General features: G+C 40.6%; 1 protein-coding gene across 1 annotated transcript; it reads right to left on the bottom strand.

The window, feature by feature from the left end:
- Window positions 1-7,897: 7,897 nt before the first annotated feature.
- LOC140192492 (amyloid beta precursor protein binding family B member 2-like) lies at window positions 7,898-57,087 on the bottom strand (the record flags this gene model as incomplete). The annotated part of the gene is made up of 6 exons (XM_072250079.1): window positions 7,898-8,029; window positions 11,806-11,952; window positions 46,194-46,254; window positions 46,363-46,448; window positions 53,139-53,198; window positions 56,882-57,087. Coding segments are annotated over 6 exons (692 nt in total), but the record flags the coding sequence as incomplete, so codon positions are not given.
- Window positions 57,088-69,658: the final 12,571 nt, after the last annotated feature.

The following is a 69,658-nucleotide window of genomic DNA, read 5'->3' on the forward strand; positions in this document are numbered from 1 at the left end:
CTGTTAAAAAAAACTCACATGAAATCTCAGCTAGAGTTTGCCAGAGGGCGTATGAGAGTCTGAAGTCAGCTGGAAGAAGGTTCTGTGGTCTGATGAAACCAAAATTGAGCTTTTTGGCCATTAGACTAAACACAATATTTGGCATATACCAAAAAAATCGCACATCATCAAAAATACACCATCCCTACTGCAAAGTATGCTGGTGACTGCAACATGCTATGGGGTTGCTTCATTGCAATAGACCCTGGAAGGCTTGTGAAGGTAGAGGGTAAAATGAATGCAGCAAAATACAGGGAAATCTTGGAGGAAAACCTGATGCAGTCTGCAAGAGAACTGCGATTTGGGAGAAGATTTGTTTTCCAGCAAGACAATAAACCTAAACAAAAAGCCAAAGCTTCACAGGAATAGTCAAAACCAACAAAGTTAATGTCCTGGAGTGGCCAAGTCACAGTCCAGACCTCAATCCAATTGAGAATTTGTAGCTGGATTTGTAAAGAAAAATGGGGAAAGATTGTAGGTCCAGATGTGCAAAGCTAATAGAGACCTATCCACACAGACTCAAGGCTATAATTGCTGCCAAAGGTACTTCTACAAACACTGACTTAAAGGGGGTGTGTAATTATGCAATCAATACGTGGTTTATATTTGTAATTAATGTAGATCACTTTGTAGAGATCTGTTTTCACTTTCACATGAAGGTGACGAAGAAACCAAATTAAATCCACTGTGATTCAATGTTGTAAAACAATAAAATGTGAAAACTTCCGGGGGGGGGGGCATGAATACCTTTTATAGGCACTGTAGTTCAAATTCTATGTATATATTTATATTGGCAATCAAATAATTCTCAGACATCACCATGCCATTCTTCTTTCCTTCTTCTCTCCTCCTCTGTACTATTTGTATCAAATATAATAGAAATGCACCGACACGAGGAAATCTTCAGATGCTGGAATTTCAAGCAACACACATAAAAGTTTCAGGATCTCCCAGTGGCCACACATTTTAATTCCACGTCCCATTCCCATTCTGATATGTCTATCCACGGCCTCCTCTACTGTAAAGATGAAGCCACACTCAGGTTGGTGGAACAACACCTTATATTCCGTCTGGGTAGCCTCCAACCTGATGGCATGAACATTGACTTCTCTAACTTCCGCTAATGCCCCACCTCCCCCTCGTACCCCATCTGTTATTTATTTATATACACATATTCTTTCCCTCGCTCTCCTTCTTGTCCTTCTGTCCCTCTGACTATATCCCTTGCCCATCCTCTGGGTTTCCCCCCCCTCCCCCTTTCTTTCTCCCTAGGCCTCCTGTCCCATGATCCTCTCATATCCTTTTTGCCAATTAACTGTCCAGCTCTTGGCTCCATCCCTCCCCCTCCTGTCTTCTCCTATCATTTTGGATCCCCCTCCCCCCACTATCAAATCTCTTACTAGCTCTTCTTTCAGTTAGTCCTGACGAAGGGTCTCGGCCCGAAACATCGACTGTACCTCTTCCTAGAGATGCTTCCTGGCCTGCTGCGTTCACCAGCAACTTTTATGTGTGTTAATAGAAATGCACATTCATTTGTATGAATATATGGAAGATGCTTTGCCTTATAAAGTTTGAAAATGAAGGTTAAAAGAAAATTTACCATAGGATTTGAATGACTTACTGAAAATCAAAATCAAACATGTTTCAAGGATTCTGATTTATGTACATGTTGAGTAATGTCTGATGAAGGCATCTAAAAATACTTGGACCCCAGATGATATACAGACATCAATGTACAAGTATCCTAAAACAAAAGACATTTTAATCATTGATAATCGCCATTTCTAGCTTCATCATTATTCATGTAGCAAGATTTTATTCTTTCCTCTAGTTCCAGTAAAAAGATCTAATCTCAGTAAACCATAAACATAGTGCCTGTGGAACATTGCATTCAAAAGATATACCAAGACAAAATGTTTCCTGATTTATTCAGAAGATGCAAGCTTCACAAAACTTCTTAGAGGTTTTTTTAATAGCACTATATTTCCTGATCCATATTTAGTAATACATATCATATTAATGTAATGTAATGAAATGGGAGTTAACTAAAATCAAAACAAAAGTTAATAAATAAAGTTAGCCTGAATAAATTAAGAACAAAAGAAATAATAGTGTAGGCTATGTGGCTCCTCAGCTGTGCACCCTGCTGTTACACTCCATAATTCTCAATTTTGACCTCAAGTAATGTCAGGAGAACATGGCGAGCCAATTTGACCTTCAGTGACAATATAACATACTTGGGAGCTTCATTAACTATACACGGCACATACAATTTCAATTCACTGGAGACTCTGCTTTTAGCTGCAGACCTCAACACAGACTTTGATCCAGATTAGAGATGAATGCATACAGAAGAATGAGCAATTGCTTTTGACATTAAGCTATCATCTAAAACCGAGTATGCTGACTGAGAATGGGGAAGGGGCAGCTGGGCGCCAAAGGGAAGATGTAACATGCAGCTGGAGTTACAACCCATATAAAAAGTAGAAGAGAATGATTGTTGATAAGCTAATTTTCATCATTACAACATATCAAAACACCGATCTACGTCCATTGAACGGCACTTTAATGCATGTTATTAAGCATTTGTGACAAATCACTCACATCTGACTCCTCAAACTTCTGACTCCCAGTGACCCAAGAGAAAAATCAAACCAGCAATACAGAGCAGAAACCAGCTTGCACCAACCTGCCTTTGACATTTATTTCATCATATAGGGCACTGAATTCGGGAAATCCCTGTCATGCTTTGTTTTCCCCACTAAGAACATAGTATTTCAAGGAGCAGAGATAAAAATAACCTCACCTATTTTGTAATGTGAATGACAATCCAATGAACTGAACCTACATTTCCCCATTCTAAGGAGTCCAACATCTATATCGTAACCACAAACAGAACTGGTAGCTTCAGTTGAGGAATGAATGTTAACTAACAAATTTCAGGATGTTTCTGCAAATAAGATAACTACATTATTTCTGCACTTTTATAATCCCTGGTCTCAGGGAAGGTTCCATTAGATTGAAAAGTAGCATATATGATTTATTTGTTTCAAAAGGGAGGCAGAATTCAGGCCAAACAGCACAATATGTATCGCGGGGAAAACGTTAAGATGCTCTTATTAAATACATTATAGTAGAGTGTTCTAGGTAGTCAGGCAAAAATCAGTCTGGTTTTTGAAGAGGAAACCACATTTCACCTACTTACTGGAGATCTTTAAAGTTACAAACACAATGAAGAAAGGTGAAAGAGTGAATGTAGAAAACTTAAATTTGAAAAATGGCACTTGATATGATGTCACATCAAAAGTTATATTGGAAAATGAAAAAGAATCAACTCATGGTCTGAGGGGTAAATTATTGGCATGGGTAAAATATTGGCTGGCTGGCAGTATAGAATGTCTTTCTAATTAGCAAATTCGTAATAAGTCGCTGTCAGAGAGTGCTGCTGGGACACCAGCATTTCATATTAGTGATGGTGCCAAAGGAATTGTTATTTAACTTACTGACGACACTGATACTGCTAGCCAAACAGGTTGTAATAGGAATATAACAAGATTACAAAGGAATACAAGGTGTTAAATGAATGGGTAAAGATCTAGCCAATGAAGGATAATAAGAGAATTGTCATTTTGGCAAGGAAAATTCATTAAAGCATTTTTCCCTGATTGGTCAGTGATTGCAGAGTATAGATATGCAGTGAGATGTGTGCCCAGTGCAAAATTTGTAGAAGATTAGCCTGGAGTTCAAAGTTAATTTATTATCAAAGTACATATTCGCCAGTCTATACTACCTTGAGATTCATTTTCTTGCAGTATTCACAGGAAAACAAAGAAATTTATACTTAAATGCACGCAGCATAAGGAATAAGGTGGATGATCTTGTCGTACAGCTACAGATTGGCAGGTATGATATTGTGGCCATCACTGAGACCTGGCTAAAGGATGCATGTCTCTGGGAGCCAAACGTCCAAGGATACACAGTGTATCGGAAGGATAGGAAGGTAGGCAGAGGGGGAGGCGTGGCTTTATTGGTAAGAAATTATATTTAATTATTAGAAAGAGGTGATATAGGATTGCAGGGTGCAGAATCTTTATGGGTTGAGCTAAGAAATTGCAGGGGTAAAAGGACCCTGATGGCAGTTATATACAGGCCACCAAACAGCAGCAGTGTTGTGGACTACAAATTACAATAGGAAATAGAAAAGGCTTGTCAAAAGAGCGGTGTTATGATAATTGTGGGGGATTTTAACACGCAAGTGGATTGGGAAATTCAGGTCGGCACTGGATCTCAAGAGAGAGAATTTGTAGAATGTTTGCGACATGGCTTTTTAGAACAGCTTGTTGTTGAGCCCACTAGGGGATCAGCTGTACTGGATTGGGTATCGTGTAATGAACCGGAGGTGATTAGAGAGATTGAGGTGAAGGAACCCTTAGGAGACAGTGATCATAACATTATTGAGTTCACTGTGAAATTTGAAAAAGAGAAGCCGAATTCTGATGTGTTGGTATTTCAGTGGAGTAAAGGAAATTATAGTGGCATGAGAGAGGAACTGGTCAAAGTTGACTGGAAAGGGATACTGGTGGGAAGGACAGCAGAGCAGCAGTGGCTGGAGTTTATGCGAGAAGTGAGGAAGGTGCAAGACAGCTATATTCCAAAAAAGAAGAAATTTTCAAATGGAAAAGGATGCAACCGTAGCTGACAAGAGAAGTCAAAGCCAAGGTTAAAGCAAAGGAGAGGGCATAAAAGGAAGCAAAAATTAGTGGGAAGACAGAGGATTGGGAAGTTTTTAAAAGCTTACAAAAGGAAACTAAAAAGGTCATTAAGAGGGAAAAGATTAACTATGAAAGGAAGCTAGCAAATAATATCAAAGAGGATACTAAAAGCTTTTTCAAGTATATAACGAGTAAAAGACAGGTGAGAGTAGATATAGGACCGAAAGAAAATGATGCTGGAGAAATTGTAATGGGAGATAAAGGAGATGGTGGAGGAACTGAACCAGTATTTTGCAACAGTCTTCACTGAGGAAGATATCAGCAGTATACCGGACACTGAAGGGTGGCAGGGAAGAGAGGTGTGCGCAGTCACAAGTACGGCGGAGAAAGTACTCAGGAAGCTGAATAGTCTAAAGGTAGATAAATCTCCTGGACCAGATGGAATGCACCCGTGTGTTCTGAAGGAAGTAGCTGTGGAGATTGCGGAGGCATTAGTGATGATCTTTCAAAAGTCGATAGATTCTGGCATGGTTCTGGAGGATGGGAAGATGGCAAATGTCACTCCGCTATTTAAGAAGGGGACAAGGAAGCAGAAAGGAAATTATAGACCTGCTAGCTTGATATTGGTGGTTGGGAAGTTGTTAGAGTCGATTGTCAAGGATGAGGTTACAGAGTACCTGGAGGCATATGACAAGATAGGCAGAACTCAGCATGGATTCCTTAAAGGAAAATCCTGCCTGACAATCCTATTACAATTTTTTGAGGAAATTACAAGTAGGCTAGACAAGGGAGATGCAGTGGATGTTGTATATTTGGATTTTCAGAAGGCCTTTGACAAGGTGCCACACATGAGGCTACTTAACAAGATAAGAGCCCATGGAATTACGGGAAAGTTAAATACGTGGATACAGCGTTGGCTGTTTGGCAGGAAACAGAGAGTGGGAATAAAGGGATCCTATTCTGGTTGGCTGCCGGTTACCAGTGGTGTTCCACAGGGGTCCGTGTTGGGGACGCTTCTTTTTACAATGTACATCAACAATTTGGATTATGAAATAGATGGTTTTGTGGCTAAGTTTGCTGATGATACGAAGATAGGTGGAGGGGCCGGTAGTGCTGAGGAAACGGAGAGTCTGCAGAGAGACTTGGATAGATTGGAAGAATGGGCAAAGAAGTGGCAAATGAAATACAATGTTGGAAAGTGTGTGGTTATGCACTTTGGCAGAAGAAATAAATGAGCAGACTATTATTTAAATGGGGAGAGAATTCAAAATTCTGAGATGCAACAGGACTTGGGAGTCCTCGTACAGGATACCCTTAAGGTTAACCTCCAGGTTGAGATGGTGGTGAAGAAGGCGAATGCAATGTTGGCATTCATTTCTAGGGGAATAGAGTATAGGAGCAGGGATGTGATGTTGAGGCTCTATAAGGCGCTGGTGAGACCACACTTGGAGTTCTGTGGGCAGTTTTGGTCTCCTTATTTAAGAAAGGATGTGCTGATGTTGGAGAGGGTACAGAGAAGACTCACTAGAATGATTGCGGGAATGAGAGGGTTAAAACATGAGGAACATTTGTCCGCTCTTGTACTGTATTCCTTGGAGTTTAGAAGAATGAGGGGAGACCTCATAGAAACATTTCAAATGTTGAAAGGCATGGACAGAGTGGATGTGGCAAAGTTGTTTCTCATGATGGGGGAGTCTAGTACGAGAGGGCATGACTTAAGGAGTGAAGGGTGCCCATTCAGAACAGAAATGAAAAGGAATTTTTTTAGCCAGAGGGTGGTGAATCTGTGGAATTTGTTGCCATGGGCGGCAGTGGAGGCCAAGTCACTGGATGTATTTAAGGGAGGGATTGATACAGGGTATCAAAGGTTATGGTGAGAAGGTGGGGGAGTGGGACTAAATGGGAGAATGGATCAGCTCATGGTAAAATGGCAGAGCAGACTCGATGGGCCGAATGGCCAACTTCTGCTCCTTTGTCTTATGGTCTAAATATAATAAAATCAATGTCAAACTACACAGAAAGACTGACAAACAACCAATGTACAAAAAGATAAACAGTACCGTTGTGTTTAGATGGTTCAAAACTACGTTTCTTAAAGGGAAACTACAGGCTGCAGATTGTAGTGACAGCAGTTCAGAAGATGCATATCTAGTAGTTTTGTGAGCCGTCTGCAAAATGTCACCATATAATGCCAGCGCCATCTTGGTGGCTTCATCAATGTAAAGCATTGATGGGAACACATCTGGAAGGAACACTATGTATGGGACTGGTCTAATTTAGGGCAAGACAATAATGCATTGAAAGCAGTTCAGAAAAAGTTTACTAAATTAATACCTGGAATGGGCTGGCTACCTGATGAAGAAAGGGTGAACAGGTTGGATTCATTTTCACTGGAATTTAGAACAGTGAAGGCATCTTGTCTAAAACATTAAAGATCTTGACAGAGTGGATGTAGGGAGGATATTTCCTCTGATGAAAGAATCTAAAACGAGCAGATATCTTGAAAAATGAGTGGCTGCCCATTTAAGACAGAGATAAGGCATAACAGTTTTCTCTCAGAGAGTCAGTCATGAAGTCATTTGAACTCTCCTTCAAGCATTCTTTAAGGAAGCAAGTCTTCAAATATTTTTAAGGCAGTGGAAAACAGATGTTTGAGAGGCAAGGGGATGAAAGGTTATAATATTTACACAGGAATGTGGAAGTAAAGAATCATCTGATCAGTCATTGATGGCCCATGTGGACTCCAGGTACTCATTCAGATCATATAAACTATTCGCATCCATGTAATAACGATAAAATGCCTATTATTTTCAGATTCTTCAGTGCAAAAAACATGAACAAAATGAGCAACTCAGAAATACATGTTTGTACAAAGCGTGTCAAAAAAAAAAATTAAGTGAACCATCAATTTCACAACTACAAAAAGCACAGAACTATGCTTTTGGTTGTGTGAATTTGTTCAGAAGGCTGCACTATCATCCTTTTACGATTTACAAGTTTGACATTTGAAATATTTAAATGTTTCTGACTCAACTTTCAAAATTGAAATGCCACACAGAAACCACAATTAAGGTATAAATGCTTTTCATCTTGGTTGATCTAAGTGCTGTATACCCACCAACAGAAACATCTTCAAAATTAGTCACTCACCGCCCATTGTCACGACCAACGCCCCACACCCGAATGCTCACAATCGGTTGAGAATGCAGAACAGTACGATCCATGGGGTCAATGAGGTCCAGCATGTTATTTTCCAGGATGAGGTACATATCCTTACCCTGAAATTTAATAATATCAATCATTAGCAACCATGTTAATAGAGATGAACTTTAATTTCTTCAAGTCCAGTTGTTCTATGGCTGATTTGAAAATGGAATTAAAGTTATTGAAAAAGCAGCCAACCAATTCCCCCAAAGAAGGAGCTTTCAGCAATTTAAGCAGCATTTGTGGAAACTGAAACAATGTTCTGACCTGAAAAACAACTACGTTAACCAAAGTCAACCAATTTCTTTTTCCACAGATGTTGCCTGACCTGCTGAATGTTTCCAGAATTTTCTGTTTTTACTTCCAATTTCCCACAAATTAAGATTTTTAAAAATAATTTCATGTTCCAATCCTGTCACTTTTAGAATTTTAATCCAGTATTTTTAACCCGTGAGCTAATAAATTTTGACAGTTGTTTACTCCCAGTGCGTGCAAGAACAGGGAGGGAATTTCTGAGAAATGGAAATACGCGTTTCCTATGACAAAGTGAAGAGTCTGCATTAAAACCAAAAGTGTCTACCTTCATCTTGATTCCATTCCAAAACTTCACTCAACTTCACTGGCTCTATCATTGAAATGTTGCCACAACTAATGGGCTCAATTTCAAGAACTCTTCATCTCATGTTCTTAATATTTATTGTTTATTTATTTATTATTATATTTATTTATTTTTGTATTTCCAGAGTTTGTCATCTTTTGCACACGGGTTGAGTGCCAAAGTTGGTGCAGTCGTTCATTGATTCTATTATGGTTATTATTCTGGAATGGACTTGAGTATGCCTGCAAGAAAGTGAATCTCAGGGTTGTATATGCTGAAATATATGTATGTTGTTAATAAAATTACTTCAGACTTTTGGTTTTGCCAGCTGAGCCATAACTTAATTGCCCATCTCTGGCTTTATCCCCCATAGCACCAGTTATAGCAGGTAGGCTGCATGAGATTTAATATTCTCCATAAACTCCATCCTACCCCAACTTCTTTTTGGCTCAGTAAATATGTAACATCCTCTCACAGCTTAGTGAGGGCTGTCAGGTTGTAGGTTTCAAAGCTACATGGTTCAGAAATGTAAATTTCTTTGCTCTTTACATAAAACAGAACAACACAAGAGCATTTCCATTGGCCCACAGTTTCTGTGCTGACTGTGATGCCAAAGTAATCTGCTGTATTTGGTTTCTGTCCATGTATCCTTCACCTGTTCATGTCCCAGTTCCAAATGTCTCTTAATTATTACTGTGGAATCTAGTTCCTCCACCTTCCATGGCAGTGCCTTGTAGGCAGTGATCATTCTGTGTAAAAAAAACCTTACTTCACAAAGCTCCTTTAATCTTCTCTTCTCTCCCCTTAAATTTATGCCCTATTGAATCTGACATTCCCATCCTGGGAAAAAAGACTCTACCCTACCTATACCTCTCATATTTTTATATATTTCTATAAGACCACCTCTCAATGCTCCAGAGAAAATAATCAAATTCCTTTCAACTTCTCTTTGTATCTGATGCTGTCTAACTCAGGCAACATCCGAGAGAACCTCTTCTGCATCCACTTCAAGAAGCTCCTCATCCTTTCTGTAATGTAGAAAATGGAACTGCACTTAAAGGTCCAGCCTAACCAATGGGCAATGCTCAAGTTCAAAGTTGAAAGTAAAGTTTATTAGCAGAATACAGACATGTCGCCACATACAACCGTGAGATTCTATTTCCTGCGGGCATACTCAGTAGAACTGTAACTGTAAACAGGATCGGTGAAAGAGCAAGAACATAGAAGACAACAAACTGTGCAACTGCAAATATAAATAAATCATGATAAATAACTAGAGCATTAAATAACAAGATAAAAGAGATAATTGGTTGTGGGAACGTCTCAATAGATGAGTGTAGTTATTCTCTACTCTTCAAAACCCTAATGACTGAGGGATAGTAACTGTTTTTGAACCTGGTGGTGCCAGTCCTGAGGAACTTGTACCTTCTACCTGCTGGCAGCACCATGTTTTCTTTGTAATTACATTTATATGATAGGTCCAGGACGGGTCCTCTGAGATAGTGACACCCAGTAGTTTAAAGTTACTGACCCTCTCCACATCTGATCCTCTGATGATTACTGCCTCATGGACCTCTGGTTTCCCTCTCCTGAATTCTACAATCAGTACCTTGGTCATGCTGACACTGAATGAGAGGTTGTTGTTATTACACCACTCGGCCAAATTTTCAATCTCCCTCCTGTATGCAGATTCATCACCACCTTTGATACAGCCCATAACTGTGGTGTCATCAGCAAGCTTGTTTATGGTGTTGGAGCTGTACTTAGCCACACAGTCATAGGTGTAAAGTGAGTAGAGCAGGGGCTAGGCACACTGCCCTGTGTTGCACCTGTGCTGATGGACACTGTGAAGATGTTTTTACCAATCCAAACTCACTGGGGTCTGCAAGTGAGGAAATCCAGAATCCAATTGCATAAGGAGGCATTGAGGCCCTGGCCTTGGAGTTTACTGATTAGTTTCGTAGGGACGATGGTATTAAATGCTGAGCTGAAATCAATAAAGAGCACCTTTGCTGTCCAGATGCTCCAGGGTTGTGTGAACAGCCAATGAGATGGCACTTCCTGTGAACCTGTTGCCCCAGTAGGCAAAATGGAGCAGACCCAAGCTGCTAATCAGACAGGAGCTGATTTGTCTGATAGGCACCAGCCTCTCAAAACACTTCATCACTGTTGGTGTAAGTGCCACAGGGCGACAGTCATTTAGGCAGGTTACCACGCCCTTCTTGGGCACCAGTACGACTGAAGCCCCCTTGAAGCAGAAGGGTACCACACAGTGGCAGAGCGAGAGGTTAAAGAATCCATAAACACACCAGACAATTGGTTGGTACAGGTCTTCAGTACTCGGCCAGGTGCTCCATCTGGACTGGATGCTTTCCTGATTCACTCTCTTGAAGGCAGACTGCATGTCATCTTCAGATACTGAGACCAAAGGATCATCTGGAGATATGGGGGTGCATGATGGTTCCTCTATGCTCTGGTTGTCAAAGTGAGCATGGAAGCCATTGAGTTCACTGGAAGTGAAGCTATGTTGCAAGATTTAGTTCACTGGAAGTGAAGCTATGTTGCAAGATTTAGCTTTGTAGGAGGTTATGGCATTCAAATCCTGCCAAAGGTGTCAAGCATCCTTCTTTGATTCCAATCTCATCTAGAATCTCCATTTCACCCGTGAGATGGCTTTCTGGAGATCATACCTGCACCTCTTGTAGCATTCTTGGTCTCCAGACTTGAATGCCTCTGATCTGACTCTCAGCAAATTCTGGATTTCACAGTCCATCCAGGGTTCTGAGTGGGGCAGACCCTGAATGATTTTGTGGAGACACACTCATCTGAGCTGCTTTCATAGAGTCTGTCACAACTCTGGTGCAGTCATGTAAGTCCTCAGATGAGTTTTTGAACACGGCCCAGTCCACAGACTCAGGGCAATCCTGGAACCGTTCCCCTGCCTCCCACAGCCACCTCTTAGCTGTCTTAATCTTGAGAGCCTTGCTCTTCAGGCTCTATCTGTATGCTGGCAGCAGGAGTACAACCAATTGGTCGGACTTGCCAAAATGCCATCTCGGAAAGGAATGATAGGCATTCCTTATCGTTGTGTAGCAGTGGTCTAGTGTGTTGGGACCTCTGGTGCCACAGGTTACATGCTGGTGATAACTGGGCAGGGTTTTCTTCAAACAGGCCTGGTTGAAGTCACCGAATGTAATTTGAAATGTGTCAGGACAATTATCAAGAGTAGTGATAAGCAATACTCTGTCTTACCTCGCCCCAAATTCCAACTGTGTCCCTGATGTCATTTTTGCAGTAAGAGAGTTGTCGGATGCAGTTGTTCACAGCCACGCTACTCTTGCCAGGCGCCAGGTCCTCCTCTGCCATTTCCACCCAGCCCAAGGAACGCACAGCAAAACACTGCAGTTTAAAATAATTGGGAATTAATGAAAAGAGCATTGTAGACTTCTAGTAATATACTTGGTCCCTGTGTCGTGTCATTTGCTTTTTTTTAAATAAACAAAAGATTTATTTTTAAGGAAATGAATTTTGTTTAACAGTTCCCCTTGGTAGCTTTGATGCAAAGCAAGTTTAGGTTTAAGTTCAAGCTGGAAAAATTACTATTAATAAAGGTAATTTGATGTCTATAAATAAACCAAATCATTCAGTTCTCACACAATGAAAAAGCAAAATCATGAGGGGTATGTTTGTAGTTGCCAACTGATGGAAGAAATGCAACTTTAACCTTCTATAGCTGAGCTGGTATTATGACTAATAATCCCGAACAAAGTTCCAAGTTCATTTATTATCAAAGTTTTTATACAGTATACAAATTTGATATTTGTCTTCTTGCAAGCAGCCACAAAACAAAGAAACACCCTACATCGTTGGAAACTTCCGGATAGATGGTGGTGTATACAAACGCAGAGGCCTCTTGGAGGCCAACTAAAGGAGTTTTTTCTTCGTAAAACGTGTTGCTTGCAATCCAAGGACAATTCTACTCCAAGAACATCATAAACCGCGAGGCTACTCCAACAGCGAGCTGCTCATTGATCAGAGTAGCTGGACTAGTGGAGCTGGCCGAGGTGTTGAAGGGGCTGGCGGGATGTTGGAGAGGGAGCCAGCTGAGGTGTCAAAATGAGTTGGCCCCTTGACGTCAAAGGGGCTGGCCGGGATATCGGGAAAAGAGATGGTTGGGATATCGGAGGAGCCCGCCGGAATGTCAGAGGAGCCGTTTTGGGTTCGGAGGGGCTGACCTGACCGCAGACCGTGTTGCTGCTGCTACTCGGAAGCATCGGAGTTGGTGTGGTATAACCGTAGGAGATTGTCTCGGACATTTCGCTTGTAATCGCAATTCTCTGTTAGACAGTGATAATGTAAGTTGCCGCAGGCCTGTTAACCTTGTCTGGTGGCGGGACAGACAACATGGGAGCTGTGTAGCCTCAGTTGTAGCAAGGACTATGCCGCAAGCTTCAGATCTGGTGAGAAGAGGTGGAAGCGTTACAGCTTGGCAGCTGCGCTCGGCTAGGGGTTGACCGCTCCCATAGGTGCTGCCCTCCTGTGTCCGAGAGGCGGAATGACAGGCTGGACTGCATGTGTCTGCACGCTGCTGGGAGACTGTACCATCGATTGCCAGGCATCGTCGCTCAGTACCTTGGATATGTATATGTATTTCTGAGTACTTCTTTGCTCAGTATTTCGAATTATGTCACTCGCTATTTTGAATGTTGCTCACTATTTTGAACATTTTGCACCTAGGCCCCAGAGGAATTGAATTGACTTTATTTCTTACATCCTTCATACATGAGGAGTAAAATTCTTTATGTTATATCTCCATCTAAATGTGCAATCTGCAAGCATAGTAATTTATAATAATTTATAATAAATAGAACAGTCAATGTAATATAAAGTACACTCAGGTCAGCATGAGTTCATCAGTCTGAAGGCCTGATGGAGGAAGCTGTCCCAGAGCCCGTTCGTCCTGGCTTTTATTCTACAGTATCACTTCCCGGATGGTAGCAGCTGGAATAGATTGTGGTCGGGATGACTTGGGTCCCCAATGATCCTACAGGCCCTAGTTACACACCTGTCCTTGTAAATGTCCTGAATCATGGGAAGTTCACAACTACAGATGGGCTGGGCTGTCTGCACCACTCTCTGCAGAGTCCTGCAATTAAGGGAGGTACAGTTCCCATACCAGACAGTGATGCAGCCAGTCAGGATGCTCTCAATTGTGCCCCTGTAGAAAGTTCTTAGGATTTGGGGGCCCATACCAAACTTCTTCAACTGTCTGAGGTGAAAGAGGCGCTGTTGTGCCTTTTTCACCACACAGCTGGTATGTACAGACCACGTGAGGTCCTCGGTGATGTGAATACCGAGGAACTTGAAGTTGTTTACCCTCTCATCAACAGATCCACTGATGTCAATAAGGGTTAGCCTGTCTCCATTCCTTCTGTAATCCACAACCAGCTCCTTTGTTTTTGTGACATTGAGGGAGAGGTTGTTTTCTTGACACCACTGTGTCAGAGGGATGATTTCTTCCCTGTCGGCCACCTCATTATTGTTTGAGATAAAGCCAATCAATGTAGTGTTGTTGGCAAATTTAATTTAAAGATTGGAGCTGTGGGTGGCAACACAGTCATGAGTATACAGGGAGTAAAGGAGAGGACTCAGTACGCAGCCCTGAGGGGCTCCTGTATTGAGAGTCAAAGGGTTGGAGGTGAGGGAGCCCACTCTTACAACCTGCTGACATCTGACAGGAATGCTCTCTCATTTAGCTGTATCTATGTATGATTGAATGATAATTAAACTTGATTTAATTTGAAAACCCATTTAAAGAAAAAAGACCACAAGTCCAAAGGCACACAAAAAAGAACAAATTGCACAGACAACAAAAATCAAACAAATAACATTCCTTAGTATGCATGTAAAGCCTTTTGCTGATTAATTTGGGGTTAATAAACTGATTGTATAGCGTAGAAAATACAAAGCAATTACACAACACAAAATCTACGGTTCACTACTTAAAAAAAACTATGAGGACACCTCATGGCATCCTCAAAAAGATGATGCTTCAAAAATGCAGCATCCATCACTGAGGTTCCCCATCACAGAGAGATCAATTGCTGAACAGGCTCTGAACCAACCCATAAATCCGATTTCACTACATTTGCTCTCTTTTTGCTTGACTGATATATATTTGTTTTATAATTTATGTTTTTTTGTATTGCACAGTAATGCTGCCACTAAACAGAAATGTCATGACATATATCAGTGATATTAAACCTGATTCTCAAGACAAAATGTTCTAAAGCTTGGTGTTCGACCTCTACTCAATATCATTTCTTTGATCCAGTGTATTTTGCAGATATGGGCACATTTGTTTCTGTACAATTAAGATTTGTTAAGAGCAGTATTACTCTCTTTTTCTCATTACAAGCTCAGTGAAAAATTCAGTCCAGAATTTTTTTACCAGTTGAAAATTGTCTCCACATGCATCAGACCAGCATGAAAAATTCACTCTCACATTGTGCAAATTTGGCAACCAGATTTGGCCAAACAGAGTAAGCTCCACCAAGAAGACAACTCATAAATTCTTTCATATCTGGCTAGGTTATGCCACTTGGCTTAGTTGGCTGTCAAACCTGTATGTTTCCAAATGTCTCTTGCTATATTTAAGAAAACTTGGACAATTAGCGACACCTCAATATTAAAATAAAACTAGATCTTCAGGTTTTCCACACAGTTGCTCCTCATGTACCAGGTCTGTAGCAGCGTGGCCTTGGCAAACATGCTCTCCAGTGTGGATGCAAGACAGCTGCCACAAATCTGCACTCCACAGTGAAACCCTGTGAGGAGTCAAACCTCCGTCATCAGGAACTTGGCAATCTTGCTCAGCAAGTTGAGGACTTCTGTGAAAACGTTACAGCATTTATATGAAAATTTACCACCTGTCCCATTGTCATTTATAGATGATTCAAAAATCCTACCCAAGGAGGATTACTCTAATAAAAAGGCATATCATTTATTCTTTGTTATTTTTCTGCAAATACACATCTGCTTTATCTTTAACTGAAAAAGACCCATTGACAATTGAGGACAAATGCTTTACCGTAAGAGTTCAAAACATTTCACTTACAATGAATGAATTACATTCAATGTGTTGGTCTAGTGAAGGCGAAAATGAGCGTTGGCGAGCATATTCACAACTCATGTGAATAAACTGGGTGGAAATGGCCAGTTGAAGATTAGGCTGATCCTGTTTGTTTGGCCTATGGCAATCTGATACATTAATTGGATACAGAACATCATAGCTGTTCTAGCGCAGAATATCAAAGGGGCTGCCTTGTTCTGACGTGAAGCTGTGTTACACAACCAGGATACAATCAAATCCCACAAGTTCAACTAAGTCCATTGGTCACATGGAAAGAAAGTAAGCGATGGGAAGCATTTATTTCTTATTTTAAAGGAGATATACTTTGGATGTTGATGGGACAGGGAGGGGAAAGAGAGGCATTTATATCAAATACAAGAATGTTGCAGGTACTAGGGTAGATAGTGGATACAGAAGAGAGGAAACTGTGTGGACTAGGTTAAGGCTGGGGCACTGTGCATTAAACAAAACATTGAAAATGATAGGGAAATACCAGACAGGATTGTGTGAGGAATGTCAGGAAGAGGAGTCTGTAGAACATGTAGTTCTGAGTTGCAGGAAGTATGGGATACAGAGACAGATGATGAGAATTAATCTAAGGGAATTGGGGGTGCAGGAATTCACATTAAAAGGGTTGCTGGGCATGGGTGAGAGAGCACAAGTCAGGGTATTTTTAGCTTTCCTAAGGGATACAGGCTTTCTTTATAAGATATGATGGATAAGCAGGAATAGAGTACTAGGATGGCCAAAGATGGGAGGACAAAGTGTAGGTTAGGGTATGTGTGTGTGTATGATTGGGTGAAGGGAATTAGAATGTAAGTCAATTGCACACTCCAGAGCAGAAGGTGGCAGTAATGCACCATTAAGCCAGGTGCCAACCGCTGTAAAACAAGACGGAGAAGAAGAGTTGTACTTTGGATGCAAAGGTCCTAGTTGATTAGTGTCCCAACAATAAGAATTGAAAATACACGTGGACTAAGATGTTAACTGTCCTGTGCTACCACCAGTGGGATCATCAGTTGATCTGCCACTTGTCTTCAGGAGTTTCGGCCCGCTTATGATCAAGACTCCCTCGAGGTGGTGGGCCAGCAGTGTTAAAGCACCACCTCCCACTGGTGAGCTTAAAAACTTGGCATCTGCCTCTATCAGAGTTGTTGGTCACTTCCACCCAACAGATAGTCTGCTCTTCAGGTGTCTATGCAACTACTGAAGGATTTGCAAAAGATGTATACACTGTCTGACTATCTGCCCCTCTGGACATACTTGGTCCACACCCATGCTGATACTTTTTCTGCTGCCTCAGCTACAACCCTGCTGGTTGACTTGATCTCTCTTCTAGTGAAGCCAAAGTCACGCAGCCACTTCTGGAAAGTGAATGCAATAAACCCACGGCATCCTACTTCGAATGGATAGCATGAGACCTTCCATCCTCTGTCTCTGCACTCTGATCTTAATTCTGCATACTTGGTTAACTTGCACTCATGGGCTTCATCAATGTTGTCTTCCCAGGGGACTTTGAGTTCACCAATAACCACTTCTCTACTGGTGTCAGACCATACGATTATATCTGGACGCAATGTGGTGAAAGCTGTTTGCTCCAGGAAACTGCCTTTCCTATCCAGGTCAGCCTTGACACACTGATCATTGGCTGAAGAAAGTATGCTTGATCGTGAGCCTGCGCTGTACACCCTTGACTTGGAGCCTTCTTTCACAAATGACATGCGATGTTCTATGCAGCATGGGGCATGAGGTAAGTTGTGCTGCAGTACTCTCTGCTCAACTGCTTCTGTTACAACTTTGAGAACATTGTTATGTCTCCAAGTGTACATGCCGCTGGAAAGATAGAAGTGTTCCCTCCTCGCCGCAAACATAGAAGCCTCTACAATTCATAGAGGATGAAATCTACCATCTTATTTCACATTTACAATCCAGCTATAGTGCCCCTTTAAAATAGACTAAAATTCTCCTAAACCCTAAGGGCGAATGCATCCTAATTTCAGTATTGAAGAATTAAAGAAATTAACTGCAATTATTGTCACTTTAGCGCAGCTCCAAGCCACATTATACAAACAGTATGATATTGTGATGATACAACAGTGCCATCACGTGGTCAGGCTTTGCCATATCAGGACATCAAACAATATTTTGATAACCTGATGGCATGAACATTGACTTCTCTAACTTCCGCTAATGCCCCACCTCCCCCTCGTACCCCATCCGTTATTTATATACACACATTTTTTCTCTCACTCTTTTTCTCCCTCTATCCCTCTGACTATACCCCTTGCCCATCCTCTGGGCTTTTTCCCCCCTCCCCCTTTTCTTTCTCCCTGGGCCTCCTGTCCCATGATCCTCTCGTATCCCCTTTTGCCAATCACCTGTCCAGCTCTTGGCTCCATCCCTCCCCCTCCTGTCTTCTCCTATCATTTTGGATCTCCCCCTTCCCCTCCCACTTTCAAATCCCTTACTCACTCTTCCTTCAGTTAGTCCTGACGAAGGATCTCGGCCCGAACCGTCGACTGTACCTCTTCCTAGAGATGCTGCCTGGCCTGCTGCGTTCACCAGCAACTTTGATGTGTGTTGCTCAAACAATATTTGATTTTTGTTACACTTGCTCTGGTACTCTTCTGACATTTGCCTACAAAAATGCTTACAATGCAAGCAGATAATAGCTCAGCAAAGTTTTCAGAGTGGCTGGGATCAGTAAACAAGACAACTATTATAAAAAAGCTATTCCCTTAACTAAAGTGATTTCAAGATTGGGAAATAAACACAAGGATCAAAGAGGGTGATTTAATTACCAAACTAGAAACAGAAATAAGGAAGAAACAAAGACTAGATTAAATTAATACATTAAAGAATAATGGAAACACGGAATTTTCAAAGGAATGAGGTAATCTTTTTCCTTTTACTGCACCTGACACTTAATTAACAATAAAAATACTAATCGCTCTAATTATCAGTTCATTAATATATGTGATATGTTTAAGTTTCGACCTACAACATAAATTGACAACTACAATACCATATGCTTGCCAATGACAGACAAGCAGGGAATTCCCATTTTTCACAATGTCAATGGCATCTCAACAATCCATATATATTATATTTAACCACACAACTGCCTCTGTCTTCAAGTATCGTTCACTCCTGTGAGCAGGTAACACAAAACCTTATACTTGTTCTGCCATTCAACAAGCTCAGATCCAAGTGCAATTTAGCTCCATAGAGTTATGAAATGCAGGTTTCTGTAATTTTGCCCATTTACTTAAACTATTACTATATTTGCAATTTAATGTTTCGATCTATAATTGCTGTCTTTTACGTCAAAGTTAGGTATGTAGCTTTCTATTGCATCAACCAAGTCATTTATAAGTAATTGCAAGATCTGATTACAATCATAAAATCGAGTGCGCCATTAATTTCACCATTACTTTAAGATCAAACTATGGTCTGATATTTGTTTACAAAAGACAGAACTTTTCATTCTCTTTCAGTTCCAAGTAAAATTACCATTTGAATTATCAACTTTTAAGTTATTAATATCTAACATAAGTGTCCTGGGCAAAACTAATACAATATTATTGGAAATAAAATAAGGTTTCTTTAGGTTGTTATAGAAGGTGCGGGGGGGGGGGGTGAGTCTTAGTGGGGACAAGCTCCCACTATCTATTAAATGCTCCCAATGGCGTGTGCCTCAAACAGCCTCTGACAACCAAGCCCAGCTCCCGGCCTTCATGTGTGGCTTAGCTACTAAGCCCAGCAGAACCGTTTCTACTGACAGGAGAAGAAGCGAGGGCAGCTTACTGGCACCTTAAAACCAGTCACTTCAGGCAGATGGGGCTCATCAGGCATGGTTAACAGCTCATCTAGGAGAAGGAAATCTCCGAACACAAACATCTGCTGGCCTGCGGCTAACCCTACTCATGGGGAAGGCTTCAGGAGTAAACACCGGGAGAAAAATCCAGAGCTGGGTCCCTAAGGCAGTCCTATGTTGAGTTCAACACTGACTGTCAACTCCTGTGACGCCGCTGGTGCCAAACTTTTGGTCTCTGCCATTCCTTTGGATTCACCAGTTGTGTGGAGGGGCTAGCTTGAACATGGGCAACAGCTTGCTCTCCATGTTGTACAGCACTGGCTTGCGTACCTAGACAGCTAGCGAGCAACATCCACAGTTGATAGTGACCAATGGAGGCCAACAACAAAATTTGCCAAATAACATCAGAATTCAAAATCACTATAATTTCAAACCTTAAAGTATGACATTGGGGAAAACTCAATTATTCAGTTAGATTCTTCTGCGGGCACGGCAAAATAGGGGAGGCAGAAATAATGTTGGAACAAGGTACATTCACCATGATCTGAGCACCGCTAAAGCTGCCAGGATAAATACTGGTTTGGACCCTGCTGATTCTGAATAAATCAGACATTTGGTAGCATGCTTGAAATACTGTAATCTAGATACTTAGATTTTATTCTCTACTCAGGTTTTGAAGCACGTTACCAAGTAAGATGCATTCAAATTCCCTGTCAGAATAAATTAGCAACAGTTGGATGGATTCCACAGGTTTCACCGTTCGCAAAAAAAAAATTTGGATTCAATTAAGGAAGAATTTTTCTTACAAAAACACTGATTTGTGAATCAAATTTAATGTTCTAAAAATACTATTCAAATTCTTTTCACTTAAAGGCTGTTTAAGACTTTACTGGAGTCTTGCTTATTCATTACCGCAGTCTGAATTCAAAGCCAGTTCTTCATTTATATGAGGCGCTCAAATAAGAGTTAAAAAAAAAACAACATATTTTGAGCCGATGAGCAAGTCAAAAATTGCCTATTTTCTTTTAAATGGAAGTCGCAGCTTAAACAATGGTGGAACGTCTGGAAGGGAAATCTAAAGACAATAAATAATGCCTAGTGATTTTCAATAATTTGTTAAATTTGCCATTTAGGTTTTTAGAATAAACACAATATTGCTCAAATTAAATAGCATGCTGCTAGTTTCTGTAGCAAAGCATTTCTTAAGCACGGACACTACAACTAAGATTCACCAAAAATGTGGAGTTATGAGAGAGACTGGGATGATTTCCAAATTCAGGAAGTCATACAAGTGTAAAGAAGATATTTACTGCCCCAGCTGCACCATTTCCGTTGCATCCCATTCCTGTAATTTCCCCACATTATAATTTCCCCTTTCCAAATTTTTTAATAATCAAAGCAAATAAGTATATTATTAAACACTGCTTAGACAAGTGATTTCCGCACAGCATGTACTGACATGCTGCTGTGCTGAAATTATTCTCCTATCATCTACCCCATCTCATTTTTTTGGCAAGGTGTTTAAATTAATATTTTAAAGTATCAGTTTAATAATTCCTTACCCTCTTTGCTCATCAAAACACTTCATATTTTTATCAGTTTAATCTAAACACTTTACATTCTACTTCTGTACCCTTTAATTTCAATATCACAATTCTGTATAACCAAAGTTCTCCTTTGGGATCTTAACAATTCCCTCATCATTCATTGAAGTATTTCTATTCTCATCTTCGATTAGTTCTGCTCCAGGTTGAATTTCTTTCACTATATGCATTTATTAATTTTCATTTGCATTATCGCCAGTTTCTTCATACTTTGAGGCATTCTTTTGTTTGCCTTCTATCCATAACTTTTGTAATGTTTTTTTCATTAATGCTAGATTAATTTATTTTTATATTAAAATTCCCACTGTGACTTTGCTGAACCTCCACAACTAATTTGCGCTCTGTTCATCTCTTCTTTTAACGGTGCGGCATAGTAGTGTAGCTGTATAACGCTATTACAGCATTGGCGATGTGGCTTCAATTCCACCAGTTCTGTAAAGAGTTTGTATGTTCTTTCCATAATCATGTGGGTTTCTTCCAGGTGCTCCCGTTTCACCCCATATTCTAAAGATGCACAGGTTAGTAGGTTAATTGGTCACAGGGGCTTGTTGAGCTGCAAGGACCTGTCACTGAGTGGTTGGTCAGTCAGTCAATACATAGGTAGGTAGATAAAAACTAACCAAAGACTTTGCTGAAATTTGAAGTTTCCCTGTCAAATAATTTGATTGTTCACATTAGTTTCAATTTCTATATTAAATGTAATTATTATATGGTACACTTGGCTAAATGTTTTCTGTCCTGATCTTTCTTACCTCATCTAATTTTCTAAATAGTGTTTATCTAAATACATAAATTCAGTGTTAGAAGTAATACATTTCGTCCCTGGGTTACGGCAGGATTCCATTTATGAGAACTGTCCATTACCCGAAGAGTCTGCAAATTAGAAAAGGTGCCCCAGAGTTCCCAGCAGATGCCTACAGCCCCACAGCAACCGGAAAATCCATCTCACTGGTCTTCAAAACACTGAATCAAATGTATGGGCTGTACACAGGTCCGGCATTTGTAAACGCTGGAGTGAGTGAGTGAGTGTCTATATACTGTATATAAAAAACACTTTCAGTGAAATATAGATACCTGTAGCTTTGCTTAAAATATTTATACTCATTATTGACACATGCATCTCCAACATGCAATTTAAAAAAATATCCACACATACATGCATGCATACTGTGGAAGAATGGTATCACGTCTATAATCTGAAACTCATAAATCTAGCAAACACTTATTATCTCAATTTGATGATCAAGTATCTCAGTTTTGAGTGGGTTCTGTACTTTATTCCTAACATACAACAAATTCCATTCTTCATCCAACAGTAATGTTATAGCTGAGGAGAGAGGAAGACACCTGACAGATATATTTGTTATTGGATCTGCTCCTGGAGTCTGTTCCATCCATGTTCAAGGCTGAAGAACACAAGAAGATAAGAGAAGGAGCAAGCCACCAGGGTCCTCAAGTCTGGGCCAACATTTAATAAAATCATTGCTGATCTCTGCTGGCTTAACTTCTTTTCTAAGCCAGTCTTACCCAAGACAAGTATTTGAAAGATAGGGGAAATGAAAATTAGTCTTCCCTAATTTTCAATTCTTCTATATTTGAAATACTTTCCCAACTCCACCTTATGTATTTGTAATGATCTGGTTCCACTAATTTTGGGGGCAGAAAATTCCAGAGATTCAGTACCTTCTGAGACAAAAAATTCTATTCAGTTTTAAATGACTGGCACCTTATTTTGTAGTTTTGTTCTCTTGTTTGAGACTCTCCCACTGGTGAAAACACCTCAATATTTGCCCAGTTAAACTCCTTTAGGATTTTATAGGTTTGAATAAGGTCAACCTCCCCCCGATTCTTCTATACTCCACGGTATACAGACCTAAACTGTTTACACTTTTGTAGTGTATGGATCTATTTCTTTTAGAGCAATGAACCCCCACACCTCAGCACTATGTATTATCTGCTGTCTGTGCATGTGGATTGCATTGTCTCGCTGCAATGTGAATACACCAGTTAAAACCATCTCCTATGTCTGTGCTTTTATTTAACATATATGTAGTTGTGCAAAGATTCAACAAATTTGCAACGAGTACGAACCTGAATGTCAGGAAACATCACAAACTGCATCGACAGTTACAGGTTGAAACAGCAAGATTTAAACAACATGAGAAAGCTGAAGGACCCATGAGTAACAGTGAAAGATGTGCTGAATTTAAAGTGAAAATAACGCGGCAATGGCTTCAGTCGGCAAAGCTGATAGCAGTAATGAAGGCTGGGAGTCATATATCAAGAGGGTTGAACTGAACTACACTTCTTAGCTTAATGGGTCCAAAAATGTACCATCTCTTACACAACCTAGTAACCCCTGAAAAGCCAGCAAGGTGTTCGAAAAAATTGTTACAATTTTACAAAATCACTTGAGCCCTAAGCTGCTGGTAACAGCTGAGATTTAGATCTTACATAGTGAACCAGTTAAAAGATGAAAGCCTTTTCTGAATACATTGCAGAACTGTGCAAATTTTCCCAGTACTTTTACTTTAGAGATGAACTTTCTGATGCATTAAGGGACTGGCTTGTATGCAGCACACATAGTCAAGGCACTCAAACAAGGCTACTGGCAGAAAGAGACAACCTCAGAATGGGCATTGACCATTGCAATATTGTTAGAGACTGCAGCAAAGGATGCAGCAGAACTACAGAAAAGGTTAGAATGTGAAATACACAAAATGTCCCTGAATGGTGCAAAAAGCCAAAAATGTTATCAATGTGGCAAATCCTCCCATAATCCAAATGATTGTTGGTTCAAAGAAAAAGTCTGCAGAAAGTGTCACAGACAAGGCCACATAGAGAGAGTGTGCAAGGCGGACAAAAAAACACTATCAAGTGAAAAATCTCAAACACAAAACTAAGCAAATGCATAAACTTACTGCATGTAAAACAGAATCAGACAACAAGGAGTCTGACAAAGGTGAACTGTTACGCCTAGAACAGCATAATAATACTGAAGCAGATCGCAATATAATATGAATCACAATAGATGTGTCTGGTGTAAAACAGAAAATGGAGCTGGATACAGGGTCAGCTTGTCCATCATTCCAGAGGCTGACTACAATGGATTGTTTTTAAGATACCATTAGAGAAGACCTCAGTGATTATAAAGACCTACACAGGCGAAAAGTGTCCCCCAAAGGCAAACTGAAAGTGAAGGTGACATATGGAGGCCAAGCACAGCAGCCAGAGCTTTATGTATTGAAAAGTGGAGAGCCAGCACTTTTCTGGCATAAATGGTTGAGAAAAATCCAACTAATTTGGCACTCAAGGTTCTCAGTGTGGCATTAACAGACAATGGCAGCCCAAATGCAGCACTAACCAGAGACTGGCACAGCTGCGTAATGCTAATGAGAAGGTGTTTGTGAAGGGGATTGGAAAGCTCAAAGGCATAAAGGCCAGAATTGAACTGGATAAAACAGCAACACCAAGACTCCATAAAGCATCTAATGCCTTATGCACTACGTCCTAAAGTGGATGCTGAAATGCAGAGCTTGGAGGCATCTGGCATTCTCTCCAAGACTGAGTGGAGTAATTGGACCATGCCCATTGTCCCAGTGAGCAGGAAAGGGAAAGCTGGAGCTGTTCATATATGCAGGGATTTCAAGGTGAGCACCAACCCAGTACTGCATACCGTGCAGTATCCCCTGCTACAAATAGAAGACATTTTTGCATTTTTGGCAGGCGAGGAGAGGTTTTCAAAGATTGACTTGTCACAAGTCTGCATGCAAATTGAGATTGAGGAGTCAAGCAGGAAGTTCCTCACAATCAACACTCACAACGGACTGTTCCAGTATCATCGTCTCATCTTCAGCATCACATCAGCTCCAGAAATTCGGCAAAGACCAATGGACCAAATGCTCCAAGATATCCCAAGACCACAATGTTACCTTGATGACATAATTGTGACCGGCAAAAATGATGAAGAGCACCCCCAGAACCTTGTAAAGTGCTTTACCAGGTTGAGTGAGTATAATCTGCACACAAAGGGAGGGAAATAAAAATTTTTCAAGAATGAAATCTCATATTGTGGACATGTCATTAACAAGCATGGCTTACACAGTCAGAAGAGACAACTGAAGCAGTGTTACAGGCACCCAAGCAGAAAAATGTGTCACAGCTCCGGTCATACTTGGGCCTTGTAAACCACTACCACCTGTTTCTCCCAAACATTGTTACAGTGCTGCATCCATTGAACACACTCCAACAGACAGGAGCAAAGTGGGAATGGTCAGAAAGATGTGAAAAAACATTCAAGGAAATGAAGAGACTAATAACATCTGATGAACTGCTCACCCATTATGACCCATCTCTGCCTTTCAGACTAGTGTGCGATGCATCTCCTTATGGCATTGGAGCCATTTTGTCACATGATGAAAGATGGATCTGAATGCCTTATTGTGCTTGATTCAAGATCACTGACGAGTGCAGAACACAAATACACACAGATCAACCGAGAGGCCCTTAGTTGAGTATAGAGTATAAAGAAGTTCTACCACTACGTCTCAGGACAAAAGTTTACGCTAGTGACAGATCACCAGCCTCTTGTGTCCATTTTCAATCCCAGGAAGGGGATTCCAGTGATGAGCGCTACCCGGTTACAACATTGGGTACTATTCCTAGGAGCCCACTCTTATGACATAGAGTTCAAGGGTACCAAACAACACAGCAATGCTGATGGCTTGTCACGTCTTCCATTGTTGGCAACTGAAGAAGAAAAGTCTTCATACCGTGACACAGCAGAAGTGCTCCACATCACGTTGGCAGACAAGTTGCCAGTGACAAATTCTGAACTACAAAGGGAAACCAGGCATCGTAAAAAGTCTATGAAATCACTATGCAAGGATGGCCAGCTCATGGTAACCCTATGTTTGCACAGTTCTCAGCGAGGCAAGACCAACTATCGGTATGTCAAAGGATGGATCTCGGGTTGTGGTTCCCTCTAAACTGTGCACCAGAGTGTTAGGAAATCTGCATGAAGGACACCTGGGTACAGTCAAGATGAACAGTCTCGTCCGGAGCTATATGAGGTGGCCAGGATAGATAAAGAGATTGAAGACCTGGCCAAAAGTGATTACTGAGATGCCAAAAAGTTCAAAATGCACCCCCACAGGTACTGTTACACCTGTGGAATTGGCTGTCGTCACCATGGCAAAGAGTACATAATGACATTGCTGGGCCATTCATGGACTGCATGCTTCGGATTGCTGTGGATGCTCATTCAAAGTGGCCAGAGGTTAAACTAATGAAGTCAATCACCTCAGCAAAAACTGTCTCCGCTCTGAGGACCATCTTTGCCTTACCCGAACAAACTGTGAGTGACCACAATACACAGCAGAAGAATTCCGACTGTTCATGAAGAAAAATGGTATCAGACATTTCTAGTCAGTTTCTCACCAGCTACCAACCAATTGGTTAGCTGAAAGGCTCATTCAAATTTTCAGCAAGTCCATTAAAGTGATGGACAAGGAGGACATTTCTCTACAGCACAAAGTGGACAACTTCCTTTTTGTGTATCAGAACACTGTTCATTGGACAACAAATCAAATACCTGTAATACTGTTCATGAACAGGAATCTGATATCTCGCATACACCTCCTGAAACCAGATCTATGGAGGGAACGCAAACATAGGAAAATCTGCAGATGCTGGAAACTCAAGCAACACACACAAAATACTGGTGGAACGCAGCAGGCCAGACAGCAGCTATAGGAAGAAATACAGTCAACATTTCGGGTCGAGACCCTTCATCAGGACTAACTGAAAAAGGGGATAGTAAGAGTTTTGAAAGTGGGAGGGGGAGGGGGAGACCTAAAATGCTAGGAGAAGACAGGAGGGGGAGGGATGGAGGCAAGAGCTGGGAAGTTGATTGGCAAAAGGGATACAAGGCTGGAGAAGGGGGAGTATCATAGGACGGAAGGCCTTGGAAAAAAGGGGGAGGGGAGCACCAAAGGAAGATGGAGAACAGGCAAGGAGTTATTGTGAGAGAGAAAAAAAAATTAAAAATTAGAGATGGGGTAAGAAGGGGAGGAGGGTCATTAATGGAAGCTAGAGAAATCAATGCTCATGCCATCAGGTTGGAGGCTACCCAGACAGAATATAAGGTGTCATTCCTCCAACCCGAGTGTGGCTTCATCTTGACAGTAGAGGAGGCCATGGATCGACATATCAGAATGGGAATGGGACGTGGAATTAAAATGTGTGGCCACTGAGAGATGCTGCTTCCTCTGGCGGACAGAGGGTAGATGTTCAGCAAAGCGGTCTCCCAGTCTGCGTCGGGTCTCGCCAATATATAGAAGGCCATACCGGGAGCACCGGACACAGTATATCACCCCAGCAGACTCACAGGTGAAGTATCGCCTCACCTGGAAGGACTGTCTGGGGCCCTGAAAGGTGGTGAGGGACGGAGTGTAAGGGCAGGTGTAGCACTTGTTCCGCTTACAAGGATAAGTGCCGGGAGGGAGATCAGTGGGGAGAGATGGGGGGAACGAATGGACAAGGGAGTCGCGTAGGGAGCGATTCCTGCGGAAAGCAGATGGGGGGGGGGAGGGAAAGATGTGCTTAGTAGTGGGATCCCGATAGAGATGGCAGAAGTTATGTAGAAATCTATGTTGCACACGGAGGCTGGTGGGGTGGTAGGTGAGGACAAGAGGAACCCTATCCCTTTGTGGGGTGGCAGGAGGATGGGGTGAGAGCAGATGTGCGTGAAATGGGAGAGATGCCTCTGAGGGCAGAGTTGATGGTGGAGGAAGGGAAGCCCCTTTAAAAAAGGAAGACATTTCCTTCGTCCTGGAATGAAAAGTCTCATTCTGTGAGCAGATGCGGTGGAGATGGAGGAATTGAGAGAAGGGGATGGCATTTTTACAAGTAACAGGGTGGGAAGAGGAACAGTCCAGGTAGCTGTGAGAGTCCGTGGGCTTATAATAGACATCAGTAGATAAGCTATCTCCAAAGATAGAGACAGAGAGATCAAGGAAGGGGAGGGAGGTGTCGGAAATGGACCAGGTAAATTTGAGGGCAGGGTGGAAGTTGGAGGCAAAGCTGATGAAGTCAACGAGCTCAGCATGCGTGCAGGAAGCAGCGCCAATGCAGTCGTCGATGTAGTGAAGGAAAAGTGGGGGATAGATACCAGTATAGGCTTGGAACATAGACTGTTTCACATAGCCAACAGAGGCAGGCATAGCTAGGACCCATACGGGTGCCCATAGCTACACCTTTAGTTTGGAGGAAGTGGGAGGAGCCAAAGGAGAAATTATTAAGAGTAAGGACTAATTCCGCTAGACAGAGCAGAGTGGTGGTAGAGGGGAACTGATTGGGTCTGGAATCCAAAAAGAAGCGGAGAGCTTTGAGACCTTCCTGGTGGGGGATGGAAGTATATAGGGTCTGGACATCCATGGTGAAAATAAAGCGGTGGGGGTAAGGGAACTTGAAACCATTGAAAAAAATCCAGAGCGTGAGAAGTGTCACGAACATAGGTAGGAAGGGATTGAACAAGGGGGGATAAAATCGTGTCGAGGTATGCAGAAATGAGTTCGGTGGGACAGGAGCAAGCGGAAACAATGGGTCTACCTGGACAGGCAGGTTTGTGGATCTTGGGTAGGCTCTGTGAAGGGAAGTGCAGAATAAACAGCTCAGCCAGTTGCCAAGGGAAGCAGCAAGGAGCTTCAAGATTGAACCAGAATTTCTAGCGCGTGATTACCGAGAAAACAAGTGGACACCTGGTAGGATATCTACAAGATCTGAACCACTGATGTACACAGTGGATGATGGCGATCAGACATGAGCGACGTCAAGTGGACCAGAGACTGGATGCTCAACCGAAGAACACACCTGAGTCGACTGCATCCAACAAGACAGACACATTACAGTCACCGGATTTACCTCTCAGTGACGATCATGTCACTGACAGCAACATTGTCTTGGACAAGACACATACCAACCTGATGCCACTGCACTGGCCCAGGGGCGCAACAAGAATGTTATCATTGAGAAGACATCTGCCAACCCTGATGCCACTCCACAGATCCAGAGGAGCTATCCTGAAAGAAACAGAGCACGACCGAAAAAACTGAAACTTTAGAACTGTGAAGTTAGTTATGGACTGTTATTGTAAAAGCATGTCTATTTGGAATATGGGTTTATGAAAGGAAAATTGACTGTTTTGTACATATACAGTTTCCTGTTGCATTAATCTGAAGGGTGAGGAAGAGTTATTTATAGATCTATTTCGTTTAGAATAATGATCCACCTGTGCATTGCTCTTCTCTTTCTGTAATAAGAATACACCAGTTAAAACCATCTCCTGTGTGCACGTTTTAATTTAATATATATGTAGTTGTGCACAGATACAACACCTATCTTGATAGGACAACTCTCTCGTCCCAAGAATTAGCTAGATGAAACTCCTTTGAACACAAGTGATCTGGGAACACAGGTTCGACAGGAGTTGTTTCTGCAGATTTGGTGACATTGTATTGGCCACCTTTGTCTGCTCCCTGCCTGATATTGAGCATGAATTATGCCAAACTATTGTGACTATTGCAAGGAGTTCAGAAGAAAGGGAACTTCTAAGCCCTCATTTGCTGTTATCATCCAAGGACAAGGCTCAAGTTAAAACATTTCTTATGAGAGTTCTGTGTCAACGTGAGAATGAACTAGTCGATTTTTGGAAATGGAGCCAACTGGTACTTTTCAAAATAACAGCAGCATAAAACACAGGTTAAAACATGACAGCAATAACACAAATAGAAAACAATAAAGTGAACTATTTTCAGGATTGATTTCATGTTTTAAATTAAGCAAGAAATTTCTGAAAAATGAAGTATGAAAGATAGCCTGACATATGAATAAAGCATTAGTCATAGTCTGATTTTCCCCATCTATTTTATATAACTAGCCCAGAGAATAAAAAGGAGCACAGATGACAGAACGAGAAAGGGTAGTAATGCCTGACAGATTCTGAACAGCAAAATGCCCAAATTCAGTGGACTACACTTAACTGTAGCATACCCAAGGCCTCTGGGAGGTCAGTGGGGTTTAGTGGCTGGTAAGCCCCAGTGGATACCACATTGCCCACCCAAGGTTTAGGCTCTTTCCTAAGAATAACCTAGTTAGCCAGCAAGGTTCACTTCACTACCACCCCACCCAACCCCCATGTACCACCAGTAAAAATCGTCATTCAAGTTAAGTTTCTGACATTTTCAAACATCTAAATGCACTCAGGCACTATGGGGAAAACAAACAAATGCTTTTACAGATGGAATTTAACTGCTACCCATCATTCTCTTCCCAACTAAGTTTTCATAGTAATCTCAATGGGTCAACTAGACTTGTAGCAGGTTAAGCTCAGTGGACAGATCAAGCACGTGCAGGTAAACTGTCTCAGGGCAACTACTTAGTTGGAGCAGAAAGCTCCACTTCATCCTGTGCACGGGAGTGGCTGGAATAGGAATATTAGGGAATAATTCCACTGATCTTTATCCCAAACTTGGATGCTTTCTTCAGTATGGAGTTGGGGTGGGGGGGGGGCAAGAATTTTATATTCCCATAAATTCTAAATCCATTGACAGTTTTGGTAGATGGAATGTGCTGTAGTGATCAGTGTAATATTCCAGAAGAAGTTTTCCCTGGAATCTGTCAATTTTGACATAAATGTATACATATTTATGTCAACCCTGGAAGCAAGCAGCTCGGAGTCACATAGCACAGGAACAGGTCCTTGAGCCTAACTGATCCATGTGGGCCAACTTTCCCATCTAATCTAATCCCATTTGATCCACATCCCTCTGAACTTTTCCTATCCACGTACCTGTCCAATTGTCTTTTAAATACTATTCTTGAATTACAAAGCAATTTGTTGTGACTATTGCAATTACATACATTCAAAATAATTTAAAATTATACATGTAGGGCAGTATTAGAGCATTGATGCAAAAACTATGTAAACGTGCATAGAAGACGGTTCCTTCTGTAATTAATTTGAAATAATAAAGAATTCTTGACCTACGAACTGAACTACTTGTAATTAAAATTTTACTAGTGACTACAATGGCTTACAATAAATCGTAACCCATGATGCCATTTATTGAAACTAACATTTAATCCGCATTATTGCAGGGCAACATTTGGAACAATTAAAAATATAGCTTTGGAAATTTAGAAGTCATAAATATATATGAAAACATAAAACATTAACATCCATATGAAAAAAAATCACTTTTGACATTTTCTTTTAAAGTAAAAGGCACTCAAGCTGAATGATAAATAAGTGCTGCATTATTTAACTGTAATCCCTTTCCATGGCAGCAAATGCATTTTAATGTTTGGTTCGGCGCTGCTGCTATTCGAGTCATTCATTATAGTCCTTAACAGCAGCACACTGGCCCAATAGACCAAGAGTAGGCTCCCCCGCCCTATCCAGAACAAATAGCCACTTTTGCCCTAATCTCACAGGCTGTCACTGGATAATTCTGGGTAGAGAGAGAAACAACTAATACTGACTGAACCACATCTCTCAATACTTTTATTTTCTTTAAGTTTGCCTCAATTGTTTTATATTTGTGACTATTCTTACAGCTTTACACCTTCATTATGCCATATACAATTACTTAGGCCCAGTAGCTTTATTCTCACTTCTAATGATAAGTCGTGTTGGCGCATGGCCAAGTGATTAAGACATTCATCTTGCGATCTGAAGGTCGCTAGTTCGAGCCTCGGCTGAGGCAGTGTGTTGTGTCCTTGAGCAAGGCACTTAACCACACATTGCTCTGCGACGACACTGATGCCAAGCTGTATGGGTCCTAATGCCCTTCCCCTGGACAACATCGGTGGCGTAGAAAGGAGAGACTTGAAGCATGGGCAAATGCCGGTCTTCCATACAACCTTACCCAGGCCTGCGCCCTGGAAACCTTCCAAGGCACAAATCCGTGGTCTCACGAGAGTAATGGATGCCTATAATGATAAATCACTGCTCAATCACTTCCATTTAACTTCGTAATTCTTCACATTTAATTATTCAATAAGGGAGCCTCAAGTTGTGAGAGCTAATAAAATATGCTCATTTTAGGGTCATAGAGAAATACAGCACAGCAGACCCTTCAGCCCATCTAGTCCTTGCCAAAAACCTTTGAATCTCCCTACTCCCAATGACCTGCACCGGGACTTTAGCCCTCCACATCCCTGCTATCCAAATATCCTACCTATCTTTTGCACGTACATCTCTGATGAAGCAGCTGAAGTAGGTTAGGGCTTAGAGAATGGTGAGGAAAAAAAAACTCTTACAATGTTACTTCTATGTTGAGGTGGTTTCCCTCCAACAGGCACAACCACCTTCCTTTGTTCCAGACTTGACCAACTAATATAGAGAGATTTTCTTTCACTACAATTGATCTTAATTTTACTGTTGGTCCACAAGGCCATACTAAGTAATGTGTCACAATTGCAATTCATCTTTAAACCAATTTGGTATAGACAATGAAGCCTAGAGGCAAATGCCTTTGGCAGAACTCTAAGTGAGCTATCTACTGAGTGGAGTGACACTAGGCAATACAGGGAATGAGTACCTCCATAATTTCAGTGATGATTGCAGGCAAAATAATGACAATTATCAAAATTAAATTTCTGTTTTTTTGGACAAGACTTACCCAAGTGGAATGTTAAGCACATTGTTTTTTAAATACATAAAACACGAAATGTGCAAAAGGGGTGCAAATTAGACTAGTGAATTGAAACATTTGTCGTAGGGATTGCTTTACAATAAATCAAGTTAATTCTGTCATTTTACTTCAATAAACCTAAGGGATAATTTGATCTAGAAAGTCAACTGCATTAACATTTTTTTTTAAACAAGTAGTGATCTGAAAGCAAAATTGACATTTCCTGAATGGGACCACTCCAGAAATTTAGCTATGCACTTTCAGACTTAACTGTTATCTTCTCGTACAACTTCTGTAATTCTCACTCTTTGCTAAACACTTACAGGGACACCAGACCTTGTTTCAGACAGGCGATTTCTTTTACGGCTTCCCCTTCTCACATACATAGTATCAACTTCCCATTGTAACTCCCAGTCTCATAACCGAGACCCAGGAACAACCTATCCATTCACCAAGGCCTGGGATGAAATCCCTGCCTCCATCTACCTCTCACCTTCAATCTTCACCTGCTGAATCAATTGCCAAAGCTATTGTACTTCAGTTTCCAAATTTTCCAATAATCGGACCCCCAACTATGAAAATGCCAATTCCCCTTTAGTACCTACTGCAAGCAGTTTACAGCTTTTATCCCCCAGAACATCTAATATTGGTGAGCTGAGTTAACAGGTTGTTTATCTTGGAAAATATTTGAATTAGTCACCAAGTAATTTATATACACGGAAGATGTGACTTTGAAGGATGGTGGAATCAAATTCCTCAATCACTTCCTCAAAGGCAAATTAAATAAGACTAATCTAGAGAGTAATGGGAAATGGCTGAGGCATGGAACTAAATTAATCAATGTTCAAAGAGTAACAAAAAACAAAGGGTGTCCTGTAATTCTATGATCTCAAGATGATATTTAGCAATTTATACTACTTGATACTGATCTTGTAGATGATGACAAGAAAACTTGTGTAAGTCAGAAAGCAAAGGATAAAGGTGGAAAAAGGGTGTACAAATAGGTGAAGTTAGAAAACTTAGAAGTAGCAATGTAACAGAGCAATAGAACTAAAATGCAGAATTGAGATCAGCATTTTCTTTAAGATAAGCAGTTTCCATCACCACACGCGCACACACACACACAGGATTCTGGTTTATTGGGGCAATCGCTTGTTTGGGGCAACTCTTAAAGAGCAAAAACTAATCAAGTAAACAGCCGGGATTCCCTTCATTCATTTGAGACATTTAATTGGGGCAGAAGACTGTTGCTGAACAGTTTCTGACTAGTATCACTTACGTGTACTTGTGTGGCCGTTAGGTACTACACCGTGTTTACAGCAGTTTTTAAATAGTGCCAGTTGTGTGTTTCTGTTCAAAAAGCAATGATTTTTGTCACTGATGGGGAGGGAACGTTGACTCAGACCATGAGAGGCCTGTGTCAGGCATTTCCATGCCTTACAAGGTGCAGATTGGAAGTCTGTGTGGGGTGCCACTCCTCGCACAGACTAGAGCAATGTGTGATTAAGTGCCTTGCTCAAGGGCACAAACACACTGCCACAGCTGAGGTTCGAACTAGTGACTTTAAGATAACTAGACGAGTGCCTTAACCACTTGGCCACATGCCCAACACGAATGTCACTGATAGTTGGTGAGAAATAAGCAGTAAGACAATTTATAATTGTTTTGCTCACCATGGTTTCAAGCTTTTGAGGCTTGAAGATACCAGAAGCAGTGGGGAGTGAAATAAAACTATTTCACTACTTCAACAGGTTAGGTACTACAAAGAATTTGAAGGCAACAACAACTATTTTTAAAGTTATAATGAAAATGAAGATTTGGAGGATGCAATTATTGAAAGGATTGCACGAAGACTGTCCATTATCTGCACTGGGTGTCTGGGCTGATTTTGTTCATTGACAGTCAATCGAAAGAATATGACAGATTGCACTGGATGAATTCCACCACTGGTAACTATTAGGATCTAATACACAGTTTTATAGTGGCGCAGTAGTATTGGTAATGTTCTAATTTGTTCTGTATTTCATTTAAATACATAACATGTTACTCAGTTAAATGGTAGTTTGTCTTTTTAAAGCTTTTTAATTACTTCCAAGAGGAGTGCCTGTGATAGAATGAATCAAACTGGCTTAATGGCAGCAATTCCCATTCAATAATAAGCTTCTTGGTCTGTGTAATGAGTTGCTAGTGATGAGCATGTGGGATTTGTCTGGCAGGCCAATGGTGCAAGAAAAACAAAGCCAACAAGATACAAAATAAACTAAAATGGAAATTAAGCAAATCAGGTTGCACCTGTGCAAAGAGAAACATTTAACATTTTCAGATGAAATATCCCACATCGGACCTGAGAAAAATAAATACGTTAATCTAAGTAGCAATGAAAGGTGGGTGAAACCGAGGGAACTTGTCTGGTAGAGTGATAATATGTGACTGCTGGAGCAGGGTCAAGCTGCTAAGGCTGTGTAATCAGTTCAACTTAAAAACATAAAAATAAACATAAATCAATTCCTGATGCAACTTTGGTAGATTGGGACAAGTCCAGCCAGGCAAGACAGTAAAAGAGAAAAGAATGACAGGCAGACATGCTTCTTATATGAACAAGGGAAAGGGAGGATGTTATCTAAACATTAGATTAAGTCCATGCCCAGATGGAAGACAAGATGTTTTTCCATGAATTTGTATTGTCTCTCTCTATAATAGTGCAGGCAATTGTAGTCAGAGACATTTGCTAAGAAAAAGAAGTGGCTGTGGATTTAAGTCCTGATCAGTAACTTATCAAAGACTAGAAGGGAAAGAGGAACAACTGGGGGTGAACAAGATGAAAGGGACGTGAAAATATGGTAGCAGGGAGCACAGAACTTCAAGGTTGAAGATGAGGTTCTGTACTAACACTGAAGAAATTGGCCTCTGTTCTCCTTGTTAGTTTTATTGAAGTACCATTCTTCTGACTGGTCACCAGTGAAATGTGCTTATTAGGGTGAAGTCATTGTATTTCCATGGTATGCATGAAATTAATTTGTCATGTTATGCTGTCAGTCAAATGCAAGTATACTCAAATATAGAATGTTACTTACCATCAATTTCTTTGATATTCAAAATTGACCGCTAAAAGTATAAAACTAGATTTTTTCCAGCATTAAGTTAGATTCAAGACAAAAAGCACTAAAAACTTTTCCAATCTCTATTCTCTCTCCCTTGATCAAACTTTATTTCCCTTCATTTACATACCTTTGCCTACAATGAATTCATCAACTTTATACTTGTAAAATAAACATGAGAAACACACATAACTTTGCTCATTCTGATTAAAGGCACAGTCGGCTGCCAAGTTTATTCATGTCCCAAGAACCTATTTCTTGCCACAACTTTCTCAGCCCACATATTCTAGAAATCAAACATGCAAGGACAAGTCTAATTAATTAAATTGTTAGATACATGCTTCTCAAACTCTGGACTGCCGTTTCCCAGACAGACAACCATAGTGCATTGTGTGAAAGAATCCAGCAGATGGGGCTAATTTCCTGACTTCACAGGTTGTGCGGTCAGTTATATGTTCTCTCAACTATTTACCAACATTCAAACCCCCCCCCCCCGGAGAAATGACATAAATGGCTGCATTTATTTTTCACTGCCATCACATGAAATAAAGGGAATCTCAGAGAATCCAGACACTTTATTTTGTGTAATCTCATTTGGTAAGTTTCTGTAAAGCACATATGCTGGGATCCCTGCAATAATTAGTCCAAGTAGCCATTCTCTCTGTTTGCTAAAGTAGGCCACGAGAATTCACTTTCAAGTTAAAATCCGAACCTACTTTGTGGCCATGAAATTTTCTGAAGAGCCATTCCTGTCTATTGAAAAAGAATTTAAACTCTGAACCCAAATCAGGTCCAAACAGTACAAGTCAAACACCCAGATTTCCAAGATAAAAGCAGACGTTGGAACACCATCAAAATTATAGCTCATTATACGTCCAAGTCTTCTGTAGACCTCATGGAAAAATCGTGCACCGCTGTATTCAGTGGTCAAGAATAGCCACTGATTTGAATTGGCCAATTTTTCTCCTTAGCTGCCATTGACTTGGACCCACAAACAAGACTACGTCTGTTGCTTTTGCCCAAATCAGTGAACTGGAAAAGTGTATCCAACCCTTGCAACTCATTACCGGTAGTATGTACTACAAAGTATGGTTTAGTTGCATTTAAGTTATTCTACAAATGGAACATAGAATAAAGCAGTACAATACAAGCCCTTTGGCCCATGATGTTGTGCTGACCGATATAAGATAAATCTAACCCTCCATTTTTCTTACACCCATATAGGAAGATGTTGCTGCGTTAGCCTCTATCATCATCCATGGCAGTGCAGAGATCGTAGCAAGCCTTATTACACTGAAACAGACAGAAATAACTAAATAAAATCTTGGCAATTAGTCAGCCTTTGTAACAAAATTGGCAAAGGCTGAAGTTACAAGTAAAATTTTATCATCTGAACTGGAAGATGTTGTCGAGGAATAGCTCAAAATTAGATTAGATTATGAGGACACTCAGTCCACATTTATTGTCATTTAGAAATGCATGCATTAAGAAATGATACACTGTTCCTCCACAGTGATATCACAAAAAAAACAGGACAAACCAAAGACTAACACTGACAAGACCACATAATTATAACATATAATTACAGCAGTGCAAAGCAATACCATAATTTGATAAAGAACAGACCATGGGAATGGTAAAAAAAAAGTCCCAAAGTTCCGATTGACTCCCGATAGCAGACGGCAGAAGGGAGAAACTTTCTCTGCCATAAACCTGCAGACACCGATAACTGCTGATGCATTGGAAGCACCCAACCACAGCAGACTGAGTCCGTCCGAAAACTTCGAGCCTCCAACCACCCCTTCAACACCGAGCGCCATCTCCGCCAAGCAACAGACAAAGTCGAGGATTCGGGACCTTCCCCTCCGGAGATTCAGGATCACACAGTAACAGTGGCAGCGAAAAAGGCATTTCAGAAGTTTCTCCAGATGTTCCTCCATTCTCTCATGTCTGTCTCTATCAAATCAGGATTGTGCACAGCACCCTGCTTGACAGATTTACAGATATCATTCACCGGAGTGGCCACGCAAGCTGCGTCGTGCCGCCATCTTCTCCTCCTTAAGAGAAATGAGGGAATTAAAGGAGTTGGGGAGGGGTGGAGGGATCTATGTGCCCAAGTAAAGGAAATCCATGGATGATTAGATTCTGCAGAGAATTTTTAGCATTTCTTAAGATCACGGTGTCTATTAACAAGAATGAGGCATGGTGATAATTTTCTCTTCATATAATTATAATTATTATATGGGGCAGTACAGTAGCATAGTGCTTAGCACAGCACTTTACAGTACCAGTGACCCAGGTTCAATTCCTGCCACTGCCCGTAAGGAGTTTGTATGTTTTCCCCGCGACCGTGTGGGTTTCCTTCGGGTGCTCTGGTTTCCTCCCACACACCGGTTAGTAGCTTAACTGGGCATCGTAAATTGTCCCATGATTAATCTTGGGTTAAGTCAGGGGATTGTTGGGCAGCACAGCTTGAAGGGCCAAAATAAATAAACAAACAAACCAATAAATAATTCAGATAAGGCATCAAGGCACATTTTTGGAGAATTTCCTTTAAGCCTGGTTGAAACCAATTTGAATAATCAGTATTTGGATGCTCCATAAATGTGAGAAATCCGATGGCTCTGAGAGGAATTGTCCACATACTTATAAAATGTGAAACTGATACTCCTGGATGAGACCATTTCAACTAGACCTGGGTGTCATAAGCTAAGTATTGCAGCTGTCATTTCTCTTGTAGTTGCAGTACTTTTATTAGTAAGAGTACTGTCAGAAAGAGAAGAAAGCAGAACAATAACTCACATTCTATCTTCATGTGGAATGTAAATTTTGAATGCTGTGTGTTTTGACTCTTAACATTGATTAAATCCTATGTAAAACCAGTCTAGGCCGGGAATGAATGACGGCTTCCTAGCCACCCACTTTGAACACACACCTTTACTTGACGTGTATGTTACTAATTTACATTTATTGTGGGATATTCCCAAGATCTCTAGATGTCTGCAGCATATCAGGTCACATTAAGGAAACATCTTATGAGATTAAAAAGTTTGAGATTTTGCAGATAAACTGCTGTAAGAATTTGTGATCTTTCGATCAGTGATAAAAAACTGAACTTCCATCTGTATACTCTAGCATTATATGTGTTACAAGAGCTTTATCAAAAGATGAAAAACATTTTAAGATTGAGTTAAAATATTGGGTGCTGAGCTTTAGTTTAAACTTATTGGACATGGGAGGTCAAACAGAAGACGACCGGAATGGTCAATTCGGAGTAACAAAAGGTATGCTGATGTTGCACATAGGCTAAGACAAGAGTCGTGCATCATTATGGAAGTGGAAGTCAGGAGTACTGACAAGTTTCATATTTATATTCACAAGCTCATCCCTAGCTACTCGAGTCTGGCTCGACCTGAAGATAGTTGCCAGTGAAAGAAGTCAATCTGATATTAATGGATCAGTTTGTTTCAAGGTTGTGGACACTGTGGCCTGAATACAGGCATGGAAAGCACATGCAGAATTATTCAGTTAAAATTCTGATACTCATCGATAACAAATGAATTGTCAGTATATTGTTCATTTGCCTTTATTGTTCAAGCGACCAGCCAATGTTGCAAGTGGATAGTAATAGTTAAAATGAACCCACACTACTCCAACCAGTGAATACCTGTTAAAGGAAACCTGTTTTTCATTTGATCACTCATTCATTTCCATCAACTGACTTTCATGACTTATTTTTTAACGCCTCAATGCACCTTCAGGCGGCATCCAGCATTGTTCAAACCTCACATGCTCAAAGCACCATCCCTGCTCCTACTTCTTAGGCAGCTCCTTAGAGACTTGTACTCCAGCTCTTTGGGGACAGGAAAATGCCAGTGCATGATTGGAGTATTGTGTACAGTTCTGGTCACCGAATTATAGGAAAGATGTCAATAAAATTGAGAGAGTACAGAGGAAGTTTACTAAAGTGTCGCCTGGGTTTCATCTCCTAAATTACAGAGCAAGGTTGAACAAGTTAGGTCTTTATTCTTTGGAGCGTAGAAGGTTGAGAGGGGACTTGATAGAGGTACTTAAAATTATGAGGGGGATTGACAGAGTTGACGTGGATAGGCTTTTTCCATTGAGAGTGGGGGAGATTCAAACAAGAGGACATGAGTTGAGAGTTAAAGGACAAAAGTTTAAAGGTAACATGAGGGGGAACTTCTTTACTCAAGAGAGTGGTAGCTGTGTAGAACAAGCTTCCAGCAGAAGTGGTTGAGGCAGGTTCGATGTTGTCGTTTAAAGTTAAATTGGATAGATATATGGACAGGAAGGGACTGGAGGGTTATGGACCGAGTGCAGGTCGGTGGGACTAGGTGAGAGTAGGAGTTCGGCATGGACTAGAAGGGCCGAGATGGCCTGTTTCCGTGCTGTAATTGTTTTATGGTTATTTTTGTTATGATTTCATTCAAGGTGGGGACATCACTGCACATTTACTACAAGGGCTTGAAAGAGCAAAGTCTTGGTCCAGTGGCCATGTGGCCGGAGCCAACTGGGTACCAGGCTCTACACCATAGGTTCAGTGTACACACACACACACTCTTCTGTAGATACAAACAGCTCTTACTCACACCTTCTTCCATTCTCCCTCACCGTCCCGTATTAGTCACTTCCCTCCAGGTTTCCCTTCCCTTAATTCCACCCTCCCTCAAAACTGGTGTCAATAACTACACAAGAATACTCAGGGTAACGCACACAAAATGCTGGAGGAACTCAGCAGGCCAAACAGCATTTATGGAAAAGAGTACTGCCTGAAACATCAACTGTACTCTTTTCCATAGATACTGCCTGGCCTGCTGAGTTCCTCCAGCATTTTGTATGTGTGTTGCTTGGATTTAGAGCATCTGCAGATTTTCCCTTGTTTGTGATAAGAGAACTTCGAGTTCCAACCCCAGAACAATCTAAGCATCATGTTATACGTAAGTAATTCCAAAATAAATGGTTCAGATTAAATACCGGTAGTCCTGTGAGTTGAGTACTGCATTGTGTAACAGAAATTAACAGTCTCTAAATCCTGTTCCTCATAAATTCAGTATAGTTTGTACATGCACAAAGTAAGTTAGAACCAAATGGCCCTGGAAGCGATATTTTTTCCAATCAGCTACTGCAATTAGTGCCTCTACATTGTGTTTAACCAATTTACAAAGTGAAACAAGTACTTCTTCAAAGCACTGGGTAGATCTTCAGCTGCTTCCTTTTTAAGTCCTTCACCTTCCTCTTCTTCAATGGCACAGCTAAAACTTAAGCGTGCAATAATTATACAGCCAGCAATCACTGCTGATGATTCAACCATGACAGTGTCAAAATTCAAACGTGAGGCACTAGACTCCACACTTTGGTTTCTCTTATAGGGCAAAGTTCAGAGTAACTGGACAGCAGCAACTAGGCATGCTTGTGTATGATCATTATGGAGTAAGGCATTAATTAACAGTAGGAATCCTATTGCCGAAGCTCAAGCCTGCTCAAAAGTGTTCTGTTGCATTGGCAACAACTCCTTCTATCACTTTGATAATTATTGACTGTAGACTAATTGGGCAAACGTTTGCTAGATTGGATTTGCTCTTAGTATTTACAACAGGATATATCCGGCCAATTCTCAATCAAGTTGAAGCCACTCTAGTAACAGCACTGGAACAGCTTGGCTTAAGCCCCAGCTAATTCTAGAGAACCAACCTTCACAGATATAGTTAGAATATTGCTTGATCCAGTAGGCTTTGCTGCATTCTGTACTGTCAGTTGTTTCTTGTTATCATGTGGAATTCAATCAAATGACCTGTACCTGAAAATGGTGGGAATCCCAAGATGATCATCCATTGGGCATTTTGGCTGATCACCGATACGAATGCTTCACCCTTTCTTGCAGCAAAGCACCCTACTGTAACAAAGGACAGATCCGTTCCTGAAGCCTCCTTCTCTTATTGTCTAATTGCCATCACGATTTTCAATTAGCTGTGAGCAGGAGTTTAGAGCTTTGATCTGATTTGCTTTAATGGGGCAGACATAATTAACATAGATTTCAGGAGTATTTTTAATCCTTAGAAAATGGCTTGGAAAGTCTTTTAGTTTTGATTTTCATTGCTTATTATACAGTATGTGAGCCGTGGCCAATTTTTTTTCCTGCAATATTTCCAGAACTGCACCCTCAGTCAATTTATTTTTGCTGCAATATAATTAGATTATTTGCATAAATGGGAATAAACAGAAGAGAACGTTAATTGACAGAAAAAACAACTTATGAAAAAATAACTGCAAAAAGATATATCTTTTTTACATAATGATTCATCTAACAGAAATACTGAAAACATAAAGTTTTGAATTTATACAGCACTGATAATGAAGCAGAATCTGAAGAAAGATAACAAATAAATTTAATGTAGAAATCACAAAGGAGACACGAGGATAAGATTAGAAAAAAATGGTCAAAAATCACCATCAAGAAGAGTGTTAAAGTAGTACAGAAAGTATAAAGATTTCAGAAGAAACTCTAGAACTTGAGCCCACACAGTTGAAGGCACAATCAATGATCACAGCATTTTTGTAATTAGCGATGCTCAAGAGACCAGTGTTGGAGGAATGCAGAGACTTGGGTGATTTATGGGGGTGGAGAAGATTATTCCGGAGCAAATTGAAATGAAGGAAAAGAATACTAAAATCATGGTGTTTCTGGACCAGAGGACAATGCAGGTTAGCGAGCTCTAGATTAACACCTGAAGAGGAAAAGTTTTGGATAACCTCTAGTTTCAGCACCATTGGATCATCGATGTGCCAGGGTAACAAAGGCACGGATAAGGGTATCAACAATAGCAAATAAGCAGATGATAAATGATAAAGTTACGGAGATAGAAGTGGGTGGTCAAGCTGATTCATCAAGATTAAATGCAGCACCCATTAAATGTTCAACCTTTGTTGTCAGGAAGAAAGATGCTGTTAATAACTTGGGAGATTCTGGTCCTCCCAATATTTTGACATAGACAAATTCTGTTTTTTCTATTTCTAGTTGTCAGAATCTACAGGCAGTGGGAGGATGGAGAGAGTTGGTGGTACATATTGTAAGGGGAGCTGGATTACCTCGACACAGATGTGGAAAATATTATGTTTTCAGACAATGTTGCTAAGGGCAGCGCATAAAAAAGAAGCCAGATATGATCAAAATAAAAGCCTGGGGCATTCAGATGGATAGATACAGAAAGAGAAGCCACTGAGGGAGGTTCTCTGGTTATGGCCAGGCAGGTTAAAATGGAACTAGCTGAGGGCAAATACATTCAGCTGAGCTACAGAAAAACACATTAAGGTTAATGTGACAGCCGCTTCAGATACACTGAATAATGAGACATAGTTTATCAAGTGCATCAAATAGAATTTATGACCGATAGCTACTGTTTCAGATTTGGCAGGGAATCAATATTGAGTCATAAGGAAGGATGACATTAAGCTAGGCGTCAGTTTTGGAGGGGAAAGGGAGGTGGAGTAGCTTTCAAGAGGGTTCCTTTATCTAAGGTTCCCTAATCAAATCTGGTTCATTACACAGCACCCAATCCAGAATTGCCTTTTCCTGAGTAGGCTCAGCCACAAGCTGCTCTAAAAACCATCTCATAGGCATTCTACAAATTTCATGCTGTTTTTCTCAATCTACCTGCATACTGAAATCCCCCATAACTACCGTCCCCTTATGGCTATATAATGCTCAAGTCTGCGCCCCGAGAGCAAAAATAAGCGCTCTGACTGGAAGAATAACCTAGATAAAAAACATAAATGGGGTCGAGGGCATCTGAGGAGGACAGTGTGACTGATGACATTAATGTCCTTTGCTATGTTGCAATTAATAGTTGGGCAAAATATTATCAATAATTCTCTAAGTCTACCAACAGCTGAGAGGTATAAGCTGGTACAGGAAAGCAAATGAATGGCAGAATTACCATGCACTTAATTTCTTACATTAAAAGATAATTTATATTCAAATAATAATAACAATTGGTAGAAAATGAACAGTGAAAAGTATTGTTTAAAGAGAGATTGGAACTAATACTACTAAAGCTTAGGACAAAATGACTGCACCAGCGAAATGGCACAAAAAAATTATAGGTACAAATCATAAGCCCAAGAGATTCTGCAGATGCTGGAAATCCAGAGCAACACACACTACCTCCAGTATTTTGTGTGTGCTGCACTGCATTTCAGCATCTGCAGAACCTTGTATTTTTGATTTGCTGCTCCACTGAGTCTTACCCTGAAGAAGTTTAAATCTTCTCCTCGATGCGAGTTCAGTGAGGCCCTCTCCCCCTGTGATCTTTGCTGCCCGTGACTCTTCGACCATGTGATTACCTTCTAGCTTGTTCCCTTTCCCCTCCCCCAACTCTTTTAATCTGGCACCTTTCCCCTTTGTTTCCGGTCCTGGTAAAGGGTTGTGGCCCAAAACGTAGACTGATGATTCATTTCCATAGATGCTGCCTGACCTGCTGAATTCTTCTAGCATTTTGTGTGCTCAGCATTATAGGTGAATTCATTTCAGCAGGATAGACCATAATACAGGGAAACATTAGCCATTGAGAATTATTGGGGATTTCTGAAGGGCACATTGACTCAGTCAAGGTTATGGAAACCTTTGGAGAAAATAAGGGATCATCAATAAAGTAAATGTAGTGGAACATCAAAAAATAACTTGTCCTGCATCAGTACTTAATTATTCACATGCATTTCTAATGTGCCTTTATATTTATATGATTTATGATGGGTATAGATAGAGTGAATGCAAGCAGGCTTTTTCCACTGAGGCAAGGGGAGAAAAAAACCAGAGGACATGGGTTAAGGGTGAGGGGGGAAAAGTTTAAAGGGAACATTGGGGGGGCTTCATCACACAGAGAGTGGTGGGAGTATGGAATGAGCTGCCAGACGAGGTGGTAAATGCGGGTTCTTTTTTAACATTTAAGAATAAATTGGACAGATACATGGATGGGAGGTGTATGGAGGGATATGGTCCGTGTGCAGGTCAGTGGGACTAGGCAGAAAATGGTTCGGCACAGCCAAGAAGGGCCAAAGGGCCTGTTTCTGTGCTGTAGTTTCTATGGTTTCTATGAAAAAATTCTTCAATAAATTATCTGAGAACTTTGCAAAAAATACATCAGTCTTCCCATAATACATTTTCTCCATAGTTACTCATCTAAATATATTAATAAAGCAGCATTTATGAAGGTAGTCATATACCAGACCTTAAATGGAACATTTCAAATGCTTATAATCACCAACCCAGAGACTGAAGAACACAGAACAATTCTTGCTCAAAATCAAGGCTTCATTTCCAACCCAGCTACAAAGAAGGATTAGTCCCATATTAGGAAGCTGTTTACAAATTATGTACACTAACTTTAGATATCCTTTGTCAAAAGAGATTAAGAGAGCATCGGCCAATATGGGATTGAAATTTTCTGAGCTTTTAAAATTAAAGCATGTTTTCCTTCTAAAATTTTAGCTCCAGATAACTATTATTTTCTCTAACTTGAAAGCAATTTGGTGGTCATCTTATATTGCAGATTTCAACTCTCTCAGCAGGTGACAAATTACAGAAGAATGAATGCTGGGTAGCTCACATCAACAGAAAATAAAATAGAATAACAATTACCAAAAGCTAGCCAGCATTTCCACAATAAGTACCAATCAGCAGCGTTACTGTCAGTGTATTCTGGACTACTGTGTCTGTGCCCTGTAGGTGGCATTATGTCTGACCCCTTGCTCTGGACTCAGCGCACCCATTCATTCAAACATGATTACCAGGCTTCATTAAAGAGATGTAAGAAAAATTAATTTTTTAAGTAATATTTTTGATTTATTTTAATGACTTGGAAGAGCTTTCAACTGTTTCCAAATGCCCCTGGTAATTAGCGCTACTTAAAAAGGGTAGACATTACAGTATAAGTTCTCAAAAGATTAACAGGGCAGGCTATAAGCAAGATTTTAGTTTTCTGCAACCTAGTCACCAGTCAGAAATAGCTGCCTTGTGGAATGACCATAGAATGAGGCCACCAGACTCTCAGTGTCCTCTGGGAGGCAAAAGTGAAACGTCAGGCACCTGACTGGAAACAATTGTTCAAGATCTGGTCCATTAGCAATCACTGAACCTGTAACAGAACTGAAATATTCAATTGCCCTTTTGCTAAAAGAAAACCAACAAATAAAGAGCAGCAACTGACTGGTCAATTTTTTTTTACACCAGGCAAGGCACAAATTTGAAGATAAGAATGGCAATGAACCAACACTAACCTTCGCTTCTGGGTCACTGTTGATAGTGCAGGAACCATCTTCCTCAGACTGTGGTATTGTTCTACAAAAACAATAGCAGTATGTAAATAGAAAACCACGAAGACAGGTACCACAATACAGAAAATCCAAATCAATGCTTCTGATGGAAAAAAATCTTATTTTACTTTACCTCAGTTTCAGAGAAGCATAGCGTAACGTCGCTCCCTCAAACTCTTTCAGACTTGGGTCTGGATTGACAGTAGCAGCATGCAGATCCTGTGACAAAAGAACACTTGTTGAATTTTGAAGAAAATATGGAAAACTTCAAGGTTAGCTATTCACCAAAGATACAATTATTAGCATTGAAGCGTTAGTATTAAGTACTCTTATTATGGATGGTGCACATCAAAAGCAAGAAAACTTCTACAAATACTTCCACTTTCCAGATTGACTAATTGTCTAGACCAGGGGTCCCCAACCTTTCTTGCACTACAGACCGGTTTAATATTGACAATATTCTTGCGGACCGGTCGACAAGGGTGGGGGGTGTTAGTCAACAGTGGACATGACAGGGAATGAGAAAAGGTGCAGTTGACTCATATCGTTTCCTCGCGGCCTGGTAGCACATGTTTTGCGGCCCGGTGGTTGGGGACCACTGGTCTAGACTAGCTAAATGGTTTTGCTAACCTTGTATCAAATAATTATTTGCTTCGTACTGTGGGTTCATCGCTAAACACACACACACACACACACACACGCACATGCTTCCTACAACCTCAGTAACCTGCAGAATCAGAGAGATACAACTAGATGAACTGAAGCTAAATGATAAACTCCCTGAAATAGAAGGGCACTGATGATAACTCAATGCTGCAAATGTTACCATAATTTCTGACATCTTCCAGTTCAGAATGAAAAAGCTCTCCCTCAAAACAAAACTCCAGTAGTTTGATGTTCCATTCATAAGCCTACCTTCTACACTACACTGTGCAACACTACAACCAAGTTGAATGGGATTGATTCAGAAAATACCCAACATTTAAAACAAGGCCTCCACAAAGTATTGGACGGTATTAGCTGTTGCATCATTGGCAATGAAAATTCATATATTGTTACAAAATGCAACCACACGAGTCAGCAAATATCACCCCACCTTCCAATTGCAACATATCCTGTGTCAATAAGGAGAAATGCAGGGCAGCAGCAGGAGTTTCTAAGGCTATTGTCATAGGCCACACCACCTTCAGCTTCTTCAGAAGAGTGAATATTTACTGATGACTGCACAGCATCAAGTTTTATTTGCATCTCCATGGAAAACAAAACAGTTTGGAATAATGAAAAAGGACCAAACGGAACTTGCTTCAGGAACGGGACACAAGCTGAGCATCCCAAGACAAATGACTCACCTCTCGACACTCACAAATCTCATCATCAACACTGCAATGTTCACTTGCTTAGATAAATCCACTCCAATCATACTCAAGAAGCCATATACAATTTAAAATCAAATAGTCTACTATGTTGACACTATTAAGTATTCACATCCTTCATTACTGACTGCAATGCCACCTGCAGGGTGCATTGCAGTAACACACAAAGCACCCCAGAAGCCTACAGCTGCTTTTGCTTAAAAGGAGGCAGTTGGATCACTGAAGCATCATCACGTACAAGGCCAGGTCACACAAACCTGACTTTAAAACATACTAGACAACGGGGTGACCTGTTGGGTCACCCTTTGAGAGAAGGGTTGTGCAGTCTGATGTGACCAGAATGAACATTAAATTTTCCTGAATGCTATTGGTATCGCTTTGCTTTGGAAATTGAAGAAGAAAACCTCAGTTTATTAAAGAAGAACGATGCGTAGCAAGGCAAATATAGCTCCTACTCGTTTAACGAAGGACACTTTTGATGGCATCATTTCTGGTTGATCTGCCACTCTTGTGCCTCTCGTTGTCATTCTGGAGACGTGCAGTCCTTTCATCCGCCTTCTCTTCATCTCTTCTGCTGTTTATTCTTTGTCTCTGATCTTGGAGACGTGCATTTCTCTGCTCCTTTGTCTCTTCCTCTCTCCTCCTCCTGAGTCTGTTTTTGTCATTCTGGAGACATGCAGCCCTTTCATCCCCCATCTCTTCATCTCTCCTGCTGTTTGTTGTTTGTCTCTGATCCTGGAGATGTGCATTTCCCAGCTCCTTTGTCTCTTCGTTTCTCCTCCTTCTATGCCAGTTGTTGTCATTTTGGAGACACATGTGCCTCTCCTCCTTTGTCTCTTCTTCTCTCATCTTTTTTTGTCCTGACTCTTTGATCCTGGAGTCGTGTGGCCCTGGCCTCATCCGATTCTTTTTCTCTCCCTCTCCTTGCCGTTTCCCGACAACGTTCGGCATCATCTCTTGACCATAATGTCCCCCTTCTCTTTCCACGTGGCATAATTAGGCTGACCATATTTTTTTACCCTAATGCTGGATAGAAGATACAAAGCAGTAACACCAAAGCCTCCTGGATGCTGATTATTCTTGATGATGAGGTTGGCGCTCTCCTAAATGGACATGATATAGTCACCGCTGTCCTTTGACTGCAGCAAAAGGTTTGATGGGTGTCTCGAAGTACGTCATTACAATAAGATTTAATTATCTCTTATTGATGGGTCTCACTTTGATCTGTCCCAATCCTGCACCTGCTGATGGTGATTAGCAGAATGTGACCACTCGAAATAGAGCTGCCCTGCCCTCTTGCTCCAGTTGGTGTCGCTGCTGCGAGCATCTTGAGTCACTTCTGAGGCTGGCCGTGCACAATGCGTTGTGGTATTGCGTCATGGCTTCCACCATGGCTGACATTGGCTCTCGGGTGAAAGCGGGGCTGTTGATTTTGGCGAGCGAGCAATTTTATACGAATATAAAACCCTGAACTTTGCCTGCGTTCTGTAAGTTAGCGCATTTTAAGTCAATGTAGCCTAAAATAGTGCCGCTGTAATGCACCATTTGTACTAATTGGAGGTCACAAACAGACAAACAGAGCATGAGAGTTTTAGTAGTATATAGATGAGTGTTTCTTCATTGTATCTGATAAAATTCTTAAACTCCCAGCCTGTGGGGAGTATGTTCACCACATACAGAAAGCTCCAATTCAAGGTTGCAACTTTTCCCACCTCACAAGTCAAAAATAGATGGTCCTGACGAAGGGTCTCGGCCTGAAACGTCGACTGCACCTTTTCCTACAGATGCTGCCTGGCCTGTTGCGTTCACCAGCAACTTTGATGTGTGTTGCTTGAATTTCCAGCATCTGCAGAATTCCTGTTGTTTTTTATGGTCGATCAAAGTTGGTTTTGTCTACTTTGCCCACATTCCATGCCATAAGTCTTATTTTCTATGAACTGAACTATTAAAAGCAGTTTACTCCAGTATGAACATTACCAAGCAAAATTTATTCCTTTTCAATTTATTTTTTATCTCATCACTAGGAACCACACAATAATTTGAATAAGACATTGCTGCAGAGAACTTGAAAATAATTTATCAAAACCTAAAATTACAGCTCAAATGCAAACTGAATAGATACAGATTTACTTCCATCATCGAGAGATGATGTACTGCCTCGTGTATTGATCTTTTTAATTAATCAATGAATTTTAATTTTAGAATTGACTTTAAAGAAGCTCCAGAGGGACATACACACATTCAGCCTTCTCATACATCTGGGGTAACCAGTAACTTGATTTCAAACATTTGCCATGTGACAGAGCCACACAAACATCTCCAAATTTTACATGACTTCAACTTGTAATTTTCACTAGAAAATTTACTTGGGAGAATCAAAAGGTACTAACCGAAATGCTTGCCCTTCACAGCATTGCAATTTAGAAACTAGTATTATGTTTTGTAAGTTCAAAACATTAAACTAATTCAAAGGAAGACATGGAAGTTCGGGAATGCAGGTCCAACTCTGAGTTTACTTTAAGTGAGGTGTGCCCATATCATGTGGTAGTGTGATGACGTATGCAATTCATGTATCTATATATATAAACTGTAATGAATTATTTAAACAAGAATGGTTAATCAACCAGTATATATAAGATTACTGAAATATTAAATACACAACACTCGTACCTGCTTAGCTATAAATTCCAACTCAGTAGAGAATGCATCTCAACCATATGCATAGTATACTATACTATACAACTACTATATGCAGACATCCACAGCATAGTCAAGTTTGAGTTGTCCCATTCAGGTCTGAAGATTCAAATCACTGTGGACACTTACTTGTTCTTGTGGGATAACAACTTTCCTGACAAGGGGAATCACTCTGCTTGGCAGATGAGACTTGTGGCTGTGAAGGGATCTCATGTTCTGGGGCCTCCTTCGTGGTGGTTGTAGGAGTTGACTGAGGCTGCAGGAAGTGGTCCTGACAGCTGTAGCCACCTTTCTTCTTCTAGCTTATGCATCTTGATCTTGGGAAGGTGGATTTAGTTCACTGGAGTATTCTCTTATTAATCCTATTGCTCCCTTTATGATCTGACCTCTCTTCTTGGTTTCTTCATTCATGAAACCATCTCGTGAATCCTCTGTTTTCCTATCTCCATTGAATCCCTTCTTTTTGGCCTTTATTCATCCAGCTGGGTTTGGTCTTTGCATCTTTAACAAACAGCTTTTTGACTCTCACTTAAAGATCATGCAGTAACCTTAATGCATACAGGGTTCTTTCTACTCACAAAAACTGAATGCTTACAACTTTCCTGTAGCTCCCTGAACTCTCTTCCAGCTTAACACCAAGACACATTTTTCCAAGTAACTGTGATTAACATATCAGAAGCTTTCTCAGATATGTTGCCTACAAAAACTGTTGTAGTCAGACAATTGCTTTCATCACTTTCACGATTCCTCTAAGCAGCACGGACCTTCGTTTGTCCAATATGCTTTCCATCCTGAGGCAGAGAGGTTGCCACAAACACCCGTTTAACAACAGTTGGACAACAGTTCATGGCGTAGGATATGGAGACAGCTGTGGCATCATCAGTACCTTTCTTAATTTGCCTTTAGTTGACTCTATAGTAGGGGATGTGGCATACAAATGGTGGATGGATTTCCAATTGAGTTATAGTTGTCTCAGCCACTCATGTCCCTGTGATGCTGCCCTCCTGTTTCTACCACATACAAGCTCAATGTGGCTTGTTGGTTGTTGTAATTCATTACCACAAATGTCATTCTACAGGAGTTATCTTTTCTCCAGTATACGTTCTTAGTTGGATATCTGCAGGCTTCAGTTCAGTATCTTTGAAATGCCATTCAACTCATTTTGTGGAATGACTGAAACAGCCGAACCAGTGTCTCATTTCAATTTAATTAACTTGTCATTCACTTCTGGCATAAGCCTATTGCTTGTCTATTGCTAGCTTTCACATTGTAAATCTCAAGGCTACACACTCCTGTGTCAATCTCATTGTCATCAGATTTTCCTATCAACTGTGTGCAGATTAGCACTCTTCTTGAAATTACAACTTGACTTTTTATCTTATTCTCCTTGTGCAGTCCATTTATTTTTGTCTGCCTGACATGCTCTTTGCATGCATCTTACTTCGTTGCTTTTTCTGCAAATTTTGTCCTTAAACCTGCATTTGTCTGGTGTATGTGAGCCCCTGCCACAACAATAACAGGATGCTGCAATTTCATTCACACTCACTTCCATTCCTGACTGCAGCTTAATTACGTCTTTGTCTGTGATTTCCATCGAAAGAGCAATTCCCCTGCTCTTTTAAATGCAGGTGTGCTTCAGTTAGGAATTTTTTTTCAATGCTTTCCTGTAAGATTCTACAAATGAAATGATCTTTCAGTGCATTATTAAGGCCATTACCAATCTGGCATTGCTCAATCTCTTCAATTCTGCCATGTAAACTGAAATAGACTCCCCTTCTCTTTGATTCCACTTATAAAACCTAAAGTGTTCTGCAATCAACAATGGCTTCAGTTCCAAATGTTCCTGCATTACTTTCACAATATCAGAAAATTTCAGATGGCTTGCTTGGAGCAGTTTGAAGCAAACTGTATGCCTTTAAACCCATTCCACTCAGCAGAACTGGCTCTTGTTTCTCATTTGCTATTACATTTGCTTCAAAATACTGTTCAATTTGCTCAGCATATAAAATCCTGTTATCTGTTGTGTAATCAAACTCACCAATCTTTCGATGTAACCAGACATTTTTGCTTTATTTATGATTATTATTACCTGGTACTACTCTTTATGAACCTATGAATTCTTGCTTTTTCTGCCTTTTAAAAAATACTCGATCATGTCCACTCTTCTGAAGAACATGTGCTGCGCTGCCTTTAACTCGACTGCCTCTGCACATGTTGGGCTACATTTTTTTTTACTCACTGTATTTTTTTTCCCACTTTGAACATTTCATTGCTCTTCAACAGATCAACAGCCATCTCGGGTTCATTTTAAAAACACATCTTTGCCAATGTTATGTTTTGTAACTGCAAATTTTAAACTAATTCAAAAGAAGAAACGGCAATCCGGGAATACAGGTCTAACTTCAAGTTTACTTTAAGACAGGCACACCTGTATCACATGGTACTGTGATAGCATATGCTGTTTACGCATTTATTACACAAATACAAGATTACTCAAATATTACTGAAATATGAAATACACAACTGCCTTCATAGTTTGCTCTAAACGCGTAAATTAACTCCATGAACTTCACCATACAAGTTAGATACTGAAATGCTTCCATACTGCAAATTATTTTATAACTATGCACTTAGGTCCAGTAAACATTCAAGTCAATAAATATTCAAAAGTTTTCAAGTTTCACAAAAAGTGTTTTAGATTGGGTCAATACTTAAGCGCTGTATGAAATGACATCTGAGCCATATCCTATACACTAATTAATTTGTTGAATGGCATCAAACATTAATTGTTTTCTTTGTTTAAAAAGTTTAAAAAATACACATTTTATAAAATACTTGCCTTCCAAATGTCACTATTAATCTTTCCACCATTCAGTACAGCAAAGTCAGTCCATGGTTTCTAGATAGACAATTAATTACAGAGGAAGACGCACATCAGCATGAAAACAGAAAACAGGCACAGTTAGCACACAGAAGCAGTTAGTAAGACAACTTCTAAATGCTGCAGTATAATTGCAACTAAAACTACTGGATTCTTTTTTAAAAAAGGTTAGAGATTTACCATGATAACCAACTGAACCATATGTATGCAACAGAGATGACAACTACAACAAATAAAAAAGAAATGTGCATTTCTGAAAGCCTTGAACATATAGCACTGAACACAATGAATAGGTCTCGAGTCAAAACTAAGTAACACAATTCCCAAATGACTATCTTGCCTCTGCAGATGCTGTTTCACCTGAAGTCCATAAAGCAGATTGTTTTGTGCCCAAAATCTCCCTACCTCTTGTTCCCCCTTTAAGAACATGTTTAATCTTTCCCTTCCTTGACCATGCATTCAGTCTTCAATCCTAAAATCATGTAAGCTTAAGGCTGATTTATACTTCTGTGTCAAATCGACGCCGTAGGTACGACGTAGCCGCGAACCCTATGCACAGCCTACGTGGATCTCTACGCTGTAGCCTGACGCGCACCTCTCCCAAAATGTAACTATGCGTCGCGGCAACGCAGACCGCAACAACTGTGATTAGTCTGCTTGGTAGCATTGCATTTCCTCCTACGATGCAATAGCTTCCCATTGGGCGACTGAAGGGCAGGGAAGGAACTCTGGCTGCAATGCTTTCCATAAAGCTTTACAGACTTCCAAAATTATGGAGGACACATTTTGCCTTTACGAAAAAAGACACTTGCTTTAAATTTGTTTACCTTGAAAAAGACTACCATGACCATGAAACCTTGCACGGGCAGGTGTGTGTGCATGCACGACGTGCCCGAATTGCAGAGTGACATAGACACACCAACGCACAAGTACGAATGCTCAAAATGCGCGTAGGCCACTTGCATAGGTTACGGCGTCCATTTGACGCAGAAGTATAAATCAGCCTTGAGTGCAAACTTTTGTCGTATGACTTTTCTGTGAAGTACTTAGGCAACTTTCTTCAAGATGTTAAAGTCATATGTATAAATGCAAGCTGTTATTGTCCTCAATACAGATGCTGTAATTTTGGTTTTTGCTAATGGATCAATAGACAAGTAATATAAGCACTACACATTTGTATCTAGGTAAGATCAGACAGTAACTCTTTGGCAACTCAGGTATAATGTGGCATTTTGGCTATGGGGTAGAAAGCAATAAAGTCCTTAATTGCTGTAATACTTCTTTCTCAGAGACGCAATGCAGATAATTCCACTCATCCCTTCGCAGACTGGGCAAGTGAGAAAAATGATGCAAGGTTTTGTGTAAAGGGAAGGTAAAAATTGATAATCAACCTTTAAATATTTTAAGAGAAATAATCATATGGACTCACTTTCTGCTGTGCTGTTTTTTTTTTACCAGATTTGAATTTTTTAAGTGCACAAAAATGACATTGTTTTAAAAGCTTAATGTAAGGAAGAGCGGTTTAGGATTATTTTTGTACTTAGATCAGACTATTTCACTCAGGTTTGAAAAGCAAAAGGCATAAGTACAAGATTAATCACAAACGATTTAGAGCAGAGGGACGCTAAATCATTTCCCATATTACATGCTTTGTTGGGGATAAAGGCATAAAATATGTCAATATTCAGGCACAGGATAAGCAGGTGTATGTGACTGGTGTAAGTAAATGTGATTCAAACCATCAGTTTACAGTGGGGTTAATAATTACATGAGCTGATAAATTGACAAGTATGTTTGATACAAGAGACCAACAAAGCATCTGCAAGGAAGGTTCCTAAGCTCTTTTGAGCAATACTTTTATGATATTAAAGCTGCATAAAAACTCAATAGTGGCAGAAAACAACTATCGGGGTCCTGATTAATAAAATGTGATTGAACAAATATGAGAAAATTCAAACAGCAGGAAGAAACAGGCTCATTCAATAGTAAACACATAACAAAATTTTATCTTAATCTACCTGTTAATTTCAGGACATTCTTAGAAAAGACACACACACTGGTTAAATAGCAACCTGAGCTCTGCAGCTTGGAAGAGAAGCATTAGTAAGGACCCCTCCATGGGTTGGACTTACACAACTGTACTCTGTACTATGGAAGCTGGCAAAATGATGGAGGTCAGACAAAAGGGAATCTGACCACCTATGCTGCCACTGGACACAAATCCAGGAAAAGAGCTCACTAGCACTGAACTACACGGCGAGATATGCTTCAAAAATAGCCCCCTCTCCCGCATGTCATTTATGGTAGTGCAAGCAACTAGTGCTCTATTCATTTGAACAGAGTCAGTGGTTCAACTGGAAACAATGAAAACGAAAATGATTTATTTATTCTTGTTTAATTTCAATTAATATTAAATGTTTATGCATTAAATGCATTTCAATTAAGTTTATTTAAATAACACATGACAGGCTGCTCAGTAAGGTTAGATTGTATTGAATCCAGGAAGATATCGTTGATTGATTACACAATTGGCTTGATGGTAGGAAGCCGAGAGTGAGTACAGAAGGCTGATTTTCAGACTGGTGGCTTCTGATGAGTGGTATGCCTCACGGATCAGAATCAAGTTTTAATATCATCGGCATATGTTGTGAAATTTGATAACTTGTCATGAAATTTGTTAATGCTAGGCCATTTGCTATTTGTTATTTATATCAATGATTTGAATGAGATTGCACAAGGCATAGTTAATAGGTAGTAAGTTTGTAGATGACACTTATATATGTGGTGCTGTAGACAGTGAAGAAAGTTATCAAGAATTACAGTGGGATCTTGATTAGCTGACTAAGTGAGCCAAAGAATAGCAATTGCAGTTTAATTCACACAAGTGTAAGGTGGAGCATTTGGAAAGTCATATCAAAATAGAACATTCATAGTAAATGGTCAAGCCCTGGACTGTGTTGTAGAACAGAGACGTTGAATTTCAAATAAGTGGTTCCCCATAAAGTGGCATCACAGGTGGATGGGTTGGTGAAGAAAGCTTTTGGTATGCTAGCTTTCATCAATCAGGGCACTGAGTATAAAGTTGGGAGCTTATGTTGCAGTTGTACAGAACACCAATGCGATTAAACTTGGAGTATTGTTTTCAGTTCTGGCCACCATGCTATAGGAAATATGTCATTAAACTAGAAAAAGTGTAGAGACGATTAACAAGAATATTGTCAGGACTCGGACTGAGTTATAGAGATTTTCCCTTGGCAGGAAAGATACTGAGGGGTGATCTTATCGAGGTGTATAATATCATAAGAGGGGAATACACTCTTACCCAGGATTGGGGAATGAAAAACTCAAGTGGTTTTAATGTGAGAGAGGAAAGATTTAATAGGAACACAACCTTTTTATACAGGGAGTGGTAAGTATGTGGTATCACCTGCCAGGAACCGCTTAACTTTATGATTCTGTGATTGCTTCCAAGTGCACCATTTTTTCACATTTAAAATATGGTTCCTTGTTTTGTGATTCTTTCTTGTCCATGTCCCTCCTGTCCCATCTAACTTAATTCAGTCTTCCAAGGTCATGCCCTCCCTGTCCCTCTATGTTTCTTTTGTCTTACTAGCTGCCAGTGCTCTTACTCTGGCCTCCTGTGGATTTCTCATTCTTCACTTCATTTCCCAAAGATCTTAAAACATCAAAGACTACTTTACCTCATTTTCTGGAGTGGGAGAAGTGCTTACTGAATTCAGCGATCCTTTTCGAATGTCTGGGACCTCGGCTGATGTAGACACTGGTCGCTCCCATTGGGTAGTGCCAGTTGGTATATGCCAATAATAGATGCCAGCAATGTCAGTGATCTTCTTCCATCCTGGTGGGAGATCAGGGTCAGTCTGAAATGACTGATCACTCCATATGTCTGTTGAAAAGTGGAGTTGAGAGAGCATTAATCAAATTGAAAACTTATTCTAAATTAAATCATTGAGGATCATGATGGCACTGCTGTTGAATTGAAGTCTATATCTTCGATGTTAATTAATATACCCTTCCAGTTCTTAGAGAGAATTTTAAAAAACGCTTCTCCTGAAATGGATATTAAGGTTGCTCTGAATCCAGGTAGGCCAAATTTGAGTGCAAGGCATAAGTAAGGGCCCAACAGTTCACAAAAAAAAATAACACATTATATCACAAAAAGTCTGCATCCCACAAAATTAAATTAAAATTCTTTCATTTTCAGGATATACCACAGCAAAAAACTGGAATTGTTTCAAAGGGCCTTTGTGCTGCTCATCTGGTAATGCTGACTAGACACTGTACATGAACTCAAGTCAGGACCAAGCTCATCTGTGAATGAATCAAAATAAAAACAAATAAAACCCACAGACACCAGAAATCGGAAGAAAAAACACCAGAAAATGCTCAGAATTTCCTGAAGGTCAGACAGCATCAACAAAAAGGGAAGGCGTTAATTTTTCAGGTTGATGACCTTTCATCAGATGTCATACATTAAAATTACACAGGAAATGAGGGAGGGGTGAAAAGAACAAAGAGAATTATCTTCATTGAGTGGAGACCAAGAGATGCTAAATCCCACATGTGGTGGTAGTGATTAAGGTGTTTGAAACTCCTGCTGTTCTGTCTGAATGAGGTGTAAATAGGAGGTGAACGAGGAAATGTTCACTAGAACTAGGGGACATAGCTTCAAGATTTGGGGGAGTAGATTTTGCATGGAGATGAGGAGGAACTGCTTTTCCCAGAGAGTGGTGAATTTGTGGAATTCTTTGCCCAATGAAGCAGTGGAGGCTACCTCAGTAAATATATTGAAGACAAGGTTGGATAGATTTTTGCATAGTAGGGGAAGTAAGGGTTATGGGGAAAAGGCAGGTAGGTGGAGATGAGTCCATGGTCAGTCAAATCAGCCATGATCTTAATGAACGGCGGAGCAGGCTCAACGGGCCAGATGGCCTACCCCTGCTCCCATTTCTTATGTTCTTATGAAATGCTGCAAATAAGAGATATAGAATGCTGTTGCAAACCAAGAAGTATTGAAAATATTTGTCAGTTCAGGCAGCATCTGTGGAGAAGATAAGACAGTGTAAGTGCTTCTGAAACAAACTACAAAGTTTGATCAGAATGAATTTACTGTATCCACCAAGTCATGAGAGCTGTAATGTTCCCAGTTTGGGTTCCAGATGCTGTCCCTTGATTTATGTCAGTTTTTGCTGAAAAACTAAGGCTAAAAACAGAAGTCAGACTCAAATGAAGAATTAGAGTGTCAAGCAACTGACTAAACGCCAGGGTTCTGCAAAGCTGTCAGCCAATCAATATCTGGTTTCTCCAAAAGCACGGTTCACACTGTCAGCACCAAATGCAGTGCAATGAGTTAGAAGAGCAAGTGAATTGCTGCTTCATCTGAACGAGTATTTGGGTCTGGAATGTTAGGTAGGAAGGGACAAGGTGAAAGGACAGTTGATGCATAGTCGATAGCTGCATGGAAGGTGCAGAGAGCAGGGTAGTGTGTTTCAGAGGAAATAGAAGAACAATCCAATGCTTAGAGGAAAAGGAAGAGAAAAGGCAACAAACTGAACATGATAAAAATTACAGGCTATCACCTGAAACTAGGCCAAGTGGGTGGAAAGAGAATCCAAAGGGAACCCTATCTTGTTCTGGGTGGGAAGACAGTAAGAGGTGTGACGGGTGTGTGTGTGTGTGTGTGTGTGTGTGTGTGTGTGTGTGTGTGTGTGTAGGGGTGGTGGTGGTGGTGGTGGTGGTGGTGTGTGTGTGTGTGTGTGTGTGTGTGTGTGTGTGTGTGTGTGTGTGTGTGTGTGTGTGTGTGTGTGTGTGTGTGTACGTGCGCGCTGGAACAAATGAGAGAAAGTTCAAAGAACAGTACTGTATTGTCCAGAGACACATTACAGCTTTCAGTACTCAATATGGAATACAATAAATGCAGATAGTCATTCTTTTCAATTCATACCTGAACAGATCAGCTTTGAGGAAAGCAAAAAAAAACTGCTGCAGTTCTGCTGCAGAGTCTCAAGGCAAGATATTTACAATTCCTCCCCTTCCTCAGATATTTTCTGAGCCACTGAATTCTTGCAGGAATTTGCCTCATGGTCTAGATTCCAGTACCTGCTCTTTCTTGTGTTTTGATGAAAGCTTATTTAACTTAAATAAAAACACAGTGACTTTGTTTGTCTCCACAGATGCTGCCTGGCCTGATAGGTATTCCTAGCAAACTTTCCTATGTTTGAATTCAAGCAATTGCAGTGTTTTGTATCTCTCAGTTCCTGGACTTTCATTCCTCCCTTTCTCCTCTGTATTTCTTCTACCTGCACCTCCTCAGATACTTCAGGTGAGATAACGAGCCTTCATTATCTCTGGCCCACCATAATTCACATCATTCAGCCTCAAGTGTTCTCCAAATTATAACGGACATCTGCTTTCTTTCCACCGCTTCTCTTCATGTTTGAGAAAGCAATAGAAATTAAACATCAGAAGGTTATTTACTTTAATTTTAGCTCAGTTTTCCTTTCAAGAATGGTTAAGCATATACAACAACTCTATATGTATTTTAAGCTAACTTGTGAAAATCTCATGACTAAAATGTCAAAAGTCTTTCAACAACTGGACCCACACGAGCAAAGTGCCCAAAACAAAGGTTTAGCAAGGTCAAGAACGTGTAAGATGCCAAGAACTTTAGAGAATGGGTTAAAGGACTGGAAAATCTGGAGGGGAGTGCAGGTCAGTAAATCTGAAAAGGTAAGAGATACAGGGCTTACTTTCTCAAAGACCTGCTCTAAACACACTACATTTACTTTTCATTCTGTACTACTGTTTTTTCATTTAAAGTTCCAAGTAAATTTATTATCAAATTACACATAGATTACCAAATATTACTCTTGAGATTTATTCTTTCTTGCATGTATTCACAGTAAAATGTAGCACAATATAATCAATGGAAAAACTCCATACAATGACTGACAAATAGTGCAAATATAAAAATAAACTAATAATAAATACATAATCAAACAGATAACTAACACTGAGAACATATTATTGAGTCCTTGAAAGTGAGTCCAGAGGTTGTGTTCAATGATCATTCTGTGCTGTGATAAGTGAAGAGGTCCATGTTGGTTCAGGAGCCTGATGACTGAAGGGTATTTACTGTTCCTGAACCTGCTGGTACGGGACCCAAGGTCCTGTACCTCTTCCTGATGGTAGCAGCAAGAAGAGAACATGGCTAGGATGGTGCGTGTCCTTGATGATGGATGCTACTTTCTTGTGGCAGTGCTCTTTATGGATGTTCTCAATAGTGGATAGGGTTTTTTGAGTGATGAACTGGGCTGTGACAAACAGTTTTTGTTGGCTTTTCAACTCTTGGCCACTGGTGTTTCCATACCAGACTGTGTTGCAACCAGTCAGAATACTCTCTACTGGCACCTACAGAAGTTTGTCAGAATCTTAAATGACATGCCGAATCTGCAGAAACTTCCAAGATAGTAGAGGCACTGTCATGTTTTCTTTGAAATGACATTTATGTGCTGGACAGATCCTCAGATATAACGCCAGGAATTTGAAGTTACTAACCCTTTCCACTTCAGATTCCCTAATGAGCACTGGGTCACAAACCCTCAATTTCCTCCCCCTATACTCAATAATGAGCTCTTTGATCTTGCTGACGTTGACTGAGAGGTTGTTGTGGAGGTACCGCTCAGCCAGGTTTTCAATCTCCCTCCTATTTGAAGATTCATCACTACCTTTGATTCGGCCAAAAGAAGTGGTGTCAACAGCATTGGAGATGTACTTAGCCTCAATGTCACAAGTGTAAAATGACTAGAGCAGGAGGCTAATCACATAGATTGAGGTGCACCTGTGCTGATGGCAATTGTGGAGATGCTGTTGCCAGACTGTGCTGACGCCAGACTGTGCTGACGTTCAAGCCAACACTTATTTGCATGTAATATTTTAATATAATCATAGTTCACTTTAATGAACCAAACTACCAAATCCGCAAATATTTTTCATTCTTGTTCTGATTCATCTGAAGCAACACACGCACAATGCTGGAGGAACTCAGCAGGCCAGACAGCATCTATGGGAAAGAGTAAACAGTCAACATTTCAGGCCGAGATCTTTCTTCAGGATTGGAAAGGAAGGGGAGAAGTCAGAGTGAGAAGATGGGGGGGAAAGGAGGAAGAAGTACAAGATGGCATGTAATAGGCAAAACCGGGAGAGGAGGAGGGGTGAAGTAAAGAGCGGGGAAGTTGATTGGTGCAAAAGGTAAAGGGCTAGAGGAAGGGGAATCTGATAGAAGAGGATACAAGACCATGGGAATTGGGAGGAACACAAGAGGGAGGTGATGGGCAGAAAAAGAGATAGGTGAGAGAGTGAAATAGGAATGGGGAAAGGTGAAGAAGTTGGAAGTTCGAGAAATTGATGCTCATGCCATCAGGTTGGAGGCTACCCAGACAGCAGAATATAAGGTGCTGCTCCTCCAACTTGAGTGTGGCCTCATTGCAACAGTAGAGGAGGCCATGGACTGACAGATTGGAATAGGAATGAGAAGTGGAATTGAAAGGCCCCTAAATGGTAGTAATTCCCCCCCCCCTTGGCCATTCCCCATTTCTGATTCTTTCTCTCACCTCATCTCCTTACCTGCCCATCACCTCTCTCTGGTGCTCCTTCTCCCTTTCCTTTCTTCCATGGTCTTCCTATCAGATTCCCCTCCACCAGCTCTTTATCTCTTTCGCCAAGCAGCTTTCTAACTCTTTACTTCATCCCTCCCCCCTCACTTGCCACCTTGTACTTCTTCCTCCCCTCCGCCCACCACGTTATTGTGACTTCTCCCCTTCCTTTCCAATCGTGAAGAAGGGTCTCGGCCTGAAACGTCGACTGTGTGCTCTTTTCTATAGATGTTATTTGGCCTGCTGAGTTCCTCCAGCATTTTGTGTGTGGCATTGGATCTCCAGGATCTGTAGGTTTTCTTGTGTTCATAGTCATTTGAATTATGTTTTGAGTAAGGTTGCTATTTTTCAGCTGAGCCATATTATTTGGCCAATAAAGTTGAACACAATTATTTTTCTAATGGGTTTCGGCAAAAACTCATGAATTTGAAATTACTTTCCTCTCGCTCTCTCTCCACTGTTGTTCTGCTCTGTTGTTCCAAAATGTTCTAATTTATTATTCAGACCATGGATCCAACTTACTAAGATATCACAGTCTGCTAACAAGAGGCCAAATATAACTACTACAAGCATACTTGTGAGAAAATGTGTCAATTGGAGCACAGCAGTGCATAATCCTGTCCTTATTTGTGAGATCTTCATGCTGCATATGGGAGTTTGACGAAAGCACAATGTTGGTGACTCCTCTGCACAGGCCAGCAGCGTGCTAAAGTTCAGCTCAACTATCAGCACATTGCTAGCTTGAGTAAGAAACCAAATTTGTCCACAACAGCATAGACTGTCACATGGGAATAAGTTGTGGCTCCCAAAGACTACATAGTGCCAAAGGTATTTTGTGATCCAGAGATTATATGCTGCTGTCTCTTCATTTTATAAAGTAAAAAGAATCAAACTAGCATTTTACAGTCAGTGGCAAACAAAATTCTTGTCGATGACCTGCAATAAGAGCCAGCTGCCACCCCACCACCAACCTCCTCAAAAGTATCTAGTGATCTCTAGAACAAGAACTTGCTCTTTTTCTCTGCTCTCAGGCACCAAATCAAAAGGAGCTCTGGTTTTCCCAGATGTGATGTCCTCAAAGTGGCTTTGCTGCTAACCACATTAAAAACCACTGCAGACAAGAAACGAGAGAACGGTTGTTTAGTTTTTTAATTTTACACAGTGGTATTTGGATATTTAAACAACATATAGGCTGAAATATCAAATACTTCTAAATTATAAATCTCAAATTTGTATTAATATCAATTTATATTCATTTTGTTTCAAAATAAGCTTTTTAGGGTTGGATGGTTTGCTAAGTGGTAATTTGGTTTAGTCCATCATTAAAAATGTAGTTTGGCTGTGCATCTCCGCAGAATTCTCAAGATGTTCAGGGACAATTTCTCCAATTCTTTACGATAGGGCTGCTATACTTGTATCAATTCTAACCCAGCACGGCCTCAGCAGCAGATTGTACTGCCTGAGGGCAGGGAAACCTGCAAATGATGGCAAGATACAGTCATATGAGACTCAATAAGGAATGCACCAGCATGAAAGAGATGTCCATCTAGAAGAGCAATGAACCAAACAACAGCTACAATCCAAACTTTTCTCTGCTGACGCATTGTCTCAGCATTACTTTACTCTGTGGCAGCTTGAAGTGCACGAACTGGGTGATTTTTTTTCACACAACACTAAGCCGAGACTTTGAAAAGGTATTTCACTGCTGGTAAATCCCTTTGGAACTTCTGCAGCTTGTAAAATCATGAAAAAAACATCACTTCCTTCACTTTTGCACAGATATCAACATTCTGACCAAAGCCATTCAGATTTTAATTTATTCCACATTTTCAACACGAGTATTTTTCCAGCTGGTGTCGATAAAACGCATTTCAGTTACGTGACCTGGCTGGCTGCCAGAGGAATTTCTTGATATATTTGGTTAAAAAATGTATTAAAAGTCACTCTTCATTTCCTCTCCAGCATTTAAAAATGTAAAAATGTACATTATATGAATATGTAGCCTCTAAAGGGTTGCATTAAATTACAAACACATAAAGATTTTTGTAAGCTTTTAAAAATCTCCAGGGACATAAGGGGTTACAGCAGCTTTTCACTGGATGTCAACATATGGTTCAATTTTATGTGCTCTGAGGAGACTGAAAACACTCAGAATATGTTTTCCTATCGTTACTATGGCACTATTTGCAATAGGCTTCATGTTTTGAGGTCAAAGACAGATACGGGAAAGAGAAAGGCCCTTTGGTTCACTGCGCCCATGTTGATTATTTGTGGGCCAAGGGGCCTGTATTGTACTGTAGGTTTTCTATGTTTCCATGTCCAAAGCCTTGCTCATCAGTCCATCATATTAGGGGGCATGAAGCACAGCAGCTGGGGCAGTCTTCATAGCCTCAGCGCCAAGGAGATGACCATCTCGGAGAGCAAGTGAAATTGCTCTTGTCCCAACTGACACCCTGTCTTTTCAGTCTATCTGGGTTATCGTTTAAATTGACCCAACGACGGAACAGTGAAAGGCTCTGGCACCCTGGAGAGAGGAATGAAATTGTGGAGAGTGAGTGAAATTGGCTCCCACCTCTGATCTCAGGCACATTTAAATTGTCTAAACAGCATATCGTACCTTGCACTAAGAGCCGGGCACCACTGCTGTGAACGGCTCCTGGCCTAGACCATGCTGCCTAGCAACTCACTCCGGGCCCAGATTTCACTGGCCAGTCTGAAGCAACTCTCAAGGTTTTCAAATCAGCTTGGCACCCAGAGCGAGCCAACGTTGCACCTGGGCTGTTATACAGGCAGCGAATCTCCTCTGCCCAGGCCCCGACTTCTTTCAGTGCCCAGAGTGATCCAATCTCTCCCCTGGGCAAGCTGTATGGGCATCAGAACTCCATCTGCAATGATTCTGCAACATACCATCTTGGCTCATCCCCCAGACATGCCTCGCATTCGTTCACTGTTTGTGGCGAAAATTTAACACAATTTACCTCAGAAAGCAATTTTTAGTGATGTTTTTCGTCGGATTTCTTAGCTTTCTGACTACCAGAAAGCTGTTGCACACGTTTGATAGTGCCACCTTAACTGGAAGATGTAGGAACATAAGTCTGTAGTTTGTAATAAGTCTGTAAAGAGGGTAGTTTGTTAGTTTATTTTATTGTTCAATTCATTTCTGTTTTGCTGTTGGATATTTTTAATCTTCAAGAGTGGCTAAATGTTTAGCTAAAAGTATAGTATAAACATACAGGAATTATGCTTGGACTGATAGACAGAGCAATCAGATAAACCAGAAATTCAGAAGATTAAAGGATGATCCTAGAACACAGAACATAGAAAACCTACAGCACAATACAGGCCCTTCAACCCACAATGCTGTGCCGAACAAGTACTTACTTTAGAAATTACCTCGGGTTACCCATAGCCCTCTATTTTTCTGAGCTCCATGTACCACTCCAGGAGCCTCTTAAAAGACCCTATCATATCCGCCTCCACACCGTCGCTGGCAGCCCATTCCATGCACTCACCATTCTCTGCGTAAAAAACTTACCCTTGACATCTCCTCTGTACCTACTTCCAAGTACCTTAAGACTGTGCCTTCTTGTGCTAGCCATTTCAGCCCTGGGAAAAAGCCTCTGACTATGCACACGATCAATGCCTCTCATCATCTTATACACCTCTAATCCTCCGCCGCTCCAAGGAGAAAAGGCCGAGTTCACTCAACCTATTCTCATAAGGCATGCTCTCCAATCCAGATAACATCCTTGTGAATCTCCTCTGCACCCTTTCTATAGTTTCCACATCCTTCCTGAGTGAGGTGACCAGAACTGAGCACAGTACTGCAAGTGGGGTCTGACCAGGGTCCTATATAGCTGCAACATTACTTCTCGGCTCTTAAACTCAATTCCACGACTGATGACGGCCAATGCACCGTACGCCTTCTTAACCACAGAGTCAACCTGTGTAGCATCTTTGAGCCTACTCCAAGTGGCTGCAGGGTTTGGACCTGAGGTCTCAATTTTGGTTCGAAATGCTGTTGTTCACTTCAACTATTGGCATGATTTGTAGTTGTTTCTTTCTCTTGCACATCAGGTGTTGGCCTTTTACTTTTATTCTCTTTTTTTCTTGAGGTGGGTTCTTTCGGGTTTCTTGCTTTGTGGCTACCTGTGGGCAAGCAAATCTCAAGGTTGTATAATTTATACACTCTTTGATAATAAATGAATCTTGAATCTTTGAATCTTGACATTGCCATAATATCAATTCTTAAGTTTCCGCCTTTTTCTACCATTCTGTTCTTGATATCCCACCGTGGTTGCTAATGCCTTTTTAGAAATAGTTTATTGTAACTGATGACTACTTCCAGTTACTCAAGAGACATTGTTTGGTATTTCACCTCCAAAAGACAGTGAACAAGATTTTAAATACTTATTCAAATAAGTTATACAATTATAATAGCTAAAATGCAAAAATACTATATTTTATCTGAAAAGAATTCACTTGCACTGAATTCTTCTTGAAAGAAATTTTCTTTTTTTGATGATGTGGTACATTTTGAGTTAAGTTGGTGCTGCCAACAATTCAATATTAATAGAAAATAGAAAGGTGGATAGGAAGCAGGTTAGCCACAATGTAAGTAGCTTAACTGAGTATTGTATGGCTGTCCTATCATTTCACTGTGCTACAGACAGCATCTTGGTAAACAGAATCCTAAAGTCAAAAAAAAGTACAGCACAGAAACAGGCCCTTCAGCCCATCTAGTCCATGCCAAAACCATTTAAACTGCCTACTCCCGTCAACCTGCACCAGGACCTTAGCCCTCCATACCCCTACCATCCATGTACCTATCCAAACTTTGTTTAAGCATTGAAATCGAGCTTGCATGTATTACTTGTGCTGGCAGCTCATTCCACAGTCTGGCAGGCCTCTGAGTGAAGAAGGTTTCCCGCGTGTTCACATTGCTTCTCTCACCTTCTCAGTTACTTAACCTAACTTGATGTCTCTTTCCTCAAAGTAAATTTATTATCCAGGTCACAATATACATTTTCTTGTAGGCATTCACAGTAAGACAAAGACACATAATAGATTCAATGAAAAACTGAAATTTCTTAATTCTGAAGCATCTTTATCACAAGACACATCTTCCCAGAGCTGCTGCTCATCTGGCTGAGTTCTCTCAGCAATTATTTCTGTTTCAGATTCTACCATCTACAGATTTTTGTTTTCTTTGCTTGGCCATATCATCCACTTTCCCCCGCCCTGCTTCAATTCAGCTCCAATTATGCAGCCCTGCCCTATAAACATATTTCTTTAAATTGGCTATCAACCCTGAGATAACAATCAACTGAATAGACAACTTATTCAATAAACCATGATCAAAAAAGCCTTGGCTATTGAAAAACACAAAGAACAAGTTTTTCATTCACAGTGTTAATTCAAGCCTGAAAAGTACAAAAGTGAAGTCAAATGGGCTGAAAGGAGATGTTTATATTATCCTCTTCACAGAACAGTAATCAATTACATCAACCGAAGAATTCTGAGAAATTTGTTTTTTAAATTTCATTTCCAAGGCATGATAACTCAGGAGAATGTTCGAATACAAAATCCTGGTGGAATAAATGTATAATCCGATGTTCAGAGAGAGGGATTGAGGGACCTGTGTTTAACAGAACATACAGAGAAAAGGGAGCATGAAAATCTCTCTTTTATCAGAAGAACATCACAGAATATTCAACCATTTCAGGAAAATAATCTTCAATCACTGAAGAAGTTCAAATTTTAAATGTTAGCAGTTCTAACCCTACACAGATGATACACTGTTAGTCTGAAATAAGTCTACCAGTGAAAAAGATTTTGGACAATATTTATTTTTTTAGATTAGATTATGAGGACACGCAGTCCTCTTTTATTGTCATTTGGTAATGCATGCATTAAGAAATGATACAATATTCCTCCGGTGTGATACCACAGAAACACAGTACAGGCCAAGACTGAAAAACTAACAAAAACCACATAATTATAACATATAGTTACAATAGTGCAACAATACCATAACTTGATGAAGAACAGGCCATGGCACAGTAAAAAGTTCAAAGTCTCTCGAAAGTCCCACATCTCACGCAGATGGTTGAAGGAAGAAAATTCTCCCCGCCATGCCTGACCACAGTCCAACTCTTGAGTCGTCCGAAAACTTCGAACTCTGATCAGCCCTCTGACACCGAGTACCAAGCACCATCTCTGTCCGAACGCTTCGACCTCAGCCTCAGTCGCCAGCAGCAGGCAAAGCTGGGGATTTTGGGGCCTTCCCTCCAGGGATTCTCGATCGCACAGTAGCAGCGGCAGCGAACCGGCATTTCAGAAATTTCTCCAGATGTTCCTCTGTGCTTTCACATCTGTCTCCATCAAATCAGAATTGTCCACTCCTTGCATTGGCACTCAATTATTCAAAAGTTCTATTCAAAAGGTTCAAAGGAACATCTAATCAAGCCTGATGCACTTTGGAAACAAGTCCTGTGGACTGATGAACTTTTTGGCCGCAATGAGCAAAGGTATTGGAGAAGAAAAGAGTGCAGAATTTCATGAAAAGAACCCCTCTCCAACTGTTAAGCACGGGGGTGGATCGATCATGCTTTGGGCTTGTGTTGCAGCCAGTGGCACAGGGAACATTTACTGGTAGAGGGAAGAATGAATTCAATTAAATACCAGCAAATTCTGGAAGTAAACATCACACCGTCTATAAAAAAGCTGAAGATGAAAAGAGGATGGTTTCTGCAACAGGATAATGAACCTAATCACACCTCAAAATCCACAATGGACTACTTCAAGAGGCACAAGCTGAAGGTTTTGCCATGGCCCTCACAATCCCCTGACCTAAACATCATCGAGAATCTGTGGATAGCCCTCAAAAGAGGAGTGCATGCAAGACAGCCCAAGAATCTCACAGAACTAGAAGCCTTTTGCAAGGAAGAATGGGCGAAAATCCTCCAAACAAGAATTGAAAGACTCTTAGCTGGCTACAGAAAGCGTTTACAAGCTGTGATACTTGCCAAAGGGGGTGTTACTAAGTACTACCATGCAGGGTGCCCAAACTGTTGCTTCGGGCCCTTTTCCTTTTTTGTTATTTTGAAGCTGTAAAAGATGGAAATAAAAAAGTTTTCTTGCTTAAAATATTAAAGAAATGTGTCATCTTTAAATTCATGCCCTTTGGAAATCAGTTCATCGTTTACTCGCTTAGCTATTCACAGTAACAGAAATTTTGACCAGGGGCGCCCAAACGTTTGCATACCACTGTAGGTCTGTTTCCAAGAAGGTAGTTAATTCAAAGTATTTGAAGCCTTACTGTGCTAGTAAGTCTTGCTTTGAGTGGAAAGCCATCAATTCAAAGTAAGTTTATTATCAAGTATGTATACTTATGTATAGCATCAGATCAAGAAGATTTTGGGGCAGAATTAGGCCATTTGGCCCATCAAGCCTGCTCTGCTATTTTATCATGGCTGATACAATTTTCCCTCTCAGCCCCAATCTCTCACCTTCTCCCTATATCCCTTCATGCCCTGACTAAGCAAGAATCTATCAACCTCTGCCTTAAATATACATAAAGACTTGGCCTGCACAGCTGCTGTGACAATGAATTCCACAGATTCATCACTCTCTGATTAAAGAAATTCCTCTTCATCACCATTCTAAAAGGACATCCCTTTATTCTGAGGCTGTGTCCTCTGGTCTTACGCTCTCCCACCATAATAAACATCCTCTCCACATCCACTTTATTGAGGCCTTTCAACATTCAATTGGCTTCAATTAAGTCACCCCTCATTCTTC

The sequence above is a fragment of the Mobula birostris genome, unplaced genomic scaffold (genome assembly GCF_030028105.1).
Source record: "Mobula birostris isolate sMobBir1 unplaced genomic scaffold, sMobBir1.hap1 scaffold_1497, whole genome shotgun sequence".
Lineage (NCBI taxonomy): Eukaryota > Metazoa > Chordata > Chondrichthyes > Myliobatiformes > Myliobatidae > Mobula > Mobula birostris.